At 39.1% G+C, this 66,985-nt stretch overlaps 4 protein-coding genes across 5 annotated transcripts in view; 2 read left to right on the plus strand and 2 right to left on the minus strand.

Moving 5' to 3' along the window:
* The window catches only part of cant1a (calcium activated nucleotidase 1a), a 10,794-nt gene extending 1,411 nt beyond the window's left edge, over positions 1-9,383 (minus strand). The window contains exons 1-3 of one of the 2 annotated variants that reach the window (XM_073834337.1): positions 9,268-9,383; positions 2,751-3,412; positions 404-607 (exon numbers count right to left, since the gene is read on the minus strand). In XM_073834337.1, coding sequence (XP_073690438.1) covers positions 404-607; positions 2,751-3,390 — 844 coding nt within the window. In that variant the 5' untranslated portion in view covers positions 3,391-3,412; positions 9,268-9,383. Of the gene's footprint in view, positions 1-403; positions 608-2,750; positions 3,413-5,976; positions 6,174-9,267 lie in introns of those variants that run through there. The other variant, XM_073834347.1, reaches the window with a different exon arrangement.
* A 1,597-nt stretch (positions 9,384-10,980) lies between these two features.
* Positions 10,981-16,163, minus strand: syngr2a (synaptogyrin 2a). The gene is made up of 4 exons (XM_073834358.1): positions 15,937-16,163; positions 14,956-15,193; positions 12,387-12,520; positions 10,981-12,293 (listed from the first exon to the last, which is right to left on the minus strand). The coding sequence occupies exons 1-4, from the start codon at positions 16,033-16,035 to the stop codon at positions 12,099-12,101; spliced, it is 666 nt and encodes a 221-aa protein (XP_073690459.1). The 5' UTR covers positions 16,036-16,163; the 3' UTR covers positions 10,981-12,098.
* A 5,399-nt stretch (positions 16,164-21,562) lies between these two features.
* On the plus strand, positions 21,563-45,276 carry tmc6a (transmembrane channel-like 6a). The gene is made up of 20 exons (XM_073833177.1): positions 21,563-21,662; positions 21,755-21,892; positions 29,879-30,007; positions 30,379-30,472; positions 30,576-30,653; positions 31,583-31,617; positions 32,430-32,437; positions 32,929-33,150; positions 33,278-33,414; positions 33,505-33,649; positions 36,355-36,522; positions 39,562-39,710; positions 40,371-40,464; positions 43,057-43,154; positions 43,226-43,321; positions 43,404-43,479; positions 43,676-43,809; positions 44,126-44,302; positions 44,386-44,464; positions 45,208-45,276. Exons 1-20 carry the CDS (start codon positions 21,563-21,565, stop codon positions 45,274-45,276), a joined length of 2,226 nt encoding a protein of 741 aa, XP_073689278.1.
* A 9,162-nt stretch (positions 45,277-54,438) lies between these two features.
* Positions 54,439-60,717, plus strand: cenpx (centromere protein X). Its single transcript, XM_073834367.1, has 5 exons — positions 54,439-54,523; positions 54,682-54,733; positions 55,848-55,901; positions 55,998-56,086; positions 58,878-60,717. Exons 1-5 carry the CDS (start codon positions 54,488-54,490, stop codon positions 58,890-58,892), a joined length of 246 nt encoding a protein of 81 aa, XP_073690468.1. The 5' UTR covers positions 54,439-54,487; the 3' UTR covers positions 58,893-60,717.
* Positions 60,718-66,985: the final 6,268 nt, after the last annotated feature.

Below are 66,985 nucleotides of genomic sequence, written 5' to 3' on the forward strand. Positions count from 1 at the left end.
TCAGGAATTGCGTTGAGACCTCTGCATGATCCCAGCTGAGGAACAAGGGTCTTATCTAGCAAAACGATCAGTGTAGAGCCTTTTGAAGCTGCCCTGAAACTGCAATTCGGACCTTCAACCCATTGGCTCCCATTGAAGTCCACTTTAAGGAGAAAAATCCTGGAATGTTTTCCTCAAAAACCTTAATTTCTTTTTGACTAAAAAAAGATAGACATTAATATCTTGGATGAAATGAAGGTGATTACATTATCCGGAAATTTTTATTCAGGAAGTGAACTAATTCTTTAAGACTTCACAGAAAAGTTCTTGTGATAAAAATGCCACTTTTAAAATACCAAATTCACGACTCACTCTCAATTTACTACAAGTACACACTGCATGTGAGTGAAAGGCTACTGTTTACCGGGCGGACTGATGCCTGCAGCGCTGCGGAGAGCGTTGTACTTAGGAACCCAGTTCTGGTGCTGTACATCTCCGTGGAATCCCACAACTTTTACCCACTCAGGATTGTCATTGAGCACTTCTCCAGTGGTGGTGGTCCACTCCTTCCCCAAACCCCCCACATATAGGTGCTCATCCTTCACTGCAAGCCACTCTGCCTTAAAACCTAGTAAATGTCAGAAAAAAAGAAACAATTTTTTTAAAAATAATTATATCTTTATTTTAATAGTTTTTTTGGTGTTACCTTAAAGTCAGCTCATGATGAAAACACAAAATTAAATTATATCACATGCTAAAATTAAGTTCTTAAAACTTAAAGTGTTTGGGGGGCTAATTATTAAAGCTACACTACACTCTCAAAAAAAAATTGCAAAAAATTGTCCTTTTAAGGGTATAACAGCTAGGGCAGTATCCTCAAATGTACATCTTCGTAGCTTATTTACTTCTTACGGGTGCATAATAGTACCATAAGAGTACATCCTTCCTTAAGGGTGTGTATTATTATTCTAATGGTGTGTTCACACTGTTTTGTTTTGTTCATTTGGTCCAGACCAAAAAGGAAAATTATACATTTGGTCCTGGTCCGCTTGGCGTTCCCACTGGCATTTTTGACCACGAACCTAAAGATACCGAACCTAAAGGCATAGTGATATGTTCACAACTTTACCGCTTTGAGTCGAATACAGGGCTGGGCGATTAATCGAAAAGTAATTGAAATCGACATTTAGAACCTGTAATCGATCAAATTTTTCCAGGTCGATTATTTAAATTACTTTCCCTTTAAAAACACTACCGCGTGTGGAGTCACGTGACCCTGCTCCGATACGTTACATTATTCCGCCAACATGTCCATGGAGAGCTTAAACAGTATTAATACAGTAAAAAGTATTTACAGAATATACAAGAGTAATTTTATTTAGAACAAATACTGCTTATTTTCTACTTTTAATATAAAAACATTGAAAATAATTAATTTTGTTTCCAAAAGTGCAAGTTATATATTTTCACTAATTTAAGAAAAATTTGACTTTTCGTTTTAAGCAATGTGTGCTTTAATTTCAGTTGTTCAACACTGATGTTCAATAAATAATCATAGATAGTAGATAGTGTGTGTTTCCTTCAATTATTTTAAAATCAAGTAATGCACCCTTCATTCAAAAATCTCTCACTTGTAAAAATGTAAACATATTTACTGTACAAAACTTGTAGAACTATGAGGGCAAAAAAAAAAAAAAATACTATATAAATATTATATAAATATAATTTTATTAATAAATAAAATAATCGTTCATTAATCGTAATTGAGATTTTGATTTTAGGCCAAATCGCCCAGCCCTAGTCAAATACACCTAATACCGTCTGCTGGACTAAGCACGCTCATTATTGCGTGTATATGATTTTATTTTCACCACCTGTGAACTCACAAAGAGCTCATAAAAGGCACTTTACCTCCTCATTGCTCCACCTTTGCCCTTTGCTCATTTTGTTTTGGTTTTGGTTTTGCTCATTTTGTTTGGATACACCGCTTGATCCCTTCGTGAAATCATGTCGCATAGTGTCGCATCTTGTCATTACATCCTGTTTTTGGTTCGTTTAGAAGTATTTGGTATACTGCGTTCAGATTTCATTCAAACTGTACCAGAGTTTGTTTGGAAGCGGACCAAGACCCATCTTTTAAGTGGTCTCGGTACACTTGTTTGGTGTGCAGCGTTCACACTTACTCAAATGAACCGCATTAACAGAGCAATCGCACCAGAGTTCCTTTTAATCTAACCAAATATGACAAGTGTAAACACACCCTAAGGTACTAATATGCACCCTTTAGGGGTAAATAAGTTACAAAGATGTCCTTTTAAGGGAACTGCCCTAGTGACAACCTATTGTCTCGCTAAAGCTACTATTTTTGCACACTTTTGGCCCTGTTGAAGCGGTTGAAGCATAAAACTACTTAAAAGTCACTTATTCAGAAACATTATTTTGGTAATGACAGGAGTTGTGCTTCAGCTCTGAAGATGAATCTAAGTTGCTTCCACTGCATAAAGCAGTAACCTGACCTGCACACACAAATGATGAAAGTATGCAGTTTTCCTGGAAAATCTGTCCCAACAACTCAACAAAATAGAAATAATTTTTACAGGTTTTTCATTACAGTGATTTAGGGTAAGGCAAAACATGGTTTGGAAGATTTTATGATGTACTTGCTCATTAAATTTACATGATGAAGCTTCAAGTATTTCATTCTCTTATCGCTTGACCCTCAAGTCAGTGGAAACTGCCAGTAACAAAAAGGGTACTATAGCAACACTAACCTTTTGAAACCGAGCCATCCCCATCTGGAAGTATGACCCAGGGCACTGCCTGAAGTCCATCTATGTTATATACAACACCCGTACGATCATCCACACTGTACAGTTTGCCATTAAACACCACTAATTCGGAGAGCTCCATGCCTCGGCCCTTCTCTGCCAGGTGGCTTTCCAAGACCACCCTGTCCTGATCCCATTCGACCGCCACTGTATCTCCACTCTCTGATACCAGGAGGTGACCTTTCAGCATGTAGCTGAACCAGGTCAGCTTCTTGCTGCTGAGTGAGTTTGTGTCCAGATCCGCGATGACCCCTATACGGTAGCGTGTGCCCTGTGCCGTGCGCTCTGGTGGACTGAGGGGGTATGTGTCATTGTAGCGGCCCTCCGTTCTCACCTCCTGATGGTTTAATTTCAAACCATATTTGCCTCTGGGTTGGGGGTGGAAGGGCAAAAGCTGCATGTATATGAGGAGGACGAGGGTTAGTGCTGACCCTACCACCACAATGGCTTTCCATTTGATGCGGAAGCGGGAGTCAGTAGTGTTGGTCATGGAAGCCAGCATTGGGAGCCCTCCAACAGAGATGCGCAGAGAGTTCATCGGCTCATTTTGGTTAATACGGGCATAGCCTGGAGAAACAGGCATTAGGGAGGGACAGCAGCCACACCTACGTGGGAAACAGATCACATATATAGGTCAACGTGACACATTTACCAACATCCCACCTCTACCGGACATCCCGGGAGTATCCTGCACTGATAGAGGCTCCCTGATGGGTGCAAATTAGGTGCAATATGACAGAAATCGAGCAAGCAGGAAGCCTTGTTTCCACTCCTGTGACCACTTGTGTTGAGTTTTTGCCGAGAGACTTCCTTTTTATTTCATCACACTCTAAAATAGATTCACTGGAGTGCAGAGAGTGGTGCACAACCATCACTTAGGGTGTGTTCACACTTGTAGTTTGTTTGGTTCATTTGGTCTGGATCAAAAAGGACATTTGGTCCTGGTCCGACAGCAAACCTAAAGATACCGAACCTAAAGGCATAGTGATATGTTCACAACCTGATTGTTTGGGATGAACAACGTATATTTCATGACGGAACTCAAACTGAAGACAAAGGTGCGTTCAACTTAAAGTGGCGCTGTGGGTGTATGACATCACAGTAAGGCTGAACGATATGGACAAAATTTCATATCTCGATTTTCATGCCAGATATCTCGATATCGATACGATATGATATATGTTCGACGCATTATCAGTTGTCACGCAAACTTGTTGGTCCTCCTTCAAGTTCCAGTCTGCTAACGCACCTCTCATCTCCTCCTCTATATTATCCCTGGTATGCTCCGCGGGGAAGAATGATGTCTGCAGACAGCGGGTCTTGAGTTCGAAGTTTGTCATTAAAAAAAGTGGCGTCAACGAAATGATTTCGTCATCGTTGACGAAAACAACACTGGTGGCGAAATGATCGATTTCACAGAGCTCGGATTCAACACTCATTTTACACTCATTATAAAGTTTCGGAATGGCCACTTGATTAAAATGTGTTCGGGTGGTATTTTATAACGCTTGTCCAGCGTCCAAACCATTTTTTTAAAGCCTTCTTTTGAGACTGTGTACACAGGTACCATGTCTTTTGCAATGTGGTATGTTATAGCGTCTGTAATTTCTTTGTGTCTGGTGGACGTCGACTCGTACGGCGTAACGCTACTGAACGCGTCAGCAATCAAACTTTGCTTTGGCTTATTTTGTGATGACTGAGAAGTCCCCGGTGTTTCTCTCATTGTCATGCACTCTCCGCTGTCTCTGTAGTGTGTGCGCGCTGTCTTTAGCGGTGCATTCAAGGGCACTCGTAAAACTGATGTTCGTTGTGTGACTGCCAGAGTTGTATGCAGGGCGGGGCGAGCACGGAGAGGGGAAATCTATATCGTCTATATCGTTGCTTTTTTCGATAGTAATATCTTGAAAGTTCATATCTAGATATAGATACGATAACGATATATCGTTCAGCCCTACATCACAGTACCCATTTACTGATCGGTTTGCTGATTGCCGCTTTAAGTCGAATACATTCAATGCTATCTGCTCGACTAAGCGCGCTTGTTATTGCGTGCATATCATTTTATTTTCACCACTTCCAAACTCACAAAGAGCTCACACAAGAGCAGAGCAATTGCATTCGGGTTCGTTTTAATCGAACCAAGCATGACAAGTGTGAACACACCCTTACTTGGCTTAAGAACAAGCCTGAAAGGAAGTGAATGAACTCTACGCTTACCCTGTCAGTCAATGTACATCACAACCCGTTTATCCTGTTTACTCTGGTTTTAACCAATTTGTATCTCTATAAACGTTTTATTCTTTTGAGAGATACTGAATCTGGCAAAACAGGTACTAGAATACAGACAGTTAAAAACAAAACTGTCTCACAAAATAAGCCCTGTGACTACGGCTGACAATACAGCCAGTTGGTGACCTCCAGTGTTAAATTCATTGCATCCGCGACGTCTGATTACACATTCATATGAACTTCTCCATTCTGGCTACACTCAACTCAATGTGCCTTATTTGGAAAAAAAAAATCTCCATAGCATTTCACAGCCTTGCTTTGACAAGACTGCACACTAAAAGCACCAAATGGCACTGCAATATGTTCTTCAAATCTGGAACAGTTCTCTACCATTGGTCAGACAAAACAATAGCTCCGCCTCAAACCCCCACCATTGGTTGAGCCAATGTGTTAGGCTGGTTTTGGGCCAAATTTGTTGTGCAGACACATTCAGAGCAATGATCTAGTAACCAGTGTTGATTCTCTTCATGGGTATCAACTTATCAAATTACTTAGCATTGCATACTTACCTGGAGTAGGAAAAAATAACTTTTTGTATTGGTGACAAAACCTTTTTTCTCTATCATTTACTTTAACAGTCAATCCTTCAATGAGACAAACAGGTGCAAAGGTTACACATTTACAGGTAACGATTTTCCTCTCTCCAGCATGGCTCCTCTTAAGTTTGTAAACAACAAACATACTCAAGCAGATTAACAAATATTAGTCTTGATCATCTACTTGAGTATATTTGTTGTTTACACATTCTACAATTAAATGATTAAAAAACCCTTCAAATTAGATGTTCACAACTATAACAGAAATTACAAGCGAGGATTAAAACACTTGTCTTACCAAAAGACATAACTATTTAATTAACCCCATGACACCAGACACTTACCAGCTTCTCCAGCTATGACAGGATACACTGATGCCACCGCAAAACTTTGTGTAGGAAATGAATAATGTTGACGTGGAGTTAAGGAGTGGCTTGGTGAACGGACGGAAGATACTCCGAGTGAAAACAGGTATGGCTGGATATTACAGCTATGAAGCATAGTTAACCAGTTGAAAAGGTTGAGCACAATTCTTTCCCTGGTCTTATTCACAAGTGTGTACCTGTAATGTTCATTATACTAACTTTTAGACTCTGTACTGAACCATAACATACCCTAAAGAACTATACCGGTGGAATTTAGTTTGTTAATGATTTGTTTATCTGAATGTTAATATTTAACACAAATGCAAGTTTAAAACAATACCATCTCTGAATCTACATGCACAAAGGAAAAGCTGTAAATTACATGGATAATTGTTAAAGATACAACACACATAGTTTCTGCAAATCTAATAAAGTTAATCATGAGTCCCTATAGAGTAGGACTGCATCCTTCGTATCTCTAAAGAGTCTTTAGCATTATCAGATTTATAAAAGACAGACACAAATGCACCGCTTGTCTTTGAAAACAGTTGAGCTCCTGGAGTCGTGCCGTGGACAGAGCTAAAGAGTCACAAGTTCACAAAGCTTTTGCGTAGCGATCGTCTGCAAGTTGTTACATTGGCAAAAATAAAACAGGAACAAAACCCAAGTGTCCATACAAGGAATTCCACCGTTTCATACAGGGCCATACTCTAAAAAAAAAAAAACTTTATGAAACTTAAACAAAACCTGAAGTAGTGTCTTTGGCAAAGAAATACTCTATTATATGACTTTGGTCATGTTTAGCATGAGATTCCAACTCTTTAGCAGAAATCAAGTTTACATACGCCTTGCAGAATCTGCAAAAGGTTGATTATTTTTTTATTTAGTACTGACCTGAATAAGGTATTTCACATAAAAAAAAAAAAAACATTTATAGTCCACAAGAGAAAATGACAGTTGAATTTATAAAAATTCCCCTGTTTAAAAGTTTACGTGCACTTGATTCTTAAATGACCTACAGCTGTGTTTTTTGTTTAGCGATAGTTGTTCATGAGTACCTTCTTTGTACTGAACAGTTAAACTGCCTGCTGTTCTTTAGAAAAATCCTTCAGGTCCCACAAATTCTTTGGTTTTTCAGTGTTTTAGTGTATTTGAACCCTTTCCAACAATGCCTGTACACTCTTAAAAATAAAGGTGCTTCACAATGCCATAGAAGAACCATTTTGTCTAAAGAACCTTTAACTTCTGAAGAAATAAGGTTCTTCAGATTATAAAAATGTAAGAAAGAGATGGTTTTTAAAGAACCTTTGCCTGAATGGTTCTTTATGGAACCAAAAATGGTTCTTCTATGGCATCACTGTGAAGAACCCTTTAAAGCACCTTTATTTTTAAGAGTGTATGATTTTGAGATCCATCTTTTCACACTGAGGACAACTGAGGGACACATTCTCTATTACAGGAGGTTCAAACACTCACTGATGCTCCAGAAGGAAAAAAAATAAGCATTAAGAGCATTTAAAGATTGTGTAAATGTAACATATTTTGTCTTGTGGGAAACATGTAACTATCTTCTGCAGCTTTCAGAGGCGCAGTACTAAATAAAAAAAATGATATTTAGTCAAAATAAGAAAAATGTGCACATCTTCATTCTGTTCAAAAGTTTACATCCCTGGGTCTTAATGCATATTTTTTTTCTTCTTAAGCATCAGTGAGCATTTGAAGCTTCTGTAATAGTTGCATATGAGTCCCTCAGTTGTCCTCAGTGTGAAAAGATGGATCTCAAAATCATACAGTCATTGTTGGAAAAGGTTCAAATACACAAAAATGCTGCAAAACCAAACAATTTGTTGAACCTGAAGGATTTTAAAAGAACAGCAGGCAGTTTAACTGTTCAGGACAAACAAGGGACTCATGACTATCACTAAACACAGCTGTGGATCATTCAGGTAACAGCACAGTATTAAAAATCAAGTGTATGTAAACTTTTGAACAGGGTCATTTTTATAAATGCAACTATTATTTTCACTTGTGGGCTATTTGTAAACATCTTTTATCTGAAATATCTTATTCAGGTCAGTACTTAATAAAAAAACATCATGCATTTAGTATGATCCCGCTTATTTTGGTAAAATAATAAACATTTTGTAGATTCTACAAAAAAGTCTGTAAACTTTTGACTTGTCCAACTGTACAAGTCAGAATGCATGAAATAGCATTAGACATCCTCTTTAAATGGTATATTATCACGCCGTCTCTTTAAACGTTTAGTCAGCTAAATCCAGCAGATCCTGTGTTCAGTTGCATATAACCTTCATGCTAAATAAAACTAAAGAAGCATTAACAACTTATTCAATCCCATCATGCTCAGAAGGTTCTTGTTTTCCCCCCATCTGACCAGTTTTAAGGCTGCTCAAGGACATTTAATATAAATCAACTAGTCAAAAAGGCCAAGCATTATATTTTCTCCCTGTCTCGTCTGGAAGGTTTGGGCTGTCTGTCCAACATCTACATTTTGTGGAGCTGGGCTAAATTATGCAAGTAAGTTTTTAGCTACATTTTCTGGTTTAAGAGATGTTCTATGGCATGAAATTCGTGTTCCCACAGGCACACATTAGCCTTCTTTACAGGAGGAATGAAATTGCCTATTTGTGCCCATCTTTGGCACATCAATCTTAATTTTAAATAATATTCCCTTTTTACAATATATCATGAGATATTTATCAGTTACAGAAGGAAAGCTAATTCAAGACTAGCATGCGTACCCTGAGCTGTCTATTTATGAACACAATAATAAGAAACTCACTAGGGTTTTGGAACTAACTAGCCAAATCTTTAATCACGTGATGTAAACATTCACTGCTGAACCAATCGGAGAGCGCTTCTTTTTATCAATTCAATATGATATTTGTTACCCAAAGATATAAAACGCTTTATACAATCCTACTTCTCTATCTTTTCAGTCAAATATTTGGTCTAGAGGCGTTGAGTAGTTATACAGTGTATATTTCACAGGAGTTCATCTCTTGCCCTCAACATTTACTACGCCCTCACAAATTCGGTTATGAAAAGGCACACAAGCGAAGGGCCACGAAAGTACATGTTCGGTGAAGGTATGCCTTTAGTTGAATTAATTTAGATTTTTTTTCACAAAGTAGTGCTTGCTTGCTTGGCCGGCGTAACAGTGACATGTTAAGACCCACAATGAATTTCTGCATGAACCCAGTGCAGTGTTCTCTAGCTGAACGTAGTTTTAAAACGCACTATACTTACGGTAGGGCGGAAGACAAGGCTCAAAATGAATCCGGGCTGTTGGTGAATAAACCGCGACTTGTGAACTCTCATTCCTCACGGATCCATTCAGCAGCTCTGCGCATCCCAGCCACTTCCGCAATCGGGGGCGTGATCGAAGCCGTGCGCGGCGAACCAGGTCTTTCCGCTCGCACTTGCGTACATTTTACGCATAGATTTCTGAGTGAGGTACGACAGCAATGAAAACATATTACATATTCATATTACAGTAGGCAGAGCTGGGTAGTAACCGATTACGTCAGTTAAATTAAGTACTTGTAATTAGATTATATTACAAAGCTCATAATCAGAGTTACTTTTTATGGATTGCATGCTTACATTTATTGATTTATTGAAATCATATTTTACATTTTCCTTTCTATAATAGCCTCCTGCTTATATACATTCAGAAAGTATTCAAGTTTTGTGGACATTCACACAAAAATCAGTCATTAGTAAGATGGCAAAACAGCATTTGACCACTGATTTACAAAAAAGAAAAAAAAGAAGTGTTTTAACATTTTATCTGATTAACACCCGGTAGGTTATTTAATCGTGTATTTCTATGTCTTTCAAACACATTAAATGCACAAATAATTCACAGAAACGTTTTTGTCATCTGATCCTCTTTCACCTAATATATTTACTTTAAGTACCCCTGAGATTTTAAAATAAATATTTTAATAATTAATTAAGTCATATTTGCATGTTCATTGGTTCTCTGGCATTGTTTATGGTCACATGCCATGCAGGTAATTTTAATATGATTGATTTTAATTTAACTTTTTTAATATTATTAAAATAATTACTAGCTTTTCATTAAACTCATAACCCCCCTGCACTTCTTTCACAAACACCAGTTAAGGTAAGGTTTAATGCACTTCATGTTGTTATTAACAACAAATTTTATATATCTTCATACTCATTACATTTACATTACTTTTATGTCAATATGGTACAAGACTATCCTATTTAAATCAATGTGATAAACGAGTTTGTAATCTAAAAGTAATCTAAAAGTAATCTGATTATATTTACCTAAAATCTGCAATGTAATGGATTACGTTACTAACTACAATTTTTGTCATGTAATTTGTAATCAGTAACGGATTACAATTTGTAATTTAACCATCTCAGACAGCAGGCCTTAGTAACAAACACGTTACAGAGTTATTTCATAAAAAATAACAATAAACAATAAAAAAAACTACTAATAAAAAGTATCTTACCATATACACGAATACCCTTTTGATTTTACAATTATAGAATGCACTATAGTCGGCTATTTACATGAATTTATTGTAGATTATCTTGAGTAATTTTTGCTTATTAGTATGGACAAATTGGTTCATCGAAGGTCAGCAGCAAAGACATCGGTTCATAAAATGGGATTAAATACATAAAGAGTATTTGTATAATTTAACATTTTATTTTTGCAGGCTTTTCGTTGAATTTGACTGTTTTTATTCATTTTGAGGAATACTGTATCTGTTTTTTTTTTTTAGTGAGTGAGATGAATTAATGCATGTTCACATTTATTCTAGAACTAAAGTAACATCTTATTCACAATTTCTCTCAACAAGGGGACAGGAGAGCTTCTTGTCAATTAAAAAGTAATGCGCCACTTTAGTTACTTGGTAAAAGTAATAATATATTGTAACTTTGAAACAGGATACAAGAAGTCGTTGATATCTGTTAACATCAGAAAGAATCAGGTGTTTATTGTGCAGCATTTCCTTACAAAATGAGAATGTTGCAATACCCGCTGTTACAAAAACAGTTGCAAAGTAACAGAAAAACACAATGATTATGTGCTAAAACAGAACTGTGTAAAAGAAATCTCCCTACCTTCAACAAAACAAACCAAATTGAAAAGTTACTTATTATTTATTCTTGTTTCTTTTTTTCCATGTTAGGGAAATGAAGAAAACAGTAAAAGTGGTCTAAAATAGTCATTAATAGAAATATGAGACATTCCTAGCAATTAATTTCAATTCCTAGATAAGGCACAATTTCAATAGTAAGAGGTAGAAATCTTGCAGTGAATTTGGCCTGACATAAAAGAACATTTGATAAAGGTAAACTGCTAGAGTCGTCAACAATATTGCATTATATGATTGTTTAACACTTCAAAACTCAGGTGCTTAGTTTACAAATAAGGCTTATCCACACAAAGCCTATTGTTTGTCACAAATGAAATTAAAGCACGTTTACAGTAGTTTACTCATTCATTTCTTTCTTCGCAATCTCAATCTAACTATACATCCGTTATCTATTACCGCCTCAACCAAACTGGAGTTAGCAGTTAATAAACCCATTTGGCAATAGATTTAGTGCATACTTTTCAACAAATGTCATATTTGGCAATGCTTTTAAGGAATCACTCAATTGTGGTAATGCATTTGGCACAAAGAGTTCACTTTCTATTGTCTGCGTATGAGGAATTTTCTTTAGATTCTACTTTTAAGGCACGTCAGTTTTGTAGACTTTCATATATTGTGTGATTGTGCATTCAAGACATGGAATAAAGCAAATCCCATCCGTTTCGTAAAATGCAAAAACTGCTGGTGTTGAATCTGTGTTTCGGAAACTAATTTGGAGGAACAAAAACCTAGCAAGATAATTCTGCAGAAGTGCAAACTTTTTACACCTTGGGTTACGTTTAGAATTTGCATCCAAACAAAATAAAAATAAATAACTTCTTCAAACAAGAAAATACAAACTAGCAGAGCACACCAATCCCAGGAAAATATGGAGCATATGAAACACAGTCCACACAGGTGAGCCTCTCTAAAGTTAAAATGCCTTCTCTCTCAGTACGCTGGAGGCTGATATCCTCCCTGTCCCGCAGAACTGGCAGTAAACGGGGACTGCTGGTAACCCTCTGGAGCACCACTATATGCCGAAGGGTATGGGGAAGTGTGGTCACTGGCTGGATCACTGTAGCCTAGGCCAACTTCGTCCATCCCTTGGCGGTATCGCCGAAAGGCCAACACAGTAAGCAGGGCCTTCAGGAAAACAAAAGGTGATATCAGTTTATCACATAGATAAGGAGACCATCAGAGAGACACAGGAAGTCTAATAAAGCAAGACATGCTCACCCAGGTGGCAGTGGAGAAGAAGGAAAAGGCCACCACAGCTCGAGCTGCATCAGCTAGAACACCTCCTTGATCAGTGTGAGACCACTGATTGGCTAGGACGCAGAAACACACGAACCACAGGAACGTCCACACACCTGACGAGAAAGGCGAGAGAAATGTACAGGGCTTGTTCCTCCAAAAGTAAAAATTCCTTTTTTTGTTCCTCACTGAGAGGAACAGGTTGAATGAAACCTGAAAAGTTTCTGTCCCGCCACTGAAAGTACACACAACCAAAACCTTGACATTTCATAAAAAGACAAAGTAATCCATATGAACAGTTTGTTTTAATGTGACAAATGCACATCCAATAACATATTTGACGCGTTCTATGTACGTTTTGATCATTAAATGTCAAATAACCCCTAAATGTAAACTTTTTTTATCATATAAAGTGATTGAACCTCTTCACAAGACTTGTTAGATTTGTTTCGGATCTACTACACTCTTAAAATAAAGGTGCTTTAAAAGGTTCTTCACAGCGATGCCACAGAAGAACCATTGTTGGATCCACAAAGAACCATTCAGTCAAAGGTTCCTTAAAGAACCATCTCTTTCTTACCTTTTTATAATCTGAAGAAGCTTCTTTCACCACAAAGAACCTTTTGTGAAAGGTTCTACAGATGTTAAAGGTTTTTTTATGGAACCATTTAGACAAAAAAGGTTCTTCTATGGCATCGTGAAGCACCTTTATCTTTAAGAGTGTAAGTTCTGGTTCTTTTGTTCCTCTTTAAAAAGACAAATCAAGCCAGTTTTAATGAAACCTGAAAAGTTTCTGTCCCGCCACCGAAAGTACATGCAACCAAAACTTTGACATTTCATATAAAGACAAAGTAATCCATATGAACAGTTTTTTTTCTAATGTGACGAATGCACATTTGATACCATTTTTGACGCGCTCTATGTACGCGCTCAGTTTTGATCATTAAAAGTCAAATAAAGCCCTAAATGTAACCTTTTTATATCATATAAAATGATTCAATCTCTTCACAAGACTTGTTTGATTTGTTTTAAGATGCCTGTATGTCCTTTTTGGATCTACTACACTTTGAAAAATAAAGGTGCTTTAAAAGGTTCTTCACAGCAATGCCATAGAAAAAACATTTTTGCCCCCACAAAGAACCATTCTTTCACTCAAAGGTTCTTTAAAGAACCATCTCTTTCTCACCTTTTTATTTTCAAAGTAATCCATGAACATTCTACACTCTTAAAAATAAAGGTTCTTCACAATCCCATAGAATAAATTTTTGTCCATAAAAAACCTTTAACATCTGAAGAACCTTTCTGTTTCACAAAAGGTTCTTTGTGGCGAAAGAAGGTTCTTCAGATTATAAAAATGTAAGAAAGAGATGGTTCTTTAAAGAACCTTTGACTGAATGGTTCTTTGTAGAACCAAAGGTGGTTCTTCTATGGCATTGCTGTGAAGAACCTTTTAAAGCACCTTTATTTTAAGAGTGTAGCCTCAATAAAACTGAATTCAGCAGTTAATAAAGCCACTTGGCAATTGATTTAGTGCATACTTTTCAACAAATGCAATATTTGGCTATGCTTTTAAGGATTTACTCAATTGTGATAATGTATTTGGCATTGCTTGGATGGCATGTATTTGGATGGAAACCTCTCACCACATAAGAGTGGGTAAATAATGGCAGAATTTTCATTTTGGGGTGAACTAACCCTTTATGAAGTTATGAGTAACAGAGTAACAAATTGTATGGCTCTGTTTTAAACCCATAATGAGCATTTAAGTTATCACAAGTGTGCTTCAGGCATGCTGGTTAGGGAAAATGAGTCTTGAACTTGTACTTGAAAGTTGAACTTAATGTGTGTTACACGGTCACTGAATTAGGAAACCTATAAGCTTTTCTAATGTTCATATATATCTGGGGAACATAGGACCCTGGGAACTTTGGTGCACTCATGGAGTATTATTATGCTGTTGTCTTAGCAATGTGCTAAAATCATGGAACTGCAACTCGTGTCTGCTCTGATCTGCGTGGCAAGCGGAGTGACTTCCTATGTAGATATTGTACCACATCTCCCAGTTGTGAAGTTTCATAACAGATATGATGCTACCTTGCACACTGCCAGCAATTCTGCTGCTGAAACTGGCTGGTTGCTAGTATGCCTTCTTAATTTTGGTCGCTCCAGCAGTTATGAACGTCACAACTGCTAAGAAGCTGTTCGTTGTCATTCTGAGTTAATCAATGAACATTCTATGGAGAAAAAAAAAAAAAAAAAAAAAAAAAACTTGTACCACTGCGGCTATCTATCTACCAAACACAGGGCTGTGGAAGTTATGGAGATGTCCACATTGTTGGCAAAAGTCATAGATGTCAGCTCTCAGTGAAAAAAAAAATCTAGGCCCCTTTTGTTGTTGCATTTGCTGGCAGTGTGAACTGATCTCTTTAGAACTCTTTAGATTTTAGATCAAAGCAAATATGGGGCTCTTAGAAAACTGATTAAAACAATATATATATATATATATATATAAAAAAAAAACAAAAAAAAAAACACATGTAATAACTCTTACCAGAGAAACAAAGATCACCCAAGACAATGTATTTTCTGTCGTTGGCATTGCTGATCTGGGGGAAGTAGGCATCCAGCACAAGAAAGGCAACACAGGCCATGAAGGCTAAAATTCCAATACCAATTCCATAGCTGCAAGCACTGTCATTCTGATTGAACATGCATTTAGCTGTTGGTTCACCCGCTGGATTGATGTAGCCTTCAGAAATGATGGTAGCAAACACCACTATGGAGAAGAGCTGTGATGGAGAATTAGAAACAGAATTAGTGACAACAAACAAATCTCTTTAATAATGCATTTTTACAATTGTGATCACACAAACACACATCAAATAAACTACTATTGAGAGCATTTACAGAGAACAATAGTGTTGTGTTTCAATGGGAGGTGTGACGTTCTCACAAGATGTCTACTTTGGTTTAAAAAAACTATATATCTACAAACTACACAGCGAAAGAAGAATTAGGTCACAGGCATTTAGGCCCATACACTGGTTAAAAACATGCTCTGTCAAAAGATTTAACATATAAAAATGTAAACTTTTTGTGAAATGTTTAGCTTAGAAAGTGTGCTTACACTATCTTTTTTCAAAGCATTTCTTTGCAGTGTGTAATAAAATATAAAAGAGTGGCTAAGCCTAATATCAGGGCAGTGTCACTAGATAAAGAAAGATTGAAAAGAAAGAAGCACACGTAAGCAAACTAGCTGCATAAAACGAAGTATTACAAAGCTGTGCTATGTTGACATCTTCATTTTACCAGTCACATTTTGACAAGTCACATGATGCAGACCTCAACAACAAACTTTCAAACTACTGCTGCCATATGGTCCGTGCTTCGCAACTTAACGACAGCATAGTTTTGTTTAGCGACTAAACTCTGTTTAACCAACACAATTTGAGGCCAGCCAGAAAATTTACAAACTTTTAATCGAGTAGGAGCACTAGCTCGATTAGCTAGCTAACGATGACTTTGATCTTACCCAACTGAACAGGCGGACGATAGTCTGCGGTCTTTTTATAAAGCTCCAGAAATCAAAGGCTCCACCGGCCAGCGATGCACCGTAAGCACTCGACTCCATGTCCGCGTTTGTGAGACTGTAGCCCCTCTTTATTTGTCAGCGCTTCGGCAAACTGTCCAGCTTGATGATACGCTATTTACTTTCACAATTGTTTCCTGAAAGTACCGCACCACCCTTCAAGGAAGTACACGTCGCGTCAGAACGAACATTCCCACTGGCAGTCAGTTATTATAATATTTGTACAGCCCCCTGTTGTAGAGACAAGCCCCCTGTTGTAGAGACAACCTGCATGACAAACAAACGACAATTATCTATCTATCTATCTATCTATCTATCTATCTATCTATCTATCTATCTATCTATCTATCTATCTATCTATCTATCTATCTATCTGTTCATAATATTAATAGTTAATACAGGCTGTGTTTTGTTTATCTATTGCTCCAGTAATCCTGCAGCGTTAAGTAGCAGCTATTCGACATATGCCATGGTTATGCTTAAATATTTATGAGTGTAAAAACTTTTCCAGTGCTGTGCTGTTTGCTCGGGTGTAGTCCTGATGTTTCATCACTTTGCACACAAGGGTTTGTCCATAAGTTTACACAGCTTTATGATCTAACTGCAGAAGTAGGCTAAGCCTGCTGTTTGAGAGTTGACCACGTGGTCTAAATCTGCAGTGAGTCATTTAGGGGTTTTTTGTACAAACTTTAGCTAAACAGCGAAAATCTTTCAGAACTCTGAAGTAAATGTAGAAGTACCAATGAATGTAGTGCTCTAGGTGGCGCTATTAATCTAGTTTTGATTTAAAGGTTCACCCAAAAATGAATATCCATCATTTACTTACATAGTCTTCCGAAGCTAAATGCATTTCTCTAGTTTTCCCTGCTGAAAAAAAAAAAAAACAGCATATGCTGGTTAGGTATGTTTTGGTGCTGGGATGCTGGTTTTAGTTGGTTTATGCTGGTCCTGCTGGTTGCACAAATGCTCTTAAAAAGAAAAGTAAACGTAGAGCCCTGATGGATTTATTGCATTTTGAGGGAAATCTGGATTTGAATTTTTAATGTTATTTTAACCTAAAGATGCTATGTGAAAGTTTGAAAATAAAATTCTTGGTAAATAAAAGTTTTACTAAAAATGAATCAAAATGGATTTATAGCATTTTGGAACCAAACTTTTCATATATAAGTAACTGATGATAGGAATTTTAAAATAAATGTAGCATTATCACACTTTTCAGTCCAAATAATTCACAAAATGAAGTTTGCTAGGTTACAAAATATGATTTTAAATGGGCTATTATGAGTGTCCTGCTTTTAGAAACAGATGCAAAGTTGAGTTGGACAGAACTGAGTGAATGGTTCCATTTCAGACCTTGCTGCATTTTTGCAGATAGAGGTGCTCTACACAGGATTTCATTTAGCAAATGTTGTAAGATACATGTTTTCAAATCAGCCTTGTTGCGGATAGTACAATGAATGCTACATGTGCAATTACACTTACAGTTGAGGTCAAAAGTTTGCATCCTCCTTTTTTCATTAAAAATGTTAATTATTTTACCAAAATAAGAGGGATCATACAAAAAGCTTGTTAGTGTTTATTTAGTACTGACCTGAATAAGATGTTTCACATAGCCCACAAAAGAAAATAAAAGTTGAATTTATAAAAATGACCCCGTTCAAAAGTTTACACACCCTTGATTCTACCTGAATGATCCACAGCTGTGTTTTTGATAGTTGTTCATGAGTCCCTTGTTTGTCCTAAGGAGGTACACTGTTTAAATTCTTTGGTTTTCCAGCATTTTTGTGTATTTAATTTGAACAGCAGGCAAAATAAGAAAAAGAAAAAAAACTCAAATTCAAATTCTGTTCAAAAGTTTTCACCCCCTAGATCTTAATGCATGTTTTTTTCCTTCTAGAGCATCAGTGAGCGTTTGAACCATTTGTAATAGTTGCATATGAGTACCTCAGTTGTCCTCAGTGTGAAAAGATGGATCTCAAAATCATACAGTCATTGTTGGAAAGGGTTCAAATACACAGAAATGCTGGAAAACCAAAGAATTTGGGGGACCTGAAGAATTTTTCTGAAGGTAGGTAGGTAGTTTAACTGTTCAGGACAAACAATTGAGACTCATAAACAACTCACTAAACAAAAAAAACACAGCTGTGGATCATTCAGGTTAACAGAATTAAAAATCAAGGGGATGTAAACTTTTGAACTGGGTCATTTTTAAAAATTTTCTCTTGTGGACCATATGTAAACATCTTATATGTGAAATATTTTATTCAGGTCAGTACTAAATAAACAATAACAAGCATTTTATATGATTCCTCTTATTTAGGTAAAATTAAATCAAATTTGCAATATCTATTTAGCGTGTTGTCAAAAGGTGTGATGAAGATATGACACGGCCATGAGGCTTTGTGTGTTTGTTGTCGCTACAAGTAAATATTCTCACCGTATCACATGACTAAATCTGTTATAGCTGAGTTTTTCAGATGAAGGCCGAGTTAAACAGTCTCTACAATGGTAAGCCCTCTGTTTACAGTATCGCATACGTAATGTAAAATACCTGTTCACAAAAATTTAGCAGTTCTGAAAATTGCAGACAGTTACTGTGAAGTATACATGGATGGAAAAAAGAAAAGAAAAAAAAAACTATTGTGTAGTGTAAAAGGATACTTTGTGATATGCACTAATGTAACTGAAAATATGCTGAATTGTTTAAGCACACGTACATCTCGGAGACGTCTATTTGATGTCTGCATTTACATCTGCAAGACGTAGTTTGCACATCTCCAATACGTCTATAGGATGTTTCCTATCAGACGTCAATTATATGTCTTTAAGATGTTTATGATTTAGAATGTATGTAAAACTCACATCTTACAGACGTCTGGCAGATGTTTGTACACAGAAGATGCTTTTCAGATAAAGAGGTTTTTAAAAGACATCTTGCAGATCTACATCTATGTGTTATCTGGGTTAGTACTGAGAGCGTTGCTTTTAATAATAGCACCAAAGAAAAAAAGAATTGCAAGACGTCAGCCAGTTCTTGTTTCTTCCTCTCTGCATCATGACAGTGGTTTGTCACTTTGTATGCAGTCTGTCAGCTGTGAAAATGTTTCTGCTTGCTCGCAGAAGGCGTGTTGGTAAAGTACCAGTCATTTTTTATTCGTATGAAGACTTTGTGCAGCGTATTTTCTTCTCAGACTGTGCTGGAAACTTCGCGTAGCAGCAGCTGTTTGGGTGAGTATCGCAACTGGTAGTAGCTGTCAGACATCTGCTTTTTCTATCTTAGACGAGTGTTATTGAACTTGAATGAATAGCATGGGTTGATAGAAAAACTAAAATTAGCTACTGTGATGGACATAAAGCTGAATACCTTGTGAAAAAGAAGTGTACTTTAGCATACAATTTAAGAGTATGTACTATGCAAAAAAAATAGGCCTATACTTTAAAAGAATATACTTAAACATGAACACAATATTTGCAAATAATTTACTGCATGTTAACTGCAATTAAATAAAACTTTATTATAGTTTACAGTTAGTTGAATGTGTTTAGACATTTAAGCTAAACTTTAATGCAATTTGTAATTGATGTGAGTTGCAGTTAAGCGGATTTAACTTTTAAAATTAATTGTAATCAAATACTTTACATGTGTTAGTTTGTTAATCAGCACATCAAAATAAGTGTACTATAAAGAATGACAAGAGATTCATAATGATTTAAAATGCATTTTAAGTAAATCATTTAGTTTGACATTATTACACAAAGCACTTTCTAAATGTTGAGAAACACAGTCATGAAAGTGCGCTGTCTTTAAGTACACCTAAGTGGCTTTTTATTTCATTAATATTGCATTATCTCTAAGTAAAGTATTTGTTTGATTGTTTATATATTTAGCTTTAAAATAAATGAAGTTGAAGTACACAACAAATTCACATTTACTCTACACACTTAAGCATACTTCTTTTTTTGCAAGAGCCGTTTAACGTAAGGAACGGACACTTATTCGAAATATATTCTAAGGGAATGTTTATTATGTTTCGATATATTTTGAGGTTGATTTAGACCCACTTTTTCTTTTTATGGTTCATTTGGTATGGATAATATACAGTATGTCACAAAAGTGAGTACACCCCTCACATTTCAAGAACCATTTTAGTATATTTTCTCAAGGGGCAATACTATAGAAATGAAACTTGGATATATTTTAGAGTAGTCAATGTGCAGCTTGTATAGCAGTATAGATTTACTGTCTACTGAAAAAAACTCAACATACAGCCATTATGGTCAAAAGAGCTGGCAGCAAAAGTGAGCACACCCAAAGGGATAACAGCAGTAAGTTGTTTAACCATGCAAAGCCACATGGCATCTCATGGCAAAGAACTCTCTGAGGATTTGAGAATTAGTGTTCAGGGTCATACAGAGGTTTTCCAAGATGGGTTCCTTTCGGAACAGGTTTTGCAAGGGTCGATCAACGAAGTGGAGCACTCGTTCTGTGCGTCAGGTGCAGAACCTGGCTTCAGAAAAACAGTATTGCTTTAAAGGTTGCAGAAGTAGAAGGTCAGCTTGTCAGTGCTCAGACCATACGCCGCACACTGCAACAAGTCAGTTGGCATAGGCGTTGTCCCAGAAGGAACCCTCATCTGAAGCTGGCTCACAAGAAAACCCGCAAACAGTTTGCTGAAGACAACCTGTCCAATAGCATGAATTACTAGAACCATGTCCTGTGGTCTGATGAGACTATAAGATAAACTTGTTCGGCTCAGATGGTGTCCAGCATGTGTGGCTATGCCCTGGTGAGGAGTATCAAGAAAACTGTCTTGCCTACAGTCAAGCATGATGGTGGTAGTATCATGGTCTTGGGCTGCATGAGTGCTGCTGGTACTGGAGAGTACTCTACACTCTATGTATTGTACATTCTGAAGATGATGCCTTCCCTCCAGAAACTAGGCCGAACAGCAGTTTTCCAACATGATAACGACCTCAAACACACCACCAAGATGACAACTGCCTTGCTGAGGAAGCTGAAAGTGAAGGTGATGGGGTAGCCAAGTATGTTTTCAGACCTGAACCCTATTAAGCACCTGTGGGGCATCCTCAAGTGTTTGGTGGAGAAGCAAACGTCCAGCAGCTCTGTGAGGAGTGGAAGAGGATCCCAGCAATAACCTGTGCAGCTCTGGTCAATTCCATGCAAAGGTTGATTAAGGCAGTGCCAGATAATAATGGTGCTAACACAATATATTAACACTTTGGACAAGTTCACTTAGCATGTACTCACTTTTGTTGCCAGCTGTTTTGACAATAATGGCTGTATGTTGAGTTATTTTCAGGGGACACTAATATATACGAGCTGCACATTGACTACTGTAAAATATATCCAAGTTTCATTTCTATAGTATTGTCCCTTGATATATTAAAATGGTTGCTGGAATGTGAGGGGTGTACTCACTTTTGTGAGATACTGTATATACAATTTCTCTGGAAAATATATCCCAGTCACATATTGCCTCTTAAAACAAAAGTTAATTTCATATCACAGCATTTTCTGCTCTGTTGCACACAGCTCTAGACACTCCCAATGGCTGCATCCCGGATCATGGAGAGGATTTCCAGTGACGATGAAGACGAAGACCTGATTGAGCTGGAAGCTATTAGGAAACCACACAGAGCAGTGAAATGTAGGTACACAGCATACAGACAGCCTGATGTAAATCCCAAAGAAAAAAAAAATATTATTTTAACTCTAGCTTCTAACATTTTCTCTTTGTAGTTGATCTGACACATGAGAACCGAGAAGACTTAGAAGCACCGCGGTACCATGAGCCCCAACACACAAATGCCCTGCACAGGAATAGCTGGTCATCTTCAACCCAGAGGGTCCTGTCCTCCATGCCTAGCCGCTCTATCAGTGAGATAATCTTTTGATGGTCTTTTCATATAGATTTGCACACTTTACAATCAATACAATCATAGCTGTTTTGCTTAGATATACTCTTGTGGCTGTAACAGTGAGGCCAAACTTAAAAATCTATGAGTTTTATTGTATCAGATAACAAAATAATAGCATGTTTTCGCATACTTTTAAAGAGAGTACTGTAATGTGGGGTTTTATTTCATGTTCATGTTTTCATGTCTTTTATTTTGTTCTTGTATGTTTTTATGTCTTTTATTTTGTACAATTACATGGAAATGTGTTATAGTTTAAATTTATATTAAATGCAATTAATTAAACTAAAAAGTGCATTTTGACCCACTTAAGGAGCACTTAAAGGATTGGTTCACACAAAATGAACATTTTGTCATCAATTACTCACCCTTATGTTGTTCCAAACCTGTAAGACCTTAGTTCGTCTTCGGAACACAAATTAAGATATTTTGCTGAAATCTGAGAGCTTTCTGACCCTCCATAGACAACAATGGTCCTACCATGTGAAAGGTACCAAGAACATTGACAAAAAAAAAAAGACATCAGTGGTTCTTTTTTTAAGAAGCTACAAGAATACTTTTTGTGCACAAAAAACCTAAAATAACAGTTTGTTCAACAATTTTATCTAGGGTGATGCAGAGAAGAATTTTTGAATAATGTTGTTACTTTAGTTTTTGTTTGTGCAACAAAAAGTATTCTAGTTACTTTATAAAATAATGGTTGAACCACTGACATCACATGGACTATTTTGTCGTTGTTCTTGGCATCTACCTTGATCCTGAATGTGGTAGTACTCTTGCTGTCTATGCAGAGTCAGAAAGCTTTTGGATGTCATCAAAAATATCCTAATTTGTGTTCTGAAGATGAACGTTATAAAGGTTTGGAAGGTCATTAGGGTGAGTAATTTTTAGGAGAGCTAACCCTTTAAGTTCTAGAAATTTCTTCTGAATTGACTTTTGCGATTTCTTTTAATCAATGTTTTTTTTTTTTGCTTGTTGATGGTTAGTGGTTGGTGTTCACACAGGTGTCCTAGCAGACGAATCACGTGTAGAGAATCACACTGATTATCTACATCATCCACTAATGTTTGTACTCTGAATGGCTTTTGTGCTTGTCCTTTATTAAAATAAATACACTTTTTTATTTTATTACATGCAATGTGTCATAGTCATGTCATGTATTTGGTTTCTCCCATTGTCTCCCCCTGATAATCTGTCTGCTTTGGTTTAGTCCTTGTTATCTGTTTCACCTGTCTTTGTAATTAGCCACCCTTTATAAGTCTGTCTTTGAGTTGAGTTTACTGTCGGTCTTTGCTTGATGTCTTACGTTTGGTGTGTGGAGATTCTTCGTGTTCCTGATCTGTCAGTTCCTTGGATTATATTAAAAGACTTTGTATTTGTTAATTCGTGTATCGCCTCGTCTTATCCAGCACCGTACCGTAACAGTGAAAGACCGACCTAAACAGTTTTTTCACGGCGTTTTCCCCTGCTTTTTTCCCCCCCGTTTTTTCTCAGTGTTTATTTTCTGTTTTGTCATGGATAACCCCGCCGTCCTCATCATTCTCCTGGAGCAGGGGGAGCGCTCTCTCGAGGATCACACAAGAGACTTTGTGCGACTCGTCCCATACACGCACTACCCGGACAGCTGCCTGTGCACATTCTATCGCAAAGGACTCAACAACTCCACCAAAGCGCGGCTGTCCGGGGAGGGTCCTCGAGAGAGCATCGCCGAGTACATCAAGTGGGTGCTGGTGTCCAGCAGAACTTCGTCGACCGCGGAGAATGACACCAGCCCCACTTCAGACCCAGAGCCCAGCCAAACATCACCCCGACATGCGGAGTGTGAGCCCGATTTCACCGCGGAGGAACCTGAGCCGCGAGCGACAGAGTCAGAGTCCTGCACGTCGGATCAGGTGCGTGAGCCGGCATCTACATCCGCGACGGTGGAGAGCAATGTGGAGCAAGGGAGGGCAATGGAGAGCCCTGCCCACTGCAACACCGCTGGGGGTGAGCTGGATAAATACTCTGGGGATTTGATTGACTTCTTTTCTGAAGTTATGGACAATAACTCTGGTGATTTAATTGACTTAAATACAGAAATACCTCCCTGTCATGTCCAACCTGTCTGTCAGAAATTCCCACCCACCCCCCCTCTTCTATTCATGTCTCCGTCCGTTTGGCCACCGCTGTCCCCTGTCAGCCCCTCTGCTCACCCTCAGCCCATCATCAGTGCAGTGGGCTCGCCGCAGGGCTGCCAGTCAACATCGGTGTCATGGCTGGAGGATCCCTCAGCTCCGCCTCCAGCCTCAGAGCCCAGATCTCCACCGCGGCCCTCCGACCCTGCGGCTCCACCACGGCTCTCAACGCCCTCATCTCCACCGTCGCCCGTCAGTCCACCAGCTCCACCGGGCTCCATCGTCTCTCCGGCTCCGCCCTGGTCAGTCGTCGTCCCTCCATCACCTCAGGACTCTGCTCCTCCGGCTGTGCCTCGTCGCGCCGTCCCACCGGCTCCTTCGGACTCCTCCCTCCCTTCGGCACAGCCTCCATCCTCTGTCGCTCCGGCTCCGCCGCGGACTTCCGGAACTCCGCCTCCGCCTCGGTCGTCTGAGCCTCCAGTTCCGCCTTGGCCCTCCGGATCCGCGGTGTCGCCCCGGATCTTCGGCTCTCCATCTCCGCCTCGGGCTCCTCTGCCAGCTGCTCCGCTTCTGTCAGTCGGCCCCCTGGAGTCGGCGGTCCTTCCTCCACCATGGCTCCTCCCTCCGTCGGCTCCACCGTGGGCCGTCATCATGGCTGTGGTCTGGGTCTGTCTCTCCTGCTCCGGGTCCCTCCTGTCTGTTCCCTGGCTCCTCCCACCGTCGTCGCCCCCCTGGACTGTCTTGTCTAACCCTTGGACTCTTGTTTTGGTCCCCCTCCCTTGGTTGCGTCCTCCACCTAAGCCTCCTCCATGGACTCTGTTTTTCTGTTTTGCCGCCCCTCTAGTCTGTTTTGTTTTTTGTTTGTTTTGTACGGCGTGAGGACGCGCCTATGCGGAGGGGGGCGTAATGTCATAGTCATGTCATGTATTTGGTTTCTCCCATTGTCTCCCCCTGATAATCTGTCTGCTTTGGTTTAGTCCTTGTTATCTGTTTCACCTGTCTTTGTAATTAGCCACCCTTTATAAGTCTGTCTTTGAGTTGAGTTTACTGTCGGTCTTTGCTTGATGTCTTACGTTTGGTGTGTGGAGATTCTTCGTGTTCCTGATCTGTCAGTTCCTTGGATTATATTAAAAGACTTTGTATTTGTTAATTCGTGTATCGCCTCATCTTATCCAGCACCGTACCGTAACACAATGCCATTTACACATTATTCTGACACTTTAGATTTTACAGTACTTGTAGTTACTTGTAATTGTACACTGAGGTACAGGAGATAATCTTCTCCACCAACTGTATATTTATTAACTCCAATTTCCATTATTAACCAATTTGTGTCTGGTTGGTTTCATGCATATAGCCGTGTTAAGAGTGTCCTATGTGAACATGTTCTGCATTTATTTTCCCCACGTTTTTTTTTTTTTTTTTTTTTTTATTATTTTTGAATAATAATTTATGGCATATGTACCCCTTCAATGTCAAATTTGAGTAGGAGGAAAACATTTGGCATCAAACTCAAAATAACTGCTTTCAACACCCTGTTACAAAAAAAAAAAAACGCTAAAATCAGCCTAAACTGATTGGCTAGTCTTGGTAGCTGGAAGTAGTTGATTTTAGCTGGTCTCCCTGCCTGGCTAGGCTGGTTTTAGCTGGTTGTTCCAGCTGGTTTCCCAACCAGACCAGCCCAGTCTGCTGGCCAGCTAAGACCAGGCTGGGTGACCAGCTAAAACCAGCCTAAGCTGAAAGTAGCTGGTTTTAGCTGGTCTTCCGGTCTGTCTAGGCTGGTCAGGCTGGTTTTAGCTGGTTGTTCCAGCTGGTCTCCCAGCCTGACCAGCTAAGAGAGTAGCCAAGAACCCCTCTAAAACCAGTCTGCTGAGCAGCTAAGACTAGACTGGATGACCAGCTAAAACCAGCCTAAGCTGATTGGCTGGTCTTAGCTGATTTAAACTGGAAGTAGCTGGTTTTAGGCGGTCTCCCAACCTGTCTAGGCTGGTTAGGCTGGTTTTAGCTGGTTGTTCCAGCTGGTCTCCCAGCCTGAAAAGTTAAGACCAGGCTGACCAGCTAAGAAAGTGGCCAAAACCCCTCTAAAACCAGCCTGCTGACCAGCTAAAACCAGGCTGGGTGACCAGCTAAAATCAGCCTTAAAATGGTTGTCTGGTCTTAGCTGGTTTAAGCTGAAAGTAGCTGGTTTTAGCTGGTCTCCCAGTCTGTCTAGGCTGGTTTTAGCTGGTTGTTCCAGCTGGTCTCCCAGCCTGACCAGCTAAGAAAGTAACCAAAACCACTCTAAAACCAGTCTGCTGACCAGCTAAGACTAGGCTGGGTGACCAGCTAAAATCAGTCTAAAATGGTTGTCTGGTCTAAGCTGGTTTAAGCTGAAAGTTGCTGGTTTTAGCTGGTCTCCCAGTCTGTCTAGGCTGGTTTTAGCTGGTTGTTCCAGCTGGTTTCCCAACCAGACCAGCTCAGGAAGTGGCCAAAACCCCTCTAAAACCAGTCTGCTGGCCAGCTAAGACCAGGCTGGGTGACCAGCTAAAACCAGCCTAAGCTGATTGGCTGGTCTTAGCTGGTTGAAGCTGAAAGTAGCTGGTTTTAGGCGGTCTCCCAACCTGTCTAGGCTGGTTAGGCTGGTTTTAGCTGGTTGTTCCAGCTGGTCTCCCAGCCTGAAAAGTTAAGACCAGGCTGACCAGCTAAGAAAGTGGCCAAAACCCCTCTAAAACCAGCCTGCTGACCAGCTAAAACCAGGCTGGGTGACCAGCTAAAATCAGCCTTAAAATGGTTGTCTGGTCTTAGCTGGTTTAAGCTGAAAGTAGCTGGTTTTAGCTGGTTTTCCAGCTGGTCTCCCAGCCTGACCAGCTAAGAAAGTAGCCAAGAACCCCTCTAAAACCAGTCTGCTGAGCAGCTAAGACTAGACTGGATGACCAGCTAAAACCAGCCTAAGCTGATTGGCTGGTCTTAGCTGGTTGAAGCTGAAAGTAGCTGGTCTTCCAGTCTGTCTAGGCTGGTCAGGCTGGTTTTAGCTGGTTGATCCAGCTGGTCTCCAAGCCTGACCAGCTAAGATAGTAGCCAAGAACCCCTCTAAAACCAGTCTGCTGAGCAGCTAAGATTAGACTGGATGACCAGCTAAAACCAGCCTAAGCTGATTGGCTGGTCTTAGCTGGTTGAAGCTGAAAGTAGCTGGTTTTAGCTGGTCTTCCAGTCTGTCTAGGCTGGTCAGGCTGGTTTTAGCTGGTTGTTCCAGCCTGACCAGCTAAGATAGTAGCCAAGAACCCCTCTAAAACCAGTCTGCTGAGCAGCTAAGATTAGACTGGATGACCAGCTAAAAACCAGCCTAAGCTGATTGGCTGGTCTTAGCTGGTTGAAGCTGAAAGTAGCTGGTTTTAGCTGGTCTTCCAGTCTGTCTAGGCTGGTCAGGCTGGTTTTAGCTGGTTGTTCCAGCTGGTCTCCCAGCCTGACCAGCTAAGATAGTAGCCAAGAACCCCTCTAAAACCAGTCTGCTGAGCAGCTAAGATTAGACTGGATGACCAGCTAAAACCAGCCTAAGCTGATTGGCTGGTCTTAGCTGGTTTTAGGCGGTCTCCCAACCTGTCTAGGCTGGTTAGGCTGGTTTTAGCTGGTTGTTCCAGCTGGTCTCCCAGCCTGAAAAGTTAAGACCAGGCTGACCAGCTAAGAAAGTGGCCAAAACCCCTCTAAAACCAGCCTGCTGACCAGCTAAAACCAGGCTGGGTGACCAGCTAAAATCAGCCTTAAAATGGTTGTCTGGTCTTAGCTGGTTTAAGCTGAAAGTAGCTGGTTTTAGCTGGTCTCCCAGTCTGTCTAGGCTGGTTTTAGCTGGTTGTTCCAGCTGGTCTCCCAGCCTGACCAGCTAAGAAAGTAACCAAAACCACTCTAAAACCAGTCTGCTGACCAGCTAAGACTAGGCTGGGTGACCAGCTAAAATCAGTCTAAAATGGTTGTCTGGTCTAAGCTGGTTTAAGCTGAAAGTTGCTGGTTTTAGCTGGTCTCCCAGTCTGTCTAGGCTGGTTTTAGCTGGTTGTTCCAGCTGGTTTCCCAACCAGACCAGCTCAGGAAGTGGCCAAAACCCCTCTAAAACCAGTCTGCTGGCCAGCTAAGACCAGGCTGGGTGACCAGCTAAAACCAGCCTAAGCTGATTGGCTGGTCTTAGCTGGTTGAAGCTGAAAGTAGCTGGTTTTAGGCGGTCTCCCAACCTGTCTAGGCTGGTTAGGCTGGTTTTAGCTGGTTGTTCCAGCTGGTCTCCCAGCCTGAAAAGTTAAGACCAGGCTGACCAGCTAAGAAAGTGGCCAAAACCCCTCTAAAACCAGCCTGCTGACCAGCTAAAACCAGGCTGGGTGACCAGCTAAAATCAGCCTTAAAATGGTTGTCTGGTCTTAGCTGGTTTAAGCTGAAAGTAGCTGGTTTTAGCTGGTTTTCCAGCTGGTCTCCCAGCCTGACCAGCTAAGATAGTAGCCAAGAACCCCTCTAAAACCAGTCTGCTGAGCAGCTAAGATTAGACTGGATGACCAGCTAAAAACCAGCCTAAGCTGATTGGCTGGTCTTAGCTGGTTGAAGCTGAAAGTAGCTGGTTTTAGCTGGTCTTCCAGTCTGTCTAGGCTGGTCAGGCTGGTTTTAGCTGGTTGTTCCAGCTGGTCTCCCAGCCTGACCAGCTAAGATAGTAGCCAAGAACCCCTCTAAAACCAGTCTGCTGAGCAGCTAAGATTAGACTGGATGCTGATTGGCTGGTCTTAGCTGGTTTTAGGCGGTCTCCCAACCTGTCTAGGCTGGTTAGGCTGGTTTTAGCTGGTTGTTCCAGCTGGTCTCCCAGCCTGAAAAGTTAAGACCAGGCTGACCAGCTAAGAAAGTGGCCAAAACCCCTCTAAAACCAGCCTGCTGACCAGCTAAAACCAGGCTGGGTGACCAGCTAAAATCAGCCTTAAAATGGTTGTCTGGTCTTAGCTGGTTTAAGCTGAAAGTAGCTGGTTTTAGCTGGTCTCCCAGTCTGTCTAGGCTGGTTTTAGCTGGTTGTTCCAGCTGGTCTCCCAGCCTGACCAGCTAAGAAAGTAACCAAAACCACTCTAAAACCAGTCTGCTGACCAGCTAAGACTAGGCTGGGTGACCAGCTAAAATCAGTCTAAAATGGTTGTCTGGTCTAAGCTGGTTTAAGCTGAAAGTTGCTGGTTTTAGCTGGTCTCCCAGTCTGTCTAGGCTGGTTTTAGCTGGTTGTTCCAGCTGGTCTCCCAGCCTGACCAGCTAAGAAAGTAACCAAAACCACTCTAAAACCAGTCTGCTGACCAGCTAAGACTAGGCTGGGTGACCAGCTAAAATCAGCCTAAAATGGTTGTCTGGTCTAAGCTGGTTTAAGCTGAAAGTTGCTGGTTTTAGCTGGTCTCCCAGTCTGTCTAGGCTGGTTTTAGCTGGTTGTTCCAGCTGGTCTCCCAGCCTGACCAGCTAAGAAAGTAACCAAAACCACTCTAAAACCAGCCTGCTGACCAGCTAAGGTCCCCAAGCCCAGAAACAGCCCATGTGATATCAGTGGTTTAACCGCATGCGTCATGGTACTTTTGATAATGGAAGAGGACGGTGACTTGGAGGAGAAGAATTGCTGAATTAAGTCTCTGGGCCTGGGAACATTTCAGTGACATTGCTGTCTATGCCGGGTCGACAAGCTCTCGGATTTAATCAAAAATATCTTAATTTGTCTTCCGAAGATGTCAGAATGTCTTACAGGTTTGAAACGACATACGGGTGTGTAATTAATGGCAGAATTTACATTTTTGGGTGAACTCTTCACTTTTAAGTATACATTGTCACATTTACAATTCTTTTTTTGCTTTGTCTTTCCTTAGGATTTAATCAGTCGACTGCACTGTCCCGATCCACTGAGACGCGAAGAAGACGACCTCTTAGTATTGTGTCCACCGCTCACTGCAGTACAGAGGATGTCTTCGGAGGGCAGGAGGACTGCAAGAATGATGGTTTGCAGCAGTAAAACACTTGAAATGCCTACTATTTAAAGCAAACAGGGCTCATATAATGCGGTAGATCATTTTTTTCTTGATCTTTAAAGATAAAAGCATTTGATGTACTGTGAAACGCACTGTAACTTTCAGAACTTCCTCTTTAAGTTAAAAAGAAAGTTAACCGAAACTAAACTGCAAACACGTCTTGCTATGTACTTCTCCAATTTAATTTCACACTTATTTACATAGAAGTCTTAAAGGCACAGCAAAAAGAAAGGCTGTTTAAAAAGAGAGATTGAGGCAATGTGGTTTAGATACAAAAATCTTTAGAAGTAGACATCTAACACTTTGTTTCTGTTTTATAGTCCTAGTGACTCAAAAGAAAGAGATGCTAGACAAACTACAAGATTTGTCTGGTGCTGAATGTGTACGTGTGTTGCGTGAAATGCCCCTTAGTGTGTCTGAGAAGCGCCAGATCAGGTTTTTTTTTTTTTAAATTACATTACCTAAATGCAATAATTCATTTGTTATTTGTGTCAAAATGGTTTATTTATTTGTGTCTTTTCTAAACGTGTCTTTTCAGAGCTCTGGTCTTCTGTTCTGAGACTGTACAGCCTCTCTCTGCTAACAGAGCCATGTGCTGCCATCAGTTAAAAGCTTGGTTCTTAAAGGTGAATGTCTTCTTGCACTGTAACAAAACCAGTCATAAGTAACACAGGTATATTTGTAGCAATAGCCAACAATACTTTCTTTACACTCTTAAAAATAAAGGTTCTTCATAAAGGTTTTTCATAAGGTTCCATAAAGAACCTTAAATTTCTGAAGATCCTTTCTGTTTCACAAAAGGTTCTTTGTGGCAAAAGAAGGTTCTTCAGATTATAAAGTGGTAAGAAAGATAGGGTTCTTGAAAGAACCTTTGACTGAATGGTTCTTTGTGAAACCAAAAATGGTTCTTCTATGACATTGCTTGAAGAACCTTTTAAAGAACCTTTATTTTTAAGAGTGTAGGTAGGTTAGTAGTCTTTAATACTATTTTTTTTAATTAAATATCAAATCAGATGGTTTTTATCTACAATCCTTTTTCAGTTTTCTCTCAATAAGTCTGTTTTTATTCCTTCATTGTAAGGGGACAGCAAATTGCACCCTATTCAAATACAAATTTCAATTAAAAGTGTTATTTTTAAATGGTTTAAATGTAGATTTCCATAGCTTAATACTGAATGTCACAAGGAGTCAGACTGAGACGTTCAGATCCATTTGCAGCATTTATTTAACAGACGTGGTCAAACAGACAGGGTCAAAATATCGGCAAACAGTAACCTCAAAGACAATCCAGAGAGTAATCCGTAACACAGGCGGGGGGTCGAAATCCAGAAGGGCAGTCCAAAGTGACAAAGAAAACAAATAAGACAAACAAAACAAACCAGGAATAAACTAAGGAAACAACAAGGCCAGGGAGCATGGAAACATGGAAAACGCTTAGAATAACAACCATAGGGAATGATAAGACTTCGCAAGGTGGCTGTGTGTGTCTTTGGCTTAAATGCATGTGGGAAAATGTGAAACAGGTGTGTGCAGCAATCAGTTCAGTGGAAAACGAGGAACAGCTGTGTGCAGTGATTGGTGCAGTGGCTTATGGGGATTGCAGTCCAGAATGTGTAGTGCAAGAGTTCATGATGAGAAGACAGACCAGATACATGACAGAGCCCCTCCCCAAGGAGCGGCTTCCAGACGCTCTAACCACATAATACAACCTGGAGGGTGGTGGAGCGGAGGCGGAACAGGGGGAGGGATGGAGGGCCAGGTCCGTGTAGGGGTACTGGAACCACGAACTGAGGCGGAGCCGACGGAGGGAGAAGCCATGGTGGAGGAAGGGTTGGCTCCTGCCTGGGGCCGACCGACGGAGGTGGAGCCGGTGGAGCCCGAGGGAGAACCGGAGAGTCGACGGTCCTAGGTGACACCGAGGACCCGGAGGGCCAAGGCGGAACCCAAGGCTCTGGCGACCCCGGCGGAGATGGAGGTCCGGAGGTACGCAGCGGAGCCGGAGTGACAGAGGATCGAGGCTGTGCCCACGGGAGGGAGGAGGTCCACAGAGCCGGCAGGACGGAGTGACGAGGCGCAGCCGGAGGAGTAGAGTCCAGAGGCGAAGGTGGGGCGACGACTGACCGGGGCGGAGCCGGAGAGACGATGGAGCCCGGAGGAGCTGGTGGGCCGACGGCCGACAACGGAGACGAGGGAGCACAGAGCCGGGGTGGAGCCGCAGGGTCGGAGGGCCGAGGTGGAGTCCAGGACTCTGAGACTGGAGGTGATGGTGAGGGATCCCTCAGTCTGGAGGCCGATGGAGACTGGCAGTCCCACGGCAAGTCCTCTGCACCGAAGGTGGGATGTGGGTGAGCAGAGGGACTGTCAGGAGACAGAGGTGGCGGGACTGGAGCAGCAGGGAGGGTGGGTGGGAACAGTCCATGCATGAGCTCCGTGACCAGAACCGGGCAGACAGGAATCTCAGGACGACTGGAAGGGCAGTCCAAAGTGACAAAGAAAACAAATAAGACAAACAAAACAAACCAGGAATAAACTAAGGAAACAACAAGGCCAGGGAGCATGGAAACATGGAAAACGCTTAGAATAACAACCATAGGGAATGATAAGACTTCGCAAGGTGGCTGTGTGTGTCTTTGGCTTAAATGCATGTGGGAAAATGTGAAACAGGTGTGTGCAGCAATCAGTTCAGTGGAAAACGAGGAACAGCTGTGTGCAGTGATTGGTGCAGTGGCTTATGGGGATTGCAGTCCAGAATGTGTAGTGCAAGAGTTCATGATGAGAAGACAGACCAGATACATGACACTGAAAACAACAGTTCTTGATTCATTAACCTGTATACACACTTGTTTCTGACACAGGTTTTGTGTGGTTGCTTCTACGATAGCGTCTCCCAGGGGAAATCCATACAGCTCTGGCAGGGAGTGCTTAAAAACATCAGTGCTCATTTTGGCACCGGGGTTCTGTCCTACTTCATCTTCCTCCGAAGACTGTTGCAGTACAACATGCTCCTCTTCCTCATCACCGGCCTTTTCTTGGTCCTACCACAAATCTCAAATCCTCCATCTTCAAAAAACAAACCCGAAGTCACAGATGACCTTTGGATGCTTACTGGCATGGTAAGGATAATGTACATGTATGGTTCACAAATTCTGTGATTTAAATTGTTTCCAGACCCTTGAAATTTAAGATGAGACACATTTGAACTGTTTTGTGAATGCTATGGTTTTTTTTGTTCGTCAACAGGGCATTCTCACAGACTCTGTAATGTTTTATGGCCACTATGCCAACTCCACCAGTCCAGAAGATTACAACATTCCATTGGCGTATATTTTTACTATTGGAATAGGCATGTTTATCACATGTGTAATGCTTGTTTACAGGTTTGTCTATTTTCCTTACACTTTGTGTCAATTAAATTTCACCTCATTAGCTTGCCATGTGATTAAATCAGGTTTTGTTTTTCCTTTCAGTATGTCTACATCATTTGAAAAGAGTTTCCGCGTATTCAAGACTAGCGGTAACCTAGCTTTAAAGATTTTCTGCTCTTGGGATTTTAAAGTCAGCAAGAAACAGTCCGTTAACCTGCAGTCGGTGAACATCTGCACTCAGCTAAAGGTTTGTGTCAATATGACTGTTCATATTAAACAAATTTATGCTCCAGAGCACAAATTTTTGAAATATGTGACCCTGGACCACAAAACCTATAAGGGTCAAATTAAGATTTATACAAGCTGAATAAATATGTTTTCCATTGATGTGTGGTTTGTTAGGATAGGACAATATTTGTCCGAGATACAACTATTTGAAAATGTGGAATCTGAGGGTGCAAAAAAACAAAAAACAAATCTAAATATTAAGAAAATCGCCTTTAAAGTTCTTAGCAATGCATACTACTAACCAATAATTAAATTTTTATGCATTAACAGTAGGAAGTTTACAAAACATCTTCATGGATCATGATCTTTATATCCTAATGATTGTTGGCATAAAAGAAAAATCGATAATCTTGACCCATGCAATCTATTGTTGGCTATTGCTACAACTATACCCCTGCTGCGTATGACTGACTGACTGTTTAATACATGTGTGCCCAAGGAAGTCAGATAAAATATTTTGATTGAGGTCAACATGGTGATATGAGTAAAAAAAAATGCAGCAGGTGTGTAATGGAAATGGTTAAGGTTTAAATAGCATATGAAACTAACACAAAGTTAAAGACATATAGCTGCAGTTCGGAAATCCCCAAAAGGTGATGACAGACTTATATTTCACTTGTCTGCATTCTGCTTATATCATTTTCACTGTCTGCAGCCCAGTTTTTCTCTTTGTGCACATGTGTGAGTGATTTGAACACTCAAAAACAAGGCTCACTAAGTATTTGTGCAAGAGCCAAATGAATCCATTCGTATCTGTCAGCTGAATGACTTATTCACTGTATTGTACAACTGCCAGCTATACCATTCTCAAGCCAGTCTCCCACAGGCTGGTCAACCATTTTAACCACTCGGAAACCAACCTGAGTGTTGTAAAATCCAGCAAAAAATCCACACAAAAGAATGTAGTAGTTCACTGTTAGCTCACTATTTTTTACAAGCTTGCGTGGTAGCTCAGAAAAATCTAAAACGGCACGCCGCATTGGGTAGGTTTAGGTGTAGTTCAGACCTGGTTGACATTTACGTCTCATCACAAAATCAATAGCAGACTTGTGGTTATGGTATGTTGTTAATAATTACTACATTTTATCATTCCTTTTACAGGTCTACAGTGTTTACAATAGAACATTTTAAGGAAATCAGTTTTTAGCATCTTACTCCTGTTACCATTTTTTGGCATTTTTCTGATCCTTATTTGTATTAATTTTATTTCTTACACATCCTACACCCTTCTAAAGGAATTATTAAAGTGTTAACATTTTTTACAGTAACCTACTGTTTTCCATTAAAGCAGCAATATACCATAGAAAATACTGGTAATATTTGTAATTTTCAAGAAAGTAACCTGCTGCAATATAACATGAATTAACAGCATTCAGAGTCGACATTCAGAAGCTGTTCCTACACTCTCATTGACTATTCCTTACATTAGTTTACTAATATCGTCCACCTGAGAGAATCTAGACACTGATGAACACCTGCTGTTAATAAGCTGATTCACTGATGGAAAGAGAAACACAAGAGCTGTATTCGAAATCGCCCCCTATACCCATGGTGTTCGAAACCATAGTGCACTCATTCAATCCCACAATGCACTGCAAAAACTTGTGTACAACAGATGTACGCTTAACGGCTACAGATAACCCATAATGCACTGTGAGAGTCACGCGCCAATTGAATTCCCGCGTCTCACCAGAAGATGGAGCCCGCAGCTGAATCACCCATACGTTCATTTTACAACACGCTCGTCCACAGCGTAATGCAGCGTACAACATAGGTACAAGTTCATTGTAAATTGATTATTAAATTGTTTAACTAGGGTTTATACATAATTTCCGTGACAGAGTTCAAGATAAATCCTTTAATTTTACTACTGGAACTGCCCGTTTCAAATGATTATTAAACATCAAGCAAACTATGCATTATTACAACATACATGTTCGCCAGGTTTAAACTGATCAGTATATTGCCCCTGTTTCGATGGTCATGTATGTTTTTGTCAATTGTTAATGTTGAATCAGCGTTTGTTGGGTCTTAGAAAGTCTGAGAAGTAACGTATTTGGTTGGCTGTCAGAATACTGTTCCAAATAATTAATAATTCATTCTAAGGAGTTGGTAATACTTGAGTTATTACTAGTATGTTACCATGCTATTAATTTTAAGATTAATTATGCATTCATTATGAAACTATATAGTTTTCGGGGGCATTTTTTGGGGGCTCTAAGGAGGTGGCCATTGGGGGAGGGGTCTGTTTAAGGTTGAAACTGCATTCTGGGAGGTGTAGGGAAAAAAACAGTAGCTATTGATGTTACTTTTCAGTTTATTGATCAGTTTCTTGTCAGTTAATAGTAGAATGTTATTATTGTGTTACTCATTTGTTCTTGTGTAGTTACTCATTAATAACAGAACAATGTAACCATCATTTGTTTGATGTTAAAATAATTCATCCCAGCTCACTGCATAAGCCAACATCATTAAAACCACTGCTGTGAAAATCTAAAGAAGGACCAGCTGTTTGTTCAACCAAGGGCAGACAGGGACTATTCTGTTTTGGTCACGCTAGTGGAGCAGAAATTACATACTTTAACAATACGCAACATCACAGGTAATGTTTTGTTGACTTTTACGATGAAGCTTAGATTTCAGAAGTCAATTTTTGTGTTTTAGGAGATGCTGTCAGAGCTCAGCTGCAGAAAAGAGAAGAGGGACTTGTGTTCAACTTTGGGCTGGTTGAGTCTACACTTTCTCGTATGGTTCATTTGCCTGGTTTGCATAGCTGTCTGCATGGTGGCTGTTTACTACTTACACCTTTACATTGGCCAGGACAGTTCCAAGGTAAGCTTCTTGGCGTTCGACAGGGGTTATTGTGATCTCAACCCCCATCCCCACCCCCCGGAATGTGATTTTGAATTTTGAGGGGGCCCCTTAGCAGAGTCAGTGCACAGGGCCCAGAATTCCTAGCGATGGCCTTGCTTCTGGTCATAGTGTGGAATAGACAACAGGAAGCCAACAGGATGCTTAACACTTAAGAAATCACACAATTCATGATGGAAAACACCAGTCACATCCTGTTCAGTTCACACACCAGTTCCTTTTGCTGCCACATTACAATGCAAACAGCTTTTTTGGGTCATTAAACAACTGCATTTTCTGGTTGACTGGTTGATACAGGAGACTCCACATCTTGAAAATACGGTCTGTTGGACTGTTGTCCTGCTGATATAAACCTATGAGTCTGTTGTCTGCGTGTTTTAGTTTAGCCCTTGCAAATTTGACTAAAAATTCTGTGCTCATTCACAATGCCGCTTAAGCAGTGTTGAGGAAAGTTACGCTTTATGTGTTAAAATTTTTTGTTACTCTTTTTAAATCTGGGCTGGGCTTCAGGTAGTGAGTAGTGAGAACCTGAAGGGTCTGTATATATATATATATATATATATATATATATATATATATATATATATATATATATATATATATAAACAAGTCAAGCCCTAAATTATTCATATTATATCCCTGGCAAAATCTGACTTGAAGTTACTTTTAATCAACCAGGACGGGTTTTTTATTTATTTATTAGAAATGACACAGACTTCTCCCAGAAGATAAGACGATGTACAAGAGGCATTGTTTTGGGAAAAAAAAAAAAAATTACTCATCTTTTATTTACATTTGAACAGAAATTATTCATACCCTTCTCAATAATCAATAGAAAAGCCTTTATTGGCTATTACTGCAACCAAACGCTTCCTATAATTGCTGACTAGCTTTTTGCATGTCTCCACTGGTATTTTTGCCCATTCATCTTTAGCGATGAGCTCCAGCTCTTTCAGGTTGGGTCTCCTTGCCATAACCCTGATCTTTGGCTCCCTCCACAGATTCTCAATTGGATTTAAGTCTGGACTCTGGCTGGGCCACTGCAAAATGTTAATTTTGTGTGTTTTGGGTCGTTGTCGTGCTGAAATGTCCACTGGTGCCCAAGGCCCAGTTTCTCTGCAGACTGCCTGATGTTGTTGTTGAGAATTTTGATGTATTGCTCCTTTTTCATGGTGCCGTTTACTGTGATTAGGTTCCCTGGTCCACCGGCTAAAAAAACACCCCCAAAACATTAGGTTCCCACCACCATGTTTGACAGTGGGGATGGTGTTCTTTGGGTTAAAGGCTTCTCCTTTTTTATGCCAAATGAAGGCTACATCATTGTGGCCAAACAATGCACAGGTGTCACTTTTGGCTCCCGACCACGTCCTCTGAGATTTTTCACAGTGCGGAACGTCTTGTATTTTTTAATAATACTTTGCACTGTAGCCACTGGAACTTCAAACATTTAGATATGGTCTTATAGCCCTTTCCTGACTTGTGAGCAGCCACAATGCACAGCCGCAGGTCTTCAGTGAGCTCCTTTGTCTTAGCCATGACTGTCCACAGACCAACAGCAGAGAGCTCCTGTTTTTTCACCTGTTGAGTTGATTAAAACAGCTGTTCCCAATGAATGAGGGTAATTAGGATGCTTTAGAACAGCTTGGACTATTTGGAATGGTATAGAACTTTGGATTTCCCCATAGATTGCAAAGGGTATGAATGATTTTGGACATGACACTTTTTGTTCAAATGTAAATAAAAGCTGAAAAATATATATATTTTTTTTCCACAATGATGCCTCTTGTACATCATCTTATTATCTTTTTGGGAGAATCCTGTGTCATTTCCGGTCCCCCCAAAAAAAAAAAACTTGCTGGTTGAATAAAAGTAACTTTAAGTCTCTTAACTTTAAGTCAGAAACTGTACTACTGGATGAGGAATCATAATTCTAGGCTATTCACTGCTGTTTTCAAAGCACAGTGCAAAACTGTAATATTTCATTTACTGACGCTCGGCACTGAAAGCTCTTTAATCGGAAGCGCTAAACCTGGCGAGAGCGTGTATACTTAATTGCCGGCAAACCCGCCAAAATAAAACCTTGCTAATTTAGGTTTGAAAAGTTTTTTTCCCCATGTTTTTAATATAAAATAGTTACATTTTTGGCAAATCTAAAAGTCCTTTTCAAGCTAAAAGCGAAATGAAGAGAAACAGTGGACAGCGCAGCTCAATAAAACCATTCTTAATTGTGTGAAGAATAGGATGCAGAAGAAGAAAGTTCAACACTCTACAGCAATTAAAAATAAAACAGAAATGTTTATCTAAAGCAAGTTTTGCTTATTAGTATGGTTGAATTGCAACATGGAAACAGGAGAAATGTCAATCAACAAATGGGAAAACAAAGTAACGTTACTTATTTGAAAAAGTAACTCCGATATGTTCTTGCATGTAAATTAAAAAGTAATGCGTTACTTTTCTAGTTACTTGAAAAAAGTAATCTGATCACATAACTTGTTACTTGTAATGTGTTACCTCAACACTGCATTCAAGTCCCCACAGCTTACTAGTGATATAGCAGGATACTGTACTTAGCTAGTTAGCAAAAAGTTTCTCAGAAAAAAAAGATGTACAAAAACTGTCATTCTACCCTTTCAAAAAGTTACTAATATACACACTTCAGGGGGATTTATAAAAAATCCCAGTGAGAATGTGCATTAATTAATATTATTATAAATTGCTAAAATAAAATGTTCTGTTTATTGTGTAATGCAAAATGTTCCCAAATAAAACAGTTTTAATTGTAAATGCAAATTTGCATGTGTGCGCATTAATCAGCTTTACATTTGAAAGGGTTTTATAGAAAGAAAAAAAATGACATGCTTACACTGCCTATGTTTTTTATTTCCTCCAGAATTATTTATTCATATCTCTAAATTCTTGTTTTCTTTGTCCTTCCTTTAGAACTACAATAGAATACTTCATTTTATACATTGCGTGTGTATGGCTTTATGTCACATGTAGAACAACTCCTTTCAGAAAGCTGTCGATTTGCTGAAACTGCCTTTGGTCGTGTCTTGCGTCAGTCATCTACTGCCTGGTTTCTTCGACATGTTGTCCAGGGTAGAGCAATACGACTCTCCGAGCACTCAGATTTACGTGTCCATTGTAAGGTCAGGAAAGCCAACACTTACTTGTTTTTTTTTTGTTTTTTTTTTGTTTTTTTAGCTTTAGCCATTTACATCCTGCATAATTCTGATGTGAGCCAAGCTGCATTTCCTTTCAGTGCAGCAGGAAGCAAGTTTAACATACTTAATTTGATTGCCTTTAAAGCAATGCTTTAAATATTTGCTGCTCACTCTAGTGTGAAGTTTCAATTTAGCATGACTCTTTATCTTTAGAACTACCCCAAACCTTTCTGAGACAGTGTTTGTCTGTTTCAATTGCAAGAAAGTCATCCAACCAAACTATTAGGTTGCATCATTTACTCTATGTTTATATTTAACACAAGCAGTTATTTTTATTTACTTTTATAATATGAAACTCATACAGACAGTGATTTGAATACTAAATAATTCAGGAGCATGAGTACAGAGATTACATGTACAAGATGCATTTGAAACTAGATTAAAAAGAAGATCATTATTTTGCTCATTGTTTTTTTCCTTTTAAATAACAAGTAATATATCTGTTCAGTTCCTGGTAATTTAGTAACAGCCATGGATTTCCTGTTAAGTTTGTTGTAACATAAGACTGTTTGTTATCAATAGAATCAAACATGCAGGCCACTAAGTGTTCATCAAAAACCTTTTGGTTTTTTTTTCCCTTCACAGGAACCTGTTGTTGAAGGGTTGCATTTTTAGTGTATTATGTTACTACTGGTTCAAGAAAATTTCTGGAACGGAGAATGAACACAATACATCGCAGGTGACCAAAAACATGAAATCTAATCTATCTATCTATCTATCTATCTATCTATCTATCTATCTATCTATCTATCTATCTATCTATCTATCTATCTATCTATCTATCTATCTATCTATCTATCTATCTATCTATCTATCTATCTATCTATCTATCTATCTATCTATCTATCTATCTATCTATCTATCTATCTATCTATCTATCTATCTATCTATCCATCCATCCATCTATCCATCTATAAAGCAGTCAATCATCTCACTTTATTGATTGGTTGAATGAGAATATTAGAACTTTTAATGAAAAGTACGATTTCCAATCGATGTACTGTATTTTTTTAGAATTTCATTTATTTATTATTCTTCTTCTTTGTGGATGTATATATGTGTGTGTATTTGTATGCTCTGTTTTTGTTTTTAGGGTGACTTTTTAACATTCTGTCAGGGGTCTACAGATGAAAAAAAAATATTTTTGGCTAATTCTGACAATTTTACAGCCATGTTTATTAATATGCATAGCCCTGTAAACAAATATACTACAGTAAGAAATGTTATATAGAATTACAGTATCTCACAAAATTTAGTACACCCCTCACATTTCAGCAACCATTTTAGTATATCTTCTCAAGGGTCAATACTATAGAAATGAAACTTGGACATATTTTAGAGTAGCCGATGTGCAGCTTGTATAGCAGTATAGTAGTATATTTGTTGTCTCCTGAAAATAACTCAACATACAGCCATAATTGTCAAAATAGCTGGCAACAAAAGAGAGTACACCCTTAGTGATGACAGCAGTATGTTGTTTAACCATGCAAAGCCACATGTCATATTCATCATGTTTATGTTTTTGTCTGCTTGACAGGACCATACAAAGTTGTGTATCTTGTATTAGAGCAGTTAAAACTAGGTGCTTTTTTTTAAGTACAGTTCTCTCAGACTGACCATTGGATGTTCAACATGGCACCTCATGGCAAAGAACTCTCTGAAGATTTGAGAATTAGAATTGTTGCTCTCCACAAAGATGGCCAAGCTTATTAGAAGTTCAGTAGTCTTAGCCTCAGACGTCACGCCCACGAAACATTGGCTAAATGTCTGATGCATATGGTACACTTAACTGGAAACACTTCAGGAATTTCTATGTCGTCGTCTAAGAAAAACTAATAGTGCAAACGCAGACGCCATTGTTGTTGCATACACTTTTGCAACATTTGCAAACAATGTACTGACTTACTGATTGTTCTCCCTCTTCTTCTTTGACTTTCAATGCTGGTTATTTAAATGTCTGTTGTTTTGAGGACATTTCCACGCCCGAAACGTGGCGCTGAACGAAACAAATTGTGATTGGTTGTTTGACATGTCGGTCAAACAGCCTTATGGGCGGGCCTTGGCCAATGAAAGCTTCAATGGATTCCAGACCTTCAGTCGTCAGTCTGAAGGTCTGGCTATGTGAGACTACACTACAGTGTTCAGGGTCATAAAGAGGTTTTCCAAGACGGGTTCCATTCGGAACAGGTCTTGCAAGGGTCGATCCATGAAGTTGAGCACTCGTTCTGTGAATCAGGTGCAGAACCTGGCTTCAAAAAACAGATGCATGAGTGCTGCCAGCATTGCTTTAAAGGTTGCAGAAGTAGAAGGTCAGCTTGTCAGTGCTCAAACCATATGCCGAACACTGCAACAAGTCGGTTTGCATAGGCGTCACCCCAGAAGGAAGCCTCATCTGAAGCTGGCTCACAAGAAAGCCTGCAAACAGTTTGCTGAAGACAACCTGTCCAAGAGCATGAATTACTGTAACCATGTCCTGTGGTCTGATGAGACTATAAGATAAACTTGTTTGGCTCAGATGATGTCCAGCATGTGTGGTGATGCCCTGGTGAGGAGTACCAAGAAAATTGTGTCTTGCCTACAGTCAAGCATGGTGGTGGTAGCATTATAGTCTGGGGCCGCTGGTGCTGGGGAGCTGCAACTCATTGAGGGTAACATGGATTCCATTATGTACTGTATATTCTAAAGCAGAACATGGTGCCTTCCCTCTAGGCCAACTAGGCCAAATGGCAGTTTTTCCCAAATACACCACCAAAATGACAACTGCCTTGCTAAGAAAGCTGAAGGTGAAGGTGATGGGGTGGCCAAGTTTGTCTCCACTCTATTAAACACCTGTTGGGCATCCTCAAGCGTAAGGTGGAGAAGTACCATCTGTCTAATGTCCAGCAGCTCCTTGAGGCCTGAAAGAGGATCCCAGCGACAAGCTGTGCAGCTCTGGTCAATTCCATAGGATGATTAAGGCAGTGCCAGATAACAATGGTGTTAACACAAAATATTGATACTTTGGACAAGTTCACAAGTTCATGAACACTCTAATGGCAGTATGTTGAGTAATTTTCAGAGGGACAGTAAATCTATACTGCTATACAAGCTGCACATCGACTACTCTAAAATATATCCAAGTTTAATTTCTATAGTATTGTCCCTTGAGAAGATGTGAGGTGAAGATGTAAAATGTGAGGGGTGTACTCACTTTCATGAGGGACTGTATCTATGAGATTATTAGTTGAATATAAAATGAAGCAGGCTTATTTTAATTTGTGCTTACTTGCAGTGCTGGGAGACATACGTTGGTCAAGAGCTTTACCGTTTGGTTTTAATGGATCTGCTGTTTGCGGTGTCATACATCATCTTAGCAGAGTTTCTGTGGGGGTAAGTTCTCACGTTTCCATATAATAGCAGTGATGTTTAGCTGGATGTGTTAACTCTTTTTGCTCCTTTAGGATGTGTATTAAAAACATCACATTTAGAAGAAGGAAACTAGAGTTTGACATCGCACGTGATGTTCTGGAGCTCATCTATGGTCAAACGCTTGTGTGGTACTGTCATCTCTTCCTCATGAAGAAACATTGGCGTTCTGATAACTTTTCACTAATAGTCTTTTCAATATTCTCTTTGTAGGTTTGGTGTGCTGTTTTCACCGCTGTTGTCTGCAGTGCAAATTGGGAAATTGTTTCTCCTGTTCTATTTCAAAAAGGTCACAATCTTTTTAGTCTTTTAACATAAAGTCTTGGACATAACACAGTTGCCACCAGTAACACAGTTGACAGGACACAGCACTTTAGACAGAAATTGTGTCTTTAACTGTGTAATCATGCATTAGAGATGTTTTATTTATATTATTAGGATACCCAGGGCCAATTGCATGCATATGTTTGTCACCCCCTTTATAGACGAGTTTGATGATGAACTTCCAACCACCCAGGAAACACTGGAGAGCCACTGAAATGAGCACATTCTTCATCAAACTCCTGTTTTTCCCCTCCTTCACTGGGGCACTTACATGTGTCATTTATACAATGTGGAGGTTTGTCTCTTCAAAGTATACATTTACATTCTCCATAATACTGCAAATAAATAATGGTATTAATACACATCACAGAGCTTCCTCTCAACAAGGTGGTCTATCGTACTGGTGAAATAGTCCATTTGACGATTTTAAAAGGATAGCTGTCTCAAAAATAATTCTCATTGTTCCAAATCTTAACAATATTTCAGCAGGTTTTGTCCTTTGTAGGCAATTTCACATGTACACACACTAAATTTGATTGTAAATTCAAAATCAAAGCAAATTTAGTCAATTATATAGAGTCATTAAAGTGCGAGTGTTTTGTTTTTTTAAGGGTCAGGCCCTCATCAGATTGTGGGCCCTTCAGTAACCTCGGCAGCATGCTTCTCTTAGGCAAGGAGTGGATCAGGGGCCTGGGCATGTCGGACCCCAATATGTTATGGCTCAGTTGGGCTTATGAAAACCTGGTGGACAACCCTTTGTTCCTCTTCAACACTGCAGGCCTGTTCCTGTGAGTATTCCTCACTCGTGGTGTCTGCTGGGTGCAGTGTGGATATGGGACATTTTTAACAGTCATCTCTTGTCTCTTTCCAGTGCCATTATATACATTCACATGCAAGTTTTGGATGGCCAAAAGATGATCATTGCTAGGTTACAAGAACAAATAGACAATGTGAGTATATTATTAAAGTATATTAAAGGAGTAGTTGACTTTCAGAATGAAATGTACAGATAATGTATTCACCCCCTTGTCATCCAAGATGTTCATGTCTTTCTTTCTTCAGTCGTGAGGAAATGGTGTTTTTTGAGGAAAACATTTCAGGATTTCTCTCCATACAACGGACTTCTATGGTGCCCCCGAATTTGAACTTCCAAAAGGCAGCTTCAAACGGCTGTAAACAATCACAGCCTTATCTACTTTCTCAAAAAAAAAAAAAATTACAATTTGTGTACTTTTTAACCTCAAATGCTTGTCTTGTCTAGCTCCGTGTGTACTCTGTGTAGAGGTTAAAAAGTATATAAATTATAAATATTTTTAGAAAATAACCGATCGTTTCGCTAGAGAAGAACCTTCTTCCTCGGCTGGGATCATTTAGAGCACTTTGAAGCTGTGTTTAAACTGCATTTTGGATGTTCAAACTCAGGGGCACCATAGACGTCCATTATATAGAGCGAAATCCTGAAATGTTTTCTTCAAAAAACATAATATCTTTACGACTGAAGTAAGAAAGACATGAACATCTTTGATGACAAGGGGGTGAGTACATTATCTGTACATTTTTTGTTCTGAAAGTGAGCTAATCCTTAAACACACATGATGCGGGATCATTAACACACAATAGTAATGCCTTCGTGAGCACCAAATCACAATTTCTGGTTTTGACAAGCTGTTGATTTCTTGCTATGACTTCTTAGGAGGGTGAAGATAAGAAGTTCCTTATAGCTAAACTACAGGCCCTCAATGAGGCGAGTGCTCAGCAGTAAGGTGAGCTTACAGTCTTTCCTTTTAACTAGAAATTCTCACTTTACTTTCGTTCGTGCATTAAGTTTGATGTTTGACAGATGAAAACAAATTCCACAGCTTTCAACTTTCAGTGGTTGATTTCCTTCTTGCGAACATGACTGTGTTTCCGTGACCTCATTAAGAACTTTTTTTTTTTTTTTTTATCCAGGAAGGCTGAATTCTACAGAAACTGATTTTGGAGGAATACATTGTGATAACAACTTCAAAAAACATTCCTGAGAAACTGGTTCATCTTATATAGAACTCGGACAACAGCCTTTTTGTTTGGATATTTGGTAGCGTCCCTGTTATTTAGTCATGTAAAAATATTTTGAAATGTAAATAAAAAGGTTCATTTTTGGTTATGGAAATGTTTTTGTCTGTCAGTTCTTTACGCCATTGTTCAAAGGCTATATTTTTGAGCGTTTGAGCATGTGATGATAATTTAGAACATATTTGTAAATGACATATTAATGAATAATTGCTGGAATTTTTAAATCACTATTCTTATTAATCACACAAACCTGTGAAAACGCTTGTGTCCGATGACACAAATGCAGCATTCCATGATCAAGTGTTTTTTATCCCGTGACACACTGCATTCTGTGGGAGGAGTTCCTATTATCTGTCTTGACATCCACAGTATAAAAGAGCTGTAAGTACATACTTTGGCTCATTTGGCTCCCAACATCACACATTGACTACAACAGTCATTCAGTCACCTGAGGAAGGTATGTACATTGCAGATTGTGTTTCCTTTCCTTTTGTAATTCAGCCTTTATACCCATTACATTTACATGATTAATTATTAATTATGTGGGTTTTGTAGAATTGCTTGTTTTATTGTTCTTTAGCTAATAGCTTCTTAGAATGATTGCCTCAATCATTCAGTCTGAATACGAGTAAGCACTATAAAAAAATATTTTTTAAACTTTCAGTCGTTCCTTTGCAATTATTTGTGAAATTTAGTAGCAATTAGAGTGAAAACTGTTAAAACCGTCTTTTTCTCCCCGGTGTAGAGTTTATTCAAAAATGAAATCTTCACGTTTATACATCCACATCCCAAAAGAATATGAAACATCTGTTGAATTTCAAGCATCTGGTGAATGGGTAAGATGACCAATTGTTGCAATGTTAGAAATTATTAGTTTTCAGGATCATTTTATATCAAATGCTTAAATATAAATAATATATTCTAATAAATTCTTAATCCGAACGGCTGTTAATTATGCAATTAAATCAACAGAAAAAACTGGGTATAAATAGTCCAGAAAAAATATTAGAAAAATACAATTGAAGCTTGACACAGCTTGAATTGCTTACAATGCCTTTAATTGCCACTGGCTTTCAATCTGATATGCTGCAATAGGCTCCAGACTCCCTGAGATTTGGAAAATAATGGATGGAAGTATGTGATTTGATTGATGTCTTGTCTCTCTTTTTTCATAGGACCATGGGATTGTTGTTAGAGATTTGAATCCATGTTTGACCCAAAGTGACATTCACAACTACTTTGAAAAATTTGGGACAATTACAGAATGTGTCGTAAGTACTTCTATATTTAAAAACTTTTAGTGGGGCAGATACAGTGCCTTGGAAAAGTACCTTTTTTTTTCTTCACATTTTATGTTGCTGCCTTATGTTAAACTATTTTCACACTCATACACTCCATGCACCATAATGACAAAGCAAAAACATAAATGTCACAACTTCATTAATTTATAAAAAAAAAAAAAAAGAAAAGAATCTTGTTTCTCACAGTCTGAGGGTCCTTTAGATGGTTTTATTTGCAAATTCAAAGTGTGTTTTCATGTGTCTTCACTGAGGAAAGGATTGAGTCTTGCCACACCACCATAAAGCCCAGATCGGTGGAGTGTTGCAGTAATGTTTGTCCTGTAAATTTCTATAATCCCCACATATGATCATTGCGCTCAACTACAGTGACCATCAGGTTCTTGGTCACTACTCCAGCCTAGGCCCTTCTCCATCAATTGCTCAATTTGGCCAGGAGGCCAACTCGTGATTGTTTCAAACTTCTTCCATTAAAAACAGCTAAAACCAGCCTAGGCTGGTTGGCTGGTTTTAGCTGATCAGCAGGCTGGTTAGAAGGGGTTTGGCCACTTTTCCACCACCATACCAGCTAAAACCAGCTACTTCCAGCTAAGACTAGCCAACCAGTTTTATTCAGCAGGGAACCCTGGTGAAAAAACAGCATATGCTGGGATGTTGGTTAGGTATGTTTTGATGGTGGTTTAGGCTGGTCCTTAGCTGGTCAAGGACCGGCATAAACCAGCAAAAGGACCAGCTTAAACCAGCATCAAAACCTACAGCATATGCTTTGTTTTTTCAGCAGGGAACTCTTTCCCAGATATTTGGCTTGATGCAATCCTGTCTCTGAGCTCTAGAGGCCTCGGGGCTTGGTTTTTGCTCTGATATGCATTTTCAGCTGTTAGACCTTTTATTAAGATGTGTGTGCCTTTCCAAATCATACCTATACATAGGTATAAGGGAAGAATATGTTAAATTAGGGTAATTAAGGGGTAACAAACCAGGTATGCAACCTGCAAAGAACTACATAAGTATACTGAACTTACGGTGTACGTTTCTGTAATTATAGTGTACATATTAAAGCACGTACATGTAGGGAGAACTACATTTTGATAATTGGGCATAACAACCAGATATGCGACCTGCAAAAAACTGTAACAAACCTAAGTTACGGTGTTAACAGGTATCTATTCTATTACTGTGCCAGGCATAAATCATACCTTTGCTGTATCTACACGTAAGCTTTTTTAAATTACTGGGAAAATATGTGACCCTGGACCACAAAACCAGTCTTAAGTTGCTGGGGTATATTTGTAGCAATAGCCAAAAATACATTGCATGGGTCAAAATTTTAGATTTTTCTTTTATGCCAAAAATCATTGAGAAATTAAGTAAAGTTCATGTTCCATGAAGATTTTTTGTAAAATTCCTACTGTAAACATATCAAAATGTAATTTTTGATTTGTAATATGCATTGTTAAGAACCTAATTTGGACAACTTTAAAGGTGATTTTCTCAGTCTTTTTGATTTTTTTGCATCCTCAGATTTCTGATTTCAAATAGATGTATCTCAGCCAAATATTGTCCTATCCTAACAAACTATACATCATTAGAAAGCTTATTTATTGATAAATTTAACCTTATGACTGGTTTTGTGGTCCAGGGTCACATATACTCTTGTTCCATATAATTACAGGGTAAGTGCGCCATCTGCGGGTTGTAAATTAAAGAGGCGATTGTTGTTCAACGAAGTTACAGGGTAGGTACAATACAAATACCAACGTGACCTCATAATAATTCGTATGTATTTTACGTAAAATGTGGCTCTACAAAACATACATTTATTTACATTTTTACAGACACTAAACGTACAATACTGACATGTATACATCATCTAAACATTTAACGTTTACTTAATATGAAATTATAACGTTTGTTCTGTGTGATTTCTGTAATTACATGGAACAAGAGAATACTTTCCCAGTAATTCAAAAAAGCTTACGTGTAGATACAACAAACGTATGATTTATGCCTGGCACAGTAATAGAATAGATACCTGTTAACACCGTAACTTAGCTTTGCTTACAGTTTTTTGCAGGTCGCATATCTGGTTGTTCTTTATAGGTACACTATACTTACAAAAACGTACACCATAAGTTCAGTATACTTATGTAGTTCTTTGCAGGTTGCATATCTGGTTTGTTACCCCCTTACTACTACTACTTACTACTGTAAACTAAAGCGTTACCGTTAAATCTGACTCTAAATCAACTTCTAGTTGGTGAACACAGTTTGTCCATTTTTGACCCAGGTCTTGGTTTCCAAAATGACTCAAATTGGGTTGTTTTATACATTTTAACATTTTGTCTGCAGTGTACTTACTTAGATAACCTCATATTTTTGATGATCTTTACTATGAACTTTACTGTAATTTGCAATGAACAGGTCACTATCGACAAGTCATCGGGATGGCCAAAGGGTGTGGGCTTTGTGAGATATTCATCTTCAGAGGAGGCTAAAGCTGCAGAAGAAGCTGGGCCACACTGTCTTGGAGGCTTTCACATATGGATCAACACAGTTGTTACACCAAAAGTGAGTCAATCTACTGTTTATGTTTACTAGCAGGAAGGTCTACAATCCGTGCTTAACAGACCAGCGTACAGTTGAGTTCAAAATTTTACATCCCCCTTTCAGAATCTGCAAAATGTTAATTATTTTACCAAATTAAGAGGGATCATGCAAAATGCATGTCATTGTTTAGTAGTACTTAACTGAATAAAAAATTTCAGTTAAAAGACATTAATATATAGTTCACAAGAGAAAACAATAGTTGAATTTATAAAAATGACCCAGTTCAAGTTATCATACACTTGATTCTTAATACAGTGTTCTTACCTGAATGATCCACACCTGTGTTTTTTTTATTTACTGATAGTTGTTCATGAGTCCCTTCTTTGTCCTGAACTGTTAAAACTGCCTGCTGTTCTTCAGAAAAATCCTTCAGGTTTTCCAGCATTTTTGTGTATTTGAACCCTTTCCAACAATGACTATTATTTTGAGATCCATCTTTTCACACTGAGGACAACTGAGGGACTCATATGCAACTAATAAAGAAGGTTCAGGCTACAGAAGATACTTACATGTTTCCCCGAAGACAAAATAAGTTAAATTTACCCTGATCTTCAATTTCATTGGTTCTTAATGCATTGTTTTTCCTTCTGGAGCATCAGTGAGCATTTGAACCTTCTGTAATAGTTGTGTATAAGTCCCTCAGTTGTCCTCAGTGTGAAAAGATGGATCTCAAAATCATACAGTCCTTGTTGGAATTGGTTTAAATACACAAAATGCTGGGAAACCAAACATTTGGTGGTACCTGAAGGATTTTTCTGAAGAACAGTAGGCAGTTTAACTGTTCAGAACAAACAAGGGACTCATGAACAACAGAAAGACACAAAAACATGTGGATCATTCAGGTACGAGCACAGTTTTAAGAATCAGTAGTTCAATGGAACTTGCAGCCTTAGTTGACTAATGATGCTTGTGGGAAACACACCCCTGGTTGACCAAAGGAAGTTTGCTATTAAGATAGACTGAAGGTGTGGTCACATTTACTGTTGCTCTGCAAAAGTTTGTGTGCAAAAATAAGTTATTCCAATGGTTTAAAACTTCCCCACTTAAGTTTCGCTGTTATTCAGGTTGGTCACATGAATTTGCTGCGTTGAGCAACAAAAATCAGCTTTTTTTTAAAGGGATTTCTGTCTAAACTATTGAGAAGAGACAGTGGACCTTTCTGTGTATGGAAAATTTAGCTGCAATTTTACTAATGTGATCACTCACTAGCGGTGTGTTCACGCGGGGCGTCAACGCTTCCTATTGACTTTGAATGGGTTACGTCAAGCGTCGCCGAAAAGAATTGTGGATCCGTCTGTGGCGCTTCACTGGCGTTGCTCGTGGCAGAAGTTGAGAATTTTTCAACTTCTGCCATGAGCAACGCCAGTGAAGCACCGCCGACGGAAGCGTCAGCCAATCAGGATCGCTCTATGCAAATACAGTAGCCAGCCGGCAGCCAATCACGTAACCACACCAGCTATTGCTAATGCAACCAAATTGGCGTCCATGTTGAATGACAATGAAGCTGTATCTGAGTTTTTGTTGTTGAGTTCCTGTCTAATTTCATTGGCTGATGCTGCTATGACCATGGCGTCAGTGCCAAACTTCAGCCACGCCTTCCGTCAAGCATTGACGCCCCGTGTGAACACACCGTAAGAGACACTGGCATCCCATACCAAAGGCCAGCATTCAAAACACAACATAGACTGATGACAACAGAACTGGTATTTTCAACAGGATTTCTCTAGAAATCTATTTAATCATATCCACTCATCTCAATATGGTAGTTGTTCGGACTGTTAATTCTTTTGATGCTATCAACCAATTGGTGTTGTCATGGACTCATGAAAAAGTTGTTACATGGCATTTTAAGTTCAGGTGATTGTCACAAAACAACCTGGCATTAGAACTGTTTGATTTCCCTGCTAAAACCAGCCTAGGCTGGTTGGCTGGTTTTAACTGGTCAACCAGGCTGATTTTAGCTGGTCAGCAGGCTGGTTTTAGAGGGGTTTTGGCCACTTTCCCAGACTGGCCAGGCTGGTCTTAGCTGGTCAGGCTGGGAAACCAGCTAAAACCAGCTACTTCCAGCTTAAACCAGCTAAGACCAGCCAACTAGCCCAGGTTGGTTTTAGCAGTTTTTTTTTTCCAGCAGGGTTCATAGCATGTACTGTCTTTGAAATTAATGGAAAAGCTGAACGATTGTTCTCTTCAGGAACTACAGACATCATATTATAATTCGAAATGGAGCATCACACCATCAACTCAGTTAACTCTCTTTCTCTCTCTTTCTTTTTTTCTAGCTGTCTGCCCAGAACAGATGCGACAGCCAGTTAAATACTCCTCCATGCCAATCCTTTCAAACAGACCTGTGTGTGAACTAGAAGTGGAATACAGGAGCACCGATAGTTGCTGAATGGAGTTATTTACGCTAAACCTTATCCTACCACAATGTGAACGAAATGTTTCTGCATTATAATCCAGAGTATATTTTTTACATTTTGTATCTAAGATTAAAAACTCAGTTTGATTTAACGACTGTATGACCTACTGTAAAGGATCAATTTTAAATGTATACCTGAAATGTTGAATAAATTTATTCTTAGAGCAGCTCAGAATCAGCTCTTATTGAGTCTTATTGAAAGATGTATATTGGACGTAAGTATTATCTTCATCTTTGACAACAGAGAGCTTAGAACTGAACTGATTTTTTAAACACTTATTCTGAATCTCAATTAACATGATTGACTTTGCAGCTTGATAATAATGCGAATGCTTGGAGAATATTAAAAAATTTTGACTCAAAACTATTATTACTTTTTTAATATAGAGTGTTCCTGTGGAAATCATCCTTTAAAGGCATACTCCCAGATAGCAAACGTACGTCTGCAAGATGTCTGTTAAAGATCTCTTGATCTGGAAAGCATCTGCTGTGTACAAACGTCTGGCAGACATTCTAAACCATAAATATATTAAAGACATCTAATAGATGTCTTTTTGACATCTAATAGGAAATGTCCAATAGACGTATTGCAGATGGGCAAACTACGTCTTGCAGATGTAAATGCAGATGTCCAAAAGACATCACCGAGATGTTTGTGTGCTATCAGGGTTCTGATTCTGTAAACAGTTCATACACATATCAATTGAAAAATTTGAAATACTGTAGGAATACTTCAGTTAGTTTTTGCTAAACTCTAAAATCTGCACATATCTATCATCTCAGTTTAAACTTGGTGAAAATACCATGCTATTTGTTCACACTCGAACTATGTGAAAATAGTATTGCCACCATTAGCCGAATAGGTCTATTACAAACTTAGCTACAAAGATCACATTTGTTTTAAACAAGCTGATATGTGACCAAGGAGCTCTTAAAATATGTGACCCTGGACCACAAAAGCAGTCAGAAGGGTCAGTTATTTGAAACTTTCCATTGGTGTATGGTGGTCTGTTAGGATAGGACAATATTTGGCCAAGATACTACTATTTGAAAATCTGGAATCTGAGGGTGCAAAATAAATAAATTAATAAAAATGAGAAAATCACCTTTTGTCCAAATGAAGTTCTGAGAAATGCATATTACTAATCAAAAATTAAGTTTTGATATATTTACGGTGGGAAATTTACAAGATATATTCATGGAACATGACATTTACTAAATATCCTAATGATTTTAGACATAAAAGAAAAAAATCTAATATAATTTTGACCCATACAATACTTTTGGCTATTGCTACAAGTACCCGTGCTACTAAAGACTAGTTTTGTGGTCCATGGTCACAATATAGGTAGAGTGGGGGAAAACGCCCCCCTGGGGTAAAACGCCCCCCTACCTGTTTTTCCCAAAATAACCACTAGAGAAAATCAAGATACATTTTCACTGTTGCTATGCACTACGTTGACAACGGGGATAAACAAATCTCCTTGAAAAAGCTGACACCAGCGACGTGTTTGAAGAGAAGAGGATTTCATGGAAAATGCTATAATTTTCAGATATTAGTAAACAAGTGTTTAAGAGAATATTGTTCTGTAGGATACCACAGTGATGTATGATAGATGAATAGTGAAGTCTGTAGTTTGAGAGGATATGTTATTTATAAGGAATATAATTGTATTTAAAAAAAAAAAAAAAAAAAAAAAAGACATAGCTTGTGGGGTAAAACGCCCCCTACGCTGAGGGGTAAAACGCCCCCCAGAGGGCATAGTTTCTCTCTATTATAATTACTATAATAACATATTTCTGTCTATCAAATCCTTTGTTTTACACTTAATGCTGTATAACTAGGTGGTGAAATCAAAATATTTGAACACAATAAAAAAATTACCTCAACATATTTGTTTGCATGGCTTAGTTATATGTATAAATATAAATGTTAAAAAAATTTGATATTTTGGACATTCCTCAAATAAATATTAATATATATACATGTTGATACATTACTTGCCTTTTACTTTTAGAGATTAAAAACTACAGTCTGTTCATTTTGCTGTTGATCTATGAAGAAAACTGGTTGGTAATAAAGGGGGCATTTTACCCCACTGCTGGGGCAAAACGCCCCCTTTGTACAAAAATATGTTCAGTCAAAATACTAATTAATTATGAAGGCTGAGCAATTTTAATATTTGGTGAATAACTCCTGCCATAGTCACTCAAAACCGGGATGGCAGTTCTATAGTCACATTTATGTTTTGTTTCACTGTAATGTCACATTTTCCTTAAGGAGGGCGTTTTCCCCCACTTTACCCCTATATATATATATATATATATATATATATATATATATATATATATATATATATATATACATACATACAATATAGCTGTCTGACATTAAGAACGTTAATAACATGATCATATTTCGGAAGAACGAAGAAATTTCCATCAAATATTCTCTATAAACGCTTAAAAGCCATTCGTGTTTTCGTTCTGTATTACTTTGCTAGAGGGCAGCAGCAGCCTGTCCGATTATATGCCATTCAGCAAACGAAGAAGTAGATTCAGGAGCTCAGCTTTTATGACGACAACGTGACAGAATGGCGAACGCGGGAAATGAAGTCGTGTTTAAAAAGGTATATTTCAATACCTTTCACTGTTTACGTCTTCAAGTCTGTAACGTACAGTTTACAATAAGGTGTGAAATCGAACGTATTAGTATCAGTAGCGTTTTCATGATGCGACGTTGTTGCACTGTTTACTGTTTAAATGTCTTACATTTGATCTGTTTTAGGAAACTGTTTCCAAACTTTTGACACGCTCTTTTAAGGAGGATAAAACCAAAGGTGAGACAGTTATTTTTTTAGGAGATAGTTATCCATACACAGGGTTAACAGTGTTATATTTGCTTCACTTGTCAGCGTGTGGCCGAAATAGAGACGTTATTGCTCAAGAAACTATGTCATATATTTGCAGCATCATATTCAAGTCAGTCTCTTGGTTTCCTGTCATAATGTCAAAACACACGATGTTCTTGTTCTTCATTTTGTGGCCAGCAATGTGTTGCTACTTATACATATCCAAACAATAAAACAAGACCCTTTGTATTCCCAGCTAATGTAAAACACTGATTGTTTAATAATGCAACTGAGTTTAGTTTCTGTCTTTTGCTTGGTGATACAGTGATAGAAAACAGAACTAATGAAATCATCTGTAGACCATATTTTGTCAACCAAAATAAGTATGTGGTCTTATGGGTGTTTTCACACCTAGTTTTTTACCACTCCCAGCGGTCTTGACTCTTGAGCCACTATATGTGTATTTGAACACTACTCATGATCTCAGAGTTTGGGTCTATTTTTGGTAATCTGCCCTACCCAATGCATTGTGCATTCAAATCATTTGAGAAAGATTCTATTTTCAAGTTGAATGCGTGTGAGTGGCACTGCAAAGTTGTAATTACAATTGGGAAAACTCAGAACTTTCTTTATGCCCAGAGTTAAAATAACTAATATTCTTAATATTGTTTTTTGTTTACAATAAAACTAAGTTGCATGGACAAAATGTAGAAGTATTTTACAGTTTGAATAGAATATGTAATGATTTAATTTACAGCACCTTTATTAGTTGAATAAAATAATATAGCAGAAACACGCATTTAAATTACTTTTTTATTTAAAAATTTAATACGATTTTTTTTTGAAAAGGTACACCTGATGTCAAAACTGTGATTCCTAACTCGTAAATACGAACTTTCAAGATGGACTTGAATGCACCAAAAGGTCACTTGCAGATAGCTTCACTTCAACTCAACTGAGTTTGGTTCATTTAAAGTGTTCTATTAAACCACCCCTACAATATAAACCAGTTCAAGTGGTTTTGCTTATGTGTGAGAGAAAGAATAAAGACGTGAGTTCAGGCACCTGTACAGCATTCAGTTTGGAAGTTTGTCTTCCACAGTCAGCAGTGATGCTGTCGTACTTGTAGCAGAGATGCTGAAAGTATTTGTTGAAGGTGAGGCAAACTTTACACATGCAGGCATTTTCTACTTTGTTGCAGTACAATGTAACAGTTTCCTTTAGTATTATAACAATTGTCTGTATGCTACAGAGGCGACGCGCAGAGCTGTTAAACAGGCCGACAGTGAGGACTGCGACACTGTTGACATTGAGCACTTTGAAAAGATTCTGCCACAATTGGTGAGTTGAAATATTTGTAAATGGTATAAATACGGTTGAGGTCAAAAGTTTAAATACACCTTGCAGAATCTGTTAATTATTTTACCAAAAAAAGAAGGATTTTTATTTACTACTGACTTTGACATAAAAGACATTTACATATATTCCACAGGAGAAAATAATAGTTTAATTTATATTGATTCTCAATACTGTGTTGTTACCTGAATGATCCACAGCTGTGTTTTTTTTTTTTTTTTTTTTGTGATGGTTGTTCATAAGTCCCTTGTTTGTCCTCAACTGCTTGCTGTTCTTCAGAAAAATCCTTCAGGTCCCACAGATTCTTTGGTTTTTCAGCATTTTCCTGTGTTTGAACTAGGGGTGTGACGAGACACTTATTTCGCAAGACGAGATGAGATTTTGGGGTCACGAGAGCAAGACGAGACGAGATTTTTTTTTTACTTTTTAAAATATATCCTCAATGATGAAATGTATAGGGGAAAATAGTATTTTATTTAACAAAAAACACAAAATGCAAAAAAAAAAATCTAGGTGCATTTTGATATGAACTTGTACTTTATGAAATTAAACTTATATTTTAATGAATTATGTGCAGTAATAAAAATGTAAACTAATGCTGCATGATTCTGGGTAAACTGAAAAACGATTTTCTTTTATAAACTGGAGATCACGATTCTGAAGAAAAAAAAAGGATTAGAAATCTAAACAAAATTACATAATTTACTAGTGGTTCTGAAATAATGTTCATTGCTTAAGTCTGGAAAAAAAAGAAAGAAGGACCCCGTGTCTCAATTTATAAAGACTTGTTTCACTATTGGAATCTCTTTAATATAATTCAGGGCCTGTCCACACGGAGACGCGTTTCGCTGTATACGTATACATTTTTTATCGTATTGGCGTTTCATCCACACGGATCTGGCGTTTTAGGAGACTGAATCCGCTATTTTTTGAAACCGGGTCCCAAAGTGGATAAATCTGAAAACGACACCTTCGCGGTTTCGTGTGTACAGCCAATCCGTATATTTTGTGAAATTATGATGTCATAACATCACGTGTCGGCTGCGTCAACAATAATGGCGGACTACATGATTGTGTTCGTGTTGCTACTAAGCCTACTACCTTTATTACAGCAAAATCTATTGCTTCTATGCAACTGTTATGAGCAACAAGCGATAATGTTCGCCATCTTCGTCGTCTTCTTCTTAGTTCGTATACAGCGCGCAAGGTTATGCGCATGCTCAAAGTCTTCTTCTCCATGTATAGCGTATTTCTATGGCAGAATTACAGCACCCCACACTGGTCTGGCATATATACCACACCGTTTTCAGTGGTTTCGTGTTTACGGAAATTTTTTTTAGAACAAGAAAAAAAATTATCGGATAGGGAACGCACCGGCTTCGTGTGGACGGAGTCTCAATGATAAATACTTTTTTAAAACGTGCAGTTGTCGCCATCTCCTGGCGAAGAGAATAACTGTTGCTCTACATACGTGTTATACTTTCGTTTTGATCGCTACTGTAGACAATAAGGCCTGGTTTCGCAGACAAGGCTTAAGCCTAGTCCTAGACTAAAATGTAAGTCTGAGTTGTTTCAACTGAAATAAAATTGCACTGATTGATTTTAAAATATATCAGTGCCTTTATTTTGTCTCAAGATGAACACCAGTAATGTTTTTTTCTTAGCATGTTTATAAAAATTACTTAAATGTCCTAATTGAACTACGGTCTAATCCTGGCTTAGTCTAAGCCCTGTCTGGGAAACCGGGCCTAAGTGTTTATATCCAAACGGTAAGCTTTTATCCCAGTACTTATGTTATTTAAATTTCTGTAACAAAGACATAATGATGATTATGTGGTTAAAAAGACTGTTTGTGTTGCTTTCTGAAACCACAGAAGTAAGAATGCAGATTTGTATGTCTTCAATAACTTTCACATCGTAAGCGTCAGTGGAGCGCATGAAACAGTTGTAATAGACATCGCTGAATCATTGTCATTCATGAATAAGATCGCATGGGTGTTTGAATAGAGATTGTGATATTTTAACTATTAGTCATGCAGCTCTAATGTAAACACTGCACAATGCTTTGCCATGATATCGTCGTTCTCGCGAGAACAGTCAGATCTCGCGGGACACATCGGAATATCGCGAGATCTCTAATTTGAACACTTTCCAACAATGACTGTATGATTTTTGAGATCCACTGAGGACAACTGAGGGACTCATATGCATCTATTACAGAAGGTTCAAACACTCACTGAAGCTTCAGAAGGAAACACAATGCATTAAGAACAGACGGTCCAAACTTTTTGCATTTGAAGATCAGGGTAAATTTCACTTATTTTGTCTTCTTGGAAACATCTTCTGTAGCTTCTGAAGGGCAGTACTAAATGAAAACAAAAATGCGATTTAGGCAAAATAAGAAATAAATTACACACCTTCATTTTGTTCAAAAGTTAATGCGTCTTTTTTCTTTCTAAAACACCAGTGAGCGTTTGAACCTTCTGTAATAGTTGCATATGAGTCCCTCAGTTGTCCTCGGTGTGAAACAATGGTAAACCCAAGAATTTGTGGTGACCTGGAGGATTTTTCTGTTCAGGACAAACTCATGAGACTCATTAACAACTATCACTAAAAAAATATCATGCATATTTGTATGATCCCTCTTTTTATTAAATTCTTGATGTGTTTTACACTTACTGTTACACATACTAGTTTGTGTGTGTTTTTGTGCTTTTAATAAATCTCAAAATATCTCACAGTCTATTAATGTTAAATTCCCTTTGCTCCATTGCAGCTTCTTGACTTTTAATTTCACTGAGGAGCCAGCAGATGGCGACCTAACCTAGTTCTGCTGAACATCCTCATCCTGGGTTTCACTTCATACTGTATATGCGCACATGCTTTAAACTTATTTTGCCAGTGTATTAAATTGTGATAAAGTGTATTAAATGTATGACTGATTAAAGTAAAAATGTAACAGTTAAAAAGTTATTTTACATTTCATTTACTCCATCTCTTTAATGCTCATTGTTTTGTGGTTTAACTATGCACCGCCAGCAGTGTTCTCTGAAGACGGGCCGATTGGAATGCCTGCTGGGTAACAGCGCTGTTACTGCCTCCTAGTAAAGAGGTCTCGAGTCTCACCCCGTGGCTCTGTAGGCCACCTGTGCTCCGCTCAGCGGCAGGTGCTTCCAGCATGCTTTGCCCCGCTCCCCCATCAAAGCCTCTTGAAGCAGTTGGAATTGATTAAAGTAATAAGGGAGGCAGCAAAGACCCTTAGATGATGACAAGTGGCAGGAAAAAGAAGCACCCCCCTCCGGCCACTTTGAAGTTCCCCCCTTCCCCTCGCTGTCCTGCAATGTGGTATAGTTGAAGGTGTCACAGAGGTGAAAGGGCACAGGGCGGAATGTGTGTGTGTGTGTGTGTGTGTGTGTGTGTTTGCGTCTGTGTGCGAGTGTGTGCGCGGAGAGAGTGTCAGCCTGTTAAAATTATTGCGACCACACGCATAGCTGTTCAGTTTTAGTGGAAGCATAACAAAACAAATTGGAACCAAAGAACATGACACAGGAAGAGAGGGTGTAATTTTGAGTGTAAATAAACAAGATGTTGAGTCGCTCTAGGGGGCTCCCGGGCTTTCATCACGGAAGAGAGAAAGCTTTTTGCTCTGATAATTGCACTCTTGGAGTTAGTCGAACATGCCGCCACTGAGATGTTAAGGGGTTTGCTTAAATGGGTTTGTTATTGGATAAGCAAAGGAAAAGGCAAGATCAACATGCTGGATTTTATTAGATCATGTAGTTAAGGGCAACAGCAAGACATATTGCTTGTAAGTTGGATACAAAAGCTTATTTGCTATAATGGGGGTTCCCTTGTTCATGTAAAAACGGGGTCGTTGTATGTGATTTACAGGTTTGGAAAATTAATTTAACCGTGTGTATAGTGTGTAATATATATATGTATATATATATATATATATATATATATATATATAGAATTGCTTAGCTTTAAATATTTATTAGCCTAGAAATTGCTTTTAGTGAGTATGTCTATAAAAATTGAGGAAATCTAGATCATGCACATCATGTTATAATGCATATTATTGTGCTTTTTACAATTGAAAATAACTGCTTTATAAAATCATGCACCCTTACCCTGCTGAAAAACAAACAAACAAAAACAGTTAAAACCAGCCTAGGCTGGTTGGCTGGTCTAAGCTGGAAGTAGCTGATTTTAGCTGGTCAGGCTGGGAGACCACCAGCTAAAACCAGACTGACCAGCTAAAACCATCTGGGAAAGTGGCCAAAACCCCTCTAAAACCAGCCAACCAGCCTAGGCTGGTTTTAGCTGTTTTTTTCAGCAGGGTAATCTGATAGTATGAGCAAAAGCGAATGTGATGTAAAAACACAATTGCAAGCATGCATCTCATCTTGAACAGTGTTTGTATACTAATTCATTCTAACTAAGAGCGTGTCTACATTCGTAATTGCCCATTTTATTATCGGTTTTGTGTTAATTACAGGTTTATAGCATTGAACTGAACATTTTGACCCTTTCCCTTTTGAGAATGTTTGTCAATGTTTCAGAATGAAACAGCTTTTACCTTCAATAAAGGTTGCAAGTTGGAAATCATTAAAGAGGTTCATCAGTATGTGTCATATTTACCATTTGTGAAAAAGTTAATTTAATAGCAAAGCATCTTTGTTTAATTATCGTGGGTGGTTCTGTGTTTCAAGAACGTCTTTGCTTATATATGAGTCATTGGGAGTTATTTCAAACGACTGATTATTCTAAAAGTCTTAGTGTTAATTATGCAGAATTAGAAACAAATTTCTGATTCCGTTACAGATTTTTGTTCAGCATTTGTAGCCATTTCATGCAGTCTTGACAATGATGATTGTTTAATGCTGTCACTAAAATCATTTAGATTTATCACTTTCCACATCTTTATGGTATATGTGTCTGTTGTGAGAACGTATTTCTAGCCTGTCCATTTTAGTTTCTTGTTTGGCATAAATGATCATTGTAACTCTCTGTGCATCTTAGTGGAACAAATTACCTCTGAAGGCAGCATTATTGAACATTTGAAAGTAGTTAAGACAAGAATGGAGGAGTGGGTTGAAAAGAGTAATGAGTTAAAGCTTTTCTTGATCCTACATTAAAGACTGGGAGTGTCAACAGCCATTCCAGACGCTTTGGAGAAGCTCTGGAGCACTTAGCACTTTCCCTGGGAGACAGAGACTGATCCGTCTCCAATTCGGCAGTAGAGCTTGGATGGCTTTACACATAAGTCAGTATTCAGGTTTGTGAGTAAGGCAGTGAATTAGATATGATGTTATGAAGGCAGGAGTTACTACGGCGTGGCATTCTGACTAGTCAGGAAATCAATCTTTTACAGTAGCTCCATGGGATTTCACCCCCCAAATTTCCTTTGATGTATTAGTAAATCTCATTAAAAGACATAACACAGAGAACATCTTGATCGCTTTGTCATTTCTGGCAAAAACATTAACTCCTGGAATAGTTCCTTTAAGGAATGTTCCAGGTTCAATACAAGTTAAGCTCTAGTGTGGCGGCACTTTAATTATTTAAAAAGAAAAAATGTTTAGACAAAATTGTGTTGCTGACATGAATGAAAAACTTACCTTGTTTACCCACTTCACAAGATCACAGCATTGAAGCTAAACAATTGTAAATAACTGCACAGACAGGGGGTCTCATTCACTAAAAAGTTATATGCATACTGTGCAAATAAGGAACACAACTGCCAACAATATTCTTAATATACAAAGAAAAAAAAATAGGTTAGGAAGTTATTTAGGGAACAGGAGAAATGTGGGTATATTGCTTCCGAAACAATATAGCATATAAGTTCTATGAAACCATTTGATGCTCTTTTTTTCCATGCTTCGTAAAGCTTGAAAAAATCAGTCCTCATTCAGTGTCAATGCGTTCTTTCAGAATTTTTCTTTGTATGTTCCACAAAAGAAATTAAGTCAACAGTTTCTGGAATTAAATGACTGTGAGCAAATGATGACAGTTTTTATTTTTGAACACTTGTTCTAACACCTGTGTTGTAGTATAAGGTCAGAATTAGACTTGAGACTGTCTCTAGTCCAAGTTTAAGGGAATACTTCCATGTTCTTGGTCTTGTCGACTCGGGAGCATTTGGTCTGGCTCCTGGTTTGGGCTCAACTACTACAACACTACAGATATATTTTGTGGTCCACACCAGCACGTGTGATCTGATCTGGCTCTGGCTTCCCAAAGGAAAGCATATTTACACTGTTTGAATCATTCAGACTCTCTTCAGGTCTCTGTCTTTACTTGGACTCAGCTTGCTCAGGTCATGAATGAGCTGGTCTCGGCTACGACTTTGACTAACACTAAAATACATGTAATTTTAGTCTTTACTTCTAATAAGACAAGTATTATACCCCTTGTTTTTGTTTGTAAATAGCTTTAGTATGTTCTGTTGCTGAGTGACGCCACACTGAAACAGTCGCCATGAGACTGATGTCATTGAGTTCTTTATTTATTTTCTTTTTCAGGCTCTATATTATTAGGCAGCTTGTCTAAGTCATAAAATGTATGCCAATCTGATCCAACAATTGTCGTCTTTATGTTGAACATGAGCTGGCAAAAATTTCAAAGCGAATGTGAAATAAGTCTGGCACTTTAGGTTCTCCATAAAATTTGCAGCATATACATAAGACATAGTTTTCTGTCAAATTTCCAATGGTTGTATAATTTGTCAATCAATTTGAAGACCATATTCGTTCAGAGTGTAGAACACTCATTATGGTCAAAGATAAGATAATACATTTGGAAAGACCTACATAAAGTGTTCTGTGGTAATGCATGGAGAGGAGCTCACTGTTTGTCTTTGTGACCTGAGCCGGGGCCACAAGCAGCCTTAACCTGGCCTCTAAGGGGCCTTTCTCCAAAGACGGGCTCTTTAACCGGGAGACTCGTGCTCTGTGTTTGTGCTGATAAGAACATACCTGGCATCTTCAGACAGTAGGGCACTTTGCTGGGATCATTCCTAAGTGCTTTTGGCGCTTGGCTGTTTGTCTGGGGCTGAGGTCGGACCTCTGCTGTGCTCTACCTATTGGCTGGTGCTCTCAAAGCCATGGGGGGGCGGAAAAGGCTCTTCCGGAACAAGCGAGGTGGATGATGGGGTCACCGACCTTAGCTTGCAGCTGAGGAGGGGAAAAAGTGCACAAGAGTTGAACAATTAGGCTGTAGACTGGGCTATTTCTGGAGCCACTCTGCCCTTTCCTTTGCTAGTAACCACTGTGAAAGTACCACTAGATGCCTGAGGCGCATGCAGTAACAACAAGGTAATCCTCTTACATAACACCAGCCAGTAAGTGCCTGTCCATCAATTAGTTTTGGGGAGGCCTCTAAAAATAAAGAGCTGCAGTGACGTCAGAAGGTTAGAAGTGACTGGGGCGACGGGTAACCCAAATTAGAAGTGATTTGACTGGAGGTTAGCAGAGCACTCTATTTTTAGGTCTTTCAAAGGTTGAAAATACCACTGAAGAGGCCCTGTATGTACTTGTCCAAAGCTTAGTAGACCTAGTGCATCATAATGTCATGTGCTCCAGATCATGAAAGGGAAACGGCCTGGTGAAATTTGAAAAGGAGCAACTAATGACTAAAATCTCTTTAGGAGCCTGCAGGGCGCTTGTGGTGAACACAGTATGGCGTCACACCATAGTTAGACCTCGTCGCTAAGAGCTAAGTTTGGCGCAGTATTGTTTGAAAAAAGTATCGGATTGTAACTCATCACTATTTTCTGCATTCATATATGGAAATTTAGTTTAATGGCGGTATATGAACTTTTATGCATTTGGCAGATGTTTTTTTTTATTTTTTTTATCTGAAATAACGTACGTATATAGTTTTTTTTTTTTTTTTGCGGGAATCTAATCCATGACCTATCAAAACCCTGTAGTGACATTTCCACAAAATGGCATTATGTTGCTTCTTGTATGTTTCGTGACACTTTGAGTGGTGCAAAAATTGCTGTTATTTATTATTTAGTTATGTCTGTAACAGATGTGTAAACCTGGCAACATTTAATTACTTTGTTGCTTCTTGAACACTTTGCATCATTTCCAGGGAGTGGTGCTAAAAGGGAGTGGTGCCACCTATACTAATCCCTATACCCTAAACCTAACAGATAGTGTTAACAAAAGCAAACATGAGATAAAACCACATTTCCTGAAGCAGCTATGTCATTTTAGCTTGCTTCTACAAGTCTTTGAGCTCTTTTTGTCATGGAATACTCTGGGACTTTGCAAATGATCCAAGTGCAGCTTTTAATGAAGAGTCCAAAAACCGTAACGAACAAAAGCAAAATAACTAAAAGCACCAGCAAGAGACAGATGTTAGCAAAAATCCACACAGAAACAGTGCAAAACTACAGCATCTAATGCTAAATGAACAGGGTATAAATAGGGGGAACTAACAGGGCTAATGACCACAGCTGGAAACAATGAGACCATATAGACCAAGCAAAGGGTGATGGGAAATGAAGTCCACAAGCAATAGGCAATGATCTGGGAGTAGTGTCCTCTGGTGGCTGTCATGGGCACTCCAGCAGATGGATGTGACAAAATACCCCTCATAAGGAGTGGATTCCAGACGCAGAGGGAGGTGGAATGGAGGCAAATCAGGGGGAGGGATGTGGGCCTAGAGCTAGAGGTAAACCAGGTCAGGGCCAGCAAAGCCAGAGGCCAGGGTGGAGCTGGCAGAACTGAAGACCACCACAACAGAGTAGACAGAACCCGAAGATCCCCACAGTAGAGCAGACAACCACCACAGCAGAGCAGACAATACGATCCCGAAGATCCTCATGGTGGGGCAGATGACCACCAAGGTGGAGCTGAGGACCACTTCAGCTGAAGGTGCGGGAGAACCACCAAGATGGCTCAGATTGGGCTGGAATAGAGAGTACAGAAAGGTTAACAGCGGCCTCTGCGGATGTAACAGGACAAACGGAGAGTTCAGGAATGGCCACGCCACATGGCCATAACAGGACAAATAGAAAGTTCAGGAACTGCCTACTTGGCCATGACAGGAAAGGCAGAGAGTTCAGGAGTGGGCGCCACTGCCCAGAGTGGAGCCTCAGGAGGTTCTGCAGCCAAAGATGCCACCTCAGGAGGAACTGGAGCGTGCTCAGGAGTGGACTCCTGGACTGAAACAAGCTCAGGAGTGAGCTCAATAAAACTGAGTACTGGATTTATGGACTAGAAGGGGCTCTGGAGCGGACTCATAGATGGGAGCGAATTCTGAAATGCACTCGTAAACTTGAGTGGCCTCTGGAGTGAACTCATAGATCAAAACTGACTCTGGAGCAAGCTCTGGAATGAACTTGTAGACTTGAGTGGGCTCAGGAGTGGATTCATAGACTGAAGCGGGCTCGGGAGTGAACTCGTATACTGGAGCGGGCTCGGGAGTGAACTTGTATACTGGAGCAGGCTCTGGAGTGAACTCAGACTGGAGCAAACTCTGGAGTGAACTCATAGACTTAAGCAGGCTGAGGAGTGGACTTGAAAGATTGGTGTGGTCTCTGGAGTGGAAGCACCTAGTGTCTTTGGAACACCTGATTGTCTTCAAGTGTAATGTTCACGAGGACCGGGAACACAGGAGTGGTGTGATGGTTGAAAACTGTAGCGTGATATCACTGATGGTTGGAGGTTCTGATTTGGTGGCCATGACAGCTGGAGGCTCTGCCGTGGCGGGCGTCTTATGAAGAGACTCCCTAGAACTACTTTCTTTGGAACGGGCTCTAAAACTGCTTTTTCTAGATCGGGCTCTGGATTGACAAGAGTGGACCTTGCTGCCCTCCTCCTTCTCGACCTCCTCATGATCGTGGGAATCAATGAAGGTTCCTGAACTTCACTTGCCAAGGGCGGTGGGGATAGCTGCAAGTACCTTGAAGTTTCAGAGATCCAACGATTTTACAAGCTTCATCTCCCAATGCAGTAGGGATTTATCCAGGCAGAGGTTAAAAACATCCTTAATGTACGCAACTTGACTACCCAGCCTCTCTGTCCTTGTCCAGAACTTCTGGGCGAAAGTCCGCACCTTCATTTCCTGTTAGCAAAACCTACACAATAACACAATGCAATACTACAGCATCAAATACTAAATTAACAGTGTATAAATATGAGAACTGACAAGGCTAATCACACAGCTGGAAAAAAATGAGACAAGATAGACCAAGCAAAGGGTGATGGGAAATGAAGTCCACAAGCAATAGGCAATAGGCAATGATCTGGGTGGAGTGCCCTCTGGTGGCTGTCATGGGCACTCTAGCAGATGGCTTTTACACTTTTATTGTGACTTGTTTTATAGAAGTTGTACCTCATGCATTGCAAGTGATATACTGTACCAGGTGTGCTACTAAGCAAGTTTACTGTGACAGAAAAGCTATACATATGGAGCTGGTTATGTGGCATAAATGTTAAACACACTCCATATCTTTTGCTCTGCTGATACTCTGAAATTGACTACCAAATGACAGGGCCAAATGCCATTGGTTCTTGTCACAAGACTTTATCATTTGAGAATTGTGAAAACAGTTTTTGGTCTCCAACACTTTTCATCTCTTCAAAAGTGTTAGGACATAAGGATGAGCCCTTTAGAATAGAACACACAATAGACTTGATCACATGAATTACACAGTTACTGAGGATGTGCCTTGTTGCTTTTTGTAGATCACTCACATGTGGATTATATGAGATTTTCCTTGCAACAAATTTATGTACCTGCTGAGCTGAAATGGCATTCATGCCAGATGGCTTTATATATGAATCTGAAATGATGGAAGTCTCATCTGTGAAATACTGGGAATGTGAATACTTTACATTAATGTTAGTGACTAATGTTTTG

This window comes from Garra rufa, chromosome 1 (genome assembly GCF_049309525.1).
Source record: "Garra rufa chromosome 1, GarRuf1.0, whole genome shotgun sequence".
Lineage (NCBI taxonomy): Eukaryota > Metazoa > Chordata > Actinopteri > Cypriniformes > Cyprinidae > Garra > Garra rufa.

Excerpts from the sequence above, each read along its gene's own strand:
- syngr2a (XM_073834358.1), bottom strand. The coding sequence starts at position 16,035 with ATGGAGTCGAGTGCTTACGGTGCATCGCTGGCCGGTGGAGCCTTTGAT. Across the intron at positions 12,521-14,955 it reads GGGTGATCTTTGTTTCTCTG|GTGTGTGGACGTTCCTGTGG; the intron begins GTAAGAGTTATT and ends CTTTCTCGTCAG. Across the intron at positions 12,294-12,386 it reads TCTTCTCCACTGCCACCTGG|GCCCTGCTTACTGTGTTGGC; the intron begins GTGAGCATGTCT and ends GTTTTCCTGAAG.
- cenpx (XM_073834367.1), top strand. The coding sequence starts at position 54,488 with ATGGCGAACGCGGGAAATGAAGTCGTGTTTAAAAAG. Across the intron at positions 54,524-54,681 it reads ATGAAGTCGTGTTTAAAAAG|GAAACTGTTTCCAAACTTTT; the intron begins GTATATTTCAAT and ends GATCTGTTTTAG. Across the intron at positions 54,734-55,847 it reads TAAGGAGGATAAAACCAAAG|TCAGCAGTGATGCTGTCGTA; the intron begins GTGAGACAGTTA and ends TGTCTTCCACAG.
- tmc6a (XM_073833177.1), top strand. The coding sequence starts at position 21,563 with ATGGCTGCATCCCGGATCATGGAGAGGATTTCCAGTGACGATGAAGAC. Across the intron at positions 33,151-33,277 it reads TTTGGATGCTTACTGGCATG|GGCATTCTCACAGACTCTGT; the intron begins GTAAGGATAATG and ends GTTCGTCAACAG. Across the intron at positions 43,480-43,675 it reads TCCTGTTCTATTTCAAAAAG|ACGAGTTTGATGATGAACTT; the intron begins GTCACAATCTTT and ends CCCCCTTTATAG.